Source organism: Pelobates fuscus, chromosome 12, assembly GCF_036172605.1.
Source record: "Pelobates fuscus isolate aPelFus1 chromosome 12, aPelFus1.pri, whole genome shotgun sequence".
NCBI lineage: Eukaryota > Metazoa > Chordata > Amphibia > Anura > Pelobatidae > Pelobates > Pelobates fuscus.
In genome coordinates this window covers 136957343-137025649 of record NC_086328.1, presented here as the reverse complement: position 1 = coordinate 137025649, position 68307 = coordinate 136957343, and the positions used below count along the sequence as shown (strand labels likewise).

The 68307-nt window shown below is 48.5% G+C and overlaps 3 protein-coding genes across 4 annotated transcripts in view; all 3 read right to left on the bottom strand.

Annotated features, from left to right (window-relative positions):
- The window catches only part of TMEM216 (transmembrane protein 216), a 33496-nt gene extending 21858 nt beyond the window's left edge, over positions 1 to 11638 (bottom strand). The window contains exon 1 of the mRNA XM_063437241.1: positions 11473 to 11638. Within this exon, the coding sequence (XP_063293311.1) occupies positions 11473 to 11485 (13 nt within the window). The 5' untranslated portion in view covers positions 11486 to 11638. The remainder of the gene's footprint in view (positions 1 to 11472) is intronic.
- A 10321-nt stretch (positions 11639 to 21959) lies between these two features.
- TMEM138 (transmembrane protein 138) lies at positions 21960 to 33580 on the bottom strand. Of its 2 annotated transcripts, XR_010086189.1 has the most exons (6): positions 33457 to 33580; positions 28603 to 28747; positions 27786 to 27957; positions 26502 to 26577; positions 24605 to 26084; positions 21960 to 23698 (listed from the first exon to the last, which is right to left on the bottom strand). XR_010086189.1 is itself a non-coding variant. In XM_063438557.1 (5 exons), exons 2-5 carry the CDS (start codon positions 28728 to 28730, stop codon positions 25972 to 25974), a joined length of 489 nt encoding a protein of 162 aa, XP_063294627.1. In that variant the 5' UTR covers positions 28731 to 28747; positions 33457 to 33580; the 3' UTR covers positions 24598 to 25971. The 2 variants fall into 2 exon arrangements, 1 of the variants encoding a protein (XP_063294627.1); XM_063438557.1 differs by lacking the exon at positions 21960 to 23698 and having other exon boundaries at positions 24598 to 26084.
- Positions 33581 to 39082: 5502 nt separating this feature from the next.
- Positions 39083 to 67333, bottom strand: TKFC (triokinase and FMN cyclase). Its single transcript, XM_063437900.1, has 18 exons — positions 66835 to 67333; positions 66266 to 66307; positions 65880 to 66069; positions 64102 to 64212; positions 63547 to 63728; positions 46031 to 46109; positions 45839 to 45928; positions 45307 to 45341; positions 44793 to 44877; positions 44506 to 44595; positions 44255 to 44371; positions 43432 to 43548; positions 41959 to 42096; positions 41772 to 41878; positions 40592 to 40695; positions 39666 to 39699; positions 39497 to 39586; positions 39083 to 39411 (listed from the first exon to the last, which is right to left on the bottom strand). Exons 2-18 carry the CDS (start codon positions 66269 to 66271, stop codon positions 39256 to 39258), a joined length of 1731 nt encoding a protein of 576 aa, XP_063293970.1. The 5' UTR covers positions 66272 to 66307; positions 66835 to 67333; the 3' UTR covers positions 39083 to 39255.
- Positions 67334 to 68307: the final 974 nt, after the last annotated feature.

Here is a 68307-nt window from a genome sequence, read left to right as displayed (position 1 = left end):
TGGGGGGGGGCTCTGTATAGAGACGCTCTGGGGGGGCTCTGTATAGAGACGCTCTGGGGGGGGGCTCTGTATAGAGACGCTTGGGGGGGGCTCTGTATAGAGACGCTCTGGGGGGGCTCTGTATAGAGACGCTCTGGGGGGGGCTCTGTATAGAGACGCTCTGGGGGGGCTCTGTATAGAGACGCTTGGGGGGGGCTCTGTATAGAGACGCTCGTGGGGGGGGCTCTGTATAGAGACGCTGTGGGGGGGGCTCTGTATAGAGACGCTCTGGGGGGGGCTCTGTATAGAGACGCTGTGGGGGGGGCTCTGTATAGAGACGCTCTGGGGGGGGCTCTGTATAGAGACGCTGTGGGGGGGGCTCTGTATAGAGACGCTCTGGGGGGGGCTCTGTATAGAGACGCTCTGGGGGGGGCTCTGTATAGAGACGCTCTGGGGGGGGCTCTGTATAGAGACGCTGTGGGGGGGCTCTGTATAGAGACGCTGTGGGGGGGGCTCTGTATAGAGACGCTGTGGGGGGGCTCTGTATAGAGACGCTGTGGGGGGGGCTCTGTATAGAGACGCTGTGGGGGGGGCTCTGTATAGAGACGCTGTGGGGGGGGCTCTGTATAGAGACGCTGTGGGGGGGGCTCTGTATAGAGACGCTGTGGGGGGGGCTCTGTATAGAGACGCTGTGGGGGGGCTCTGTATAGAGACGCTGTGGGGGGGGCTCTGTATAGAGACGCTGTGGGGGGGGCTCTGTATAGAGACGCTGTGGGGGGGCTCTGTATAGAGACGCTGTGGGGGGGGCTCTGTATAGAGACGCTGTGGGGGGGGCTCTGTATAGAGACGCTGTGGGGGGGGCTCTGTATAGAGACGCTGTGGGGGGGCTCTGTATAGAGACGCTGTGGGGGGGGCTCTGTATAGAGACGCTGTGGGGGGGCTCTGTATAGAGACGCTGTGGGGGGGGCTCTGTATAGAGACGCTGTGGGGGGGGCTCTGTATAGAGACGCTGTGGGGGGGGCTCTGTATAGAGACGCTGTGGGGGGGGCTCTGTATAGAGACGCTGTGGGGGGGGCTCTGTATAGAGACGCTGTGGGGGGGGCTCTGTATAGAGACGCTGTGGGGGGGGCTCTGTATAGAGACGCTGTGGGGGGGGCTCTGTATAGAGACGCTGTGGGGGGGGCTCTGTATAGAGACGCTGTGGGGGGGGCTCTGTATAGAGACGCTGTGGGGGGGGCTCTGTATAGAGACGCTGTGGGGGGGGCTCTGTATAGAGACGCTGTGGGGGGGGGCTCTGTATAGAGACGCTGTGGGGGGGGCTCTGTATAGAGACGCTGTGGGGGGGGCTCTGTATAGAGACGCTGTGGGGGGGGCTCTGTATAGAGACGCTGTGGGGGGGGCTCTGTATAGAGACGCTGTGGGGGGGGCTCTGTATAGAGACGCTGTGGGGGGGGCTCTGTATAGAGACGCTGTGGGGGGGGCTCTGTATAGAGACGCTGTGGGGGGGGCTCTGTATAGAGACGCTGTGGGGGGGGCTCTGTATAGAGACGCTGTGGGGGGGGCTCTGTATAGAGACGCTGTGGGGGGGGCTCTGTATAGAGACGCTGTGGGGGGGGCTCTGTATAGAGACGCTGTGGGGGGGGCTCTGTATAGAGACGCTGTGGGGGGGGCTCTGTATAGAGACGCTGTGGGGGGGCTCTGTATAGAGACGCTGTGGGGGGGGCTCTGTATAGAGACGCTGTGGGGGGGGCTCTGTATAGAGACGCTGTGGGGGGGGCTCTGTATAGAGACGCTGTGGGGGGGGCTCTGTATAGAGACGCTGTGGGGGGGGCTCTGTATAGAGACGCTGTGGGGGGGCTCTGTATAGAGACGCTGTGGGGGGGGCTCTGTATAGAGACGCTGTGGGGGGGGGCTCTGTATAGAGACGCTGTGGGGGGGGCTCTGTATAGAGACGCTGTGGGGGGGGCTCTGTATAGAGACGCTGTGGGGGGGGCTCTGTATAGAGACGCTGTGGGGGGGGCTCTGTATAGAGACGCTGTGGGGGGGGCTCTGTATAGAGACGCTGTGGGGGGGGCTCTGTATAGAGACGCTGTGGGGGGGGCTCTGTATAGAGACGCTGTGGGGGGGGGCTCTGTATAGAGACGCTGTGGGGGGGGCTCTGTATAGAGACGCTGTGGGGGGGGCTCTGTATAGAGACGCTGTGGGGGGGGCTCTGTATAGAGACGCTGTGGGGGGGGCTCTGTATAGAGACGCTGTGGGGGGGGGCTCTGTATAGAGACGCTGTGGGGGGGGCTCTGTATAGAGACGCTGTGGGGGGGGCTCTGTATAGAGACGCTGTGGGGGGGGCTCTGTATAGAGACGCTCTGGGGGGGGCCTCTGTATAGAGACGCTCTGGGGGGGGCCTCTGTATAGAGACGCTCTGGGGGGGGCCTCTGTATAGAGACGCTCTGGGGGGGGCCTCTGTATAGAGACGTATAGAGACGCTCTGGGGGGGGCCTCTGTATAGAGACGCTCTGGGGGGGGGCCTCTGTATAGAGACGCTCTGGGGGGGGCCTCTGTATAGAGATGCCTGGGGGGGGCTCTGTATAGAGACGCTGTGGGGGGGGGCTCTGTATAGAGACGCTTGGGGGGGGCTCTGTATAGAGACGCTGTGGGGGGGGCTCTGTATAGAGACGCTCGTGGGGGGGGCTCTGTATAGAGACGCTGTGGGGGGGGGCTCTGTATAGAGACGCTGTGGGGGGGCTCTGTATAGAGACGCTGTGGGGGGGGCTCTGTATAGAGACGCTGTGGGGGGGCTCTGTATAGAGACGCTGTGGGGGGGGCTCTGTATAGAGACGCTGTGGGGGGGGCTCTGTATAGAGACGCTGTGGGGGGGGCTCTGTATAGAGACGCTGTGGGGGGGGCTCTGTATAGAGACGCTGTGGGGGGGGCTCTGTATAGAGACGCTGTGGGGGGGGCTCTGTATAGAGACGCTGTGGGGGGGGCTCTGTATAGAGACGCTGTGGGGGGGGCTCTGTATAGAGACGCTGTGGGGGGGCTCTGTATAGAGACGCTGTGGGGGGGGCTCTGTATAGAGACGCTGTGGGGGGGGCTCTGTATAGAGACGCTGTGGGGGGGGCTCTGTATAGAGACGCTGTGGGGGGGGCTCTGTATAGAGACGCTGTGGGGGGGGCTCTGTATAGAGACGCTGTGGGGGGGGCTCTGTATAGAGACGCTGTGGGGGGGGCTCTGTATAGAGACGCTGTGGGGGGGGCTCTGTATAGAGACGCTGTGGGGGGGGCTCTGTATAGAGACGCTGTGGGGGGGGCTCTGTATAGAGACGCTGTGGGGGGGGCTCTGTATAGAGACGCTGTGGGGGGGGCTCTGTATAGAGACGCTGTGGGGGGGGCTCTGTATAGAGACGCTGTGGGGGGGGCTCTGTATAGAGACGCTGTGGGGGGGGCTCTGTATAGAGACGCTGTAGGGGGGGCTCTGTATAGAGACGCTGTGGGGGGGCTCTGTATAGAGACGCTGTGGGGGGGGCTCTGTATAGAGACGCTGTGGGGGGGGGCTCTGTATAGAGACGCTGTGGGGGGGGGCTCTGTATAGAGACGCTGTGGGGGGGGCTCTGTATAGAGACGCTCTGGGGGGGGGCTCTGTATAGAGACGCTGTGGGGGGGGCTCTGTATAGAGACGCTCTGGGGGGGGGGGCTCTGTATAGAGACGCTCTGGGCGGGGGGGGCTCTGTATAGAGACGCTGTGGGGGGGGGCTCTGTATAGAGACGCTGTGGGGGGGGCTCTGTATAGAGACGCTGTGGGGGGGGGCTCTGTATAGAGACGCTGTGGTGGGGGGCTCTGTATAGAGACGCTGTGGGTGGGGGGCTCTGTATAGAGACGCTGTGGGGGGGGCTCTGTATAGAGACGCTGTGGGCGGGGGGGCTCTGTATAGAGACGCTGTGGGGGGGGGGCTCTGTATAGAGACGCTGTGGGGGGGGGCTCTGTATAGAGACGCTGTGGGGGGGGGCTCTGTATAGAGACGCTGTGGGGGGGCTCTGTATAGAGACGCTGTGGGGGGGCTCTGTATAGAGACGCTGTGGGGGGGGCTCTGTATAGAGACGCTGTGGGGGGGGCTCTGTATAGAGACGCTCTGGGCGGGGGGGGCTCTGTATAGAGACGCTCTGGGCGGGGGGGGCTCTGTATAGAGACGCTCTGGGCGGGGGGGGCTCTGTATAGAGACGCTGTGGGGGGGGCTCTGTATAGAGACGCTGTGGGGGGGGCTCTGTATAGAGACGCTGTGGGGGGGGCTCTGTATAGAGACGCTGTGGGGGGGGCTCTGTATAGAGACGCTGTGGGGGGGGGCTCTGTATAGAGACGCTGTGGGGGGGGCTCTGTATAGAGACGCTGTGGGGGGGGCTCTGTATAGAGACGCTGTGGGGGGGGCTCTGTATAGAGACGCTGTGGGGGGGGCTCTGTATAGAGACGCTGTGGGGGGGGCTCTGTATAGAGACGCTGTGGGGGGGGCTCTGTATAGAGACGCTGTGGGGGGGGCTCTGTATAGAGACGCTGTGGGGGGGGCTCTGTATAGAGACGCTGTGGGGGGGCTCTGTATAGAGACGCTGTGGGGGGGCTCTGTATAGAGACGCTGTGGGGGGGCTCTGTATAGAGACGCTGTGGGGGGGCTCTGTATAGAGACGCTGTGGGGGGGGCTCTGTATAGAGACGCTGTGGGGGGGGCTCTGTATAGAGACGCTGTGGGGGGGGGCTCTGTATAGAGACGCTGTGGGGGGGGCTCTGTATAGAGACGCTGTGGGGGGGGCTCTGTATAGAGACGCTGTGGGGGGGGCTCTGTATAGAGACGCTGTGGGGGGGCTCTGTATAGAGACGCTGTGGGGGGGGCTCTGTATAGAGACGCTGTGGGGGGGGCTCTGTATAGAGACGCTGTGGGGGGGGCTCTGTATAGAGACGCTGTGGGGGGGGCTCTGTATAGAGACGCTGTGGGGGGGGCTCTGTATAGAGACGCTCTGGGGGGGGCCTCTGTATAGAGACGCTCTGGGGGGGGCCTCTGTATAGAGACGCTCTGGGGGGGCCTCTGTATAGAGACGCTCTGGGGGGGGCCTCTGTATAGAGACGCTCTGGGGGGGGCCTCTGTATAGAGACGCTCTGGGGGGGCCTCTGTATAGAGACGCTCTGGGGGGGGGCCTCTGTATAGAGACGCTCTGGGGGGGGCCTCTGTATAGAGACGCTCTGGGGGGGGCCTCTGTATAGAGACGCTCTGGGGGGGGCCTCTGTATAGAGATGCTCTGGGGGGGCTCTGTATAGAGATGCTCTGGGGGGGGCTCTGTATAGAGACGCTGTGGGGGGGGCTCTGTATAGAGACGCAGTGGGGGGGGCTCTGTATAGAGACGCTGTGGGGGGGGCTCTGTATAGAGACGCTGTGGGGGGGGCTCTGTATAGAGACGCTGTGGGGGGGCTCTGTATAGAGACGCTGTGGGGGGGCTCTGTATAGAGACGCTGTGGGGGGGCTCTGTATAGAGACGCTGTGGGGGGGGCTCTGTATAGAGACGCTGTGGGGGGGGCTCTGTATAGAGACGCTGTGGGGGGGGCTCTGTATAGAGACGCTGTGGGGGGGGCTCTGTATAGAGACGCTGTGGGGGGGGCTCTGTATAGAGACGCTGTGGGGGGGGCTCTGTATAGAGACGCTGTGGGGGGGCTCTGTATAGAGACGCTGTGGGGGGGGCTCTGTATAGAGACGCTGTGGGGGGGGCTCTGTATAGAGACGCTGTGGGGGGGGCTCTGTATAGAGACGCTGTGGGGGGGGCTCTGTATAGAGACGCTGTGGGGGGGCTCTGTATAGAGACGCTGTGGGGGGGGCTCTGTATAGAGACGCTGTGGGGGGGGCTCTGTATAGAGACGCTGTGGGGGGGGCTCTGTATAGAGACGCTGTGGGGGGGGCTCTGTATAGAGACGCTGTAGGGGGGGGGCTCTGTATAGAGACGCTGTAGGGGGGGGCTCTGTATAGAGACGCTGTGGGGGGGGCTCTGTATAGAGACGCTGTGGGGGGGGCTCTGTATAGAGACGCTGTGGGGGGGCTCTGTATAGAGACGCTGTGGGGGGGCTCTGTATAGAGACGCTGTGGGGGGGCTCTGTATAGAGACGCTGTGGGGGGGCTCTGTATAGATAAGCTGTGGGGGGGCTCTGTATAGAGACGCTGTGGGGGGGGGCTCTGTATAGAGACGCTGTGGGGGGGGGCTCTGTATAGAGACGCTGTGGGGGGGGGCTCTGTATAGAGACGCTGTGGGGGGGGGCTCTGTATAGAGACGCTGTGGGGGGGGCTCTGTATAGAGACGCTCTGGGGGGGGGCTCTGTATAGAGACGCTGTGGGGGGGGGCTCTGTACAGAGACGCTCTGGGGGGGGGGGCTCTGTATAGAGACGCTCTGGGCGGGGGGGGCTCTGTATAGAGACGCTGTGGGGGGGGGCTCTGTATAGAGACGCTGTGGGGGGGGGCTCTGTATAGAGACGCTGTGGGGGGGGGGCTCTGTATAGAGACGCTGTGGGTGGGGGGGCTCTGTATAGAGACGCTGTGGGTGGGGGGGCTCTGTATAGAGACGCTGTGGGGGGGGCTCTGTATAGAGACGCTGTGGGCGGGGGGGCTCTGTATAGAGACGCTGTGGGGGGGGGGCTCTGTATAGAGACGCTGTGGGGGGGGGCTCTGTATAGAGACGCTGTGGGGGGGGCTCTGTATAGAGACGCTGTGGGGGGGGCTCTGTATAGAGACGCTGTGGGGGGGGCTCTGTATAGAGACGCTGTGGGGGGGGCTCTGTATAGAGACGCTGTGGGGGGGCTCTGTATAGAGACGCTCTGGGCGGGGGGGGCTCTGTATAGAGACGCTCTGGGCGGGGGGGGCTCTGTATAGAGACGCTCTGGGCGGGGGGGGGGCTCTGTATAGAGACGCTGTGGGGGGGGCTCTGTATAGAGACGCTGTGGGGGGGGCTCTGTATAGAGACGCTGTGGGGGGGGCTCTGTATAGAGACGCTGTGGGGGGGGCTCTGTATAGAGACGCTGTGGGGGGGGCTCTGTATAGAGACGCTGTGGGGGGGGCTCTGTATAGAGACGCTGTGGGGGGGGGCTCTGTATAGAGACGCTGTGGGGGGGGCTCTGTATAGAGACGCTGTGGGGGGGGCTCTGTATAGAGACGCTGTGGGGGGGGCTCTGTATAGAGACGCTGTGGGGGGGGGCTCTGTATAGAGACGCTGTGGGGGGGGGCTCTGTATAGAGACGCTGTGGGGGGGGCTCTGTATAGAGACGCTGTGGGGGGGGCTCTGTATAGAGACGCTGTGGGGGGGGGGCTCTGTATAGAGACGCTGTGGGGGGGGGCTCTGTATAGAGACGCTGTGGGGGGGGCTCTGTATAGAGACGCTGTGGGGGGGGCTCTGTATAGAGACGCTGTGGGGGGGGCTCTGTATAGAGACGCTGTGGGGGGGGCTCTGTATAGAGACGCTCTGGGCGGGGGGGGCTCTGTATAGAGACGCTGTGGGGGGGGCTCTGTATAGAGACGCTGTGGGGGGGGGCTCTGTATAGAGACGCTGTGGGGGGGGGCTCTGTATAGAGACGCTGTGGGGGGGGGGCTCTGTATAGAGACGCTGTGGGGGGGGGCTCTGTATAGAGACGCAGTGGGGGGGGGCTCTGTATAGAGACGCTGTGGGGGGGGCTCTGTATAGAGACGCTGTGGGGGGGGCTCTGTATAGAGACGCTGTGGGGGGGGCTCTGTATAGAGACGCTGTGGGGGGGGCTCTGTATAGAGACGCTGTGGGGGGGGCTCTGTATAGAGACGCTGTGGGGGGGGGCTCTGTATAGAGACGCTGTGGTGGGGGGGGCTCTGTATAGAGACGCTGTGGGGGGGGCTCTGTATAGAGACGCTGTGGGGGGGGCTCTGTATAGAGACGCTGTGGGGGGGGCTCTGTATAGAGACGCTGTGGGGGGGGCTCTGTATAGAGACGCTGTGGGGGGGGGCTCTGTATAGAGACGCTGTGGGGGGGGCTCTGTATAGAGACGCTGTGGGGGGGGCTCTGTATAGAGACGCTGTGGGGGGGGCTCTGTATAGAGACGCTGTGGGGGGGGCTCTGTATAGAGACGCTGTGGGGGGGGCTCTGTATAGAGACGCTGTGGGGGGGGGCTCTGTATAGAGACGCTGTGGGGGGGGCTCTGTATAGAGACGCTGTGGGCGGGGGGGGCTCTGTATAGAGACGCTCTGGGCGGGGGGGGCTCTGTATAGAGACGCTGTGGGGGGGGCTCTGTATAGAGACGCTGTGGGGGGGGCTCTGTATAGAGACGCTGTGGGGGGGGCTCTGTATAGAGACGCTGTGGGGGGGGGCTCTGTATAGAGACGCTGTGGGGGGGGGCTCTGTATAGAGACGCTGTGGGGGGGGCTCTGTATAGAGACGCTGTGGGGGGGGCTCTGTATAGAGACGCTGTGGGGGGGGCTCTGTATAGAGACGCTGTGGGGGGGGCTCTGTATAGAGACGCTGTGGGGGGGGGCTCTGTATAGAGACGCTGTGGGGGGGGGCTCTGTATAGAGACGCTGTGGGGGGGGGCTCTGTATAGAGACGCTGTGGGGGGGGCTCTGTATAGAGACGCTGTGGGGGGGGCTCTGTATAGAGACGCTGTGGGGGGGGCTCTGTATAGAGACGCTGTGGGGGGGGGCTCTGTATAGAGACGCTGTGGGGGGGGGCTCTGTATAGAGACGCTGTGGGGGGGGGCTCTGTATAGAGACGCTGTGGGGGGGGGCTCTGTATAGAGACGCTGTGGGGGGGGGCTCTGTATAGAGACGCTGTGGGGGGGGCTCTGTATAGAGACGCTGTGGGGGGGGCTCTGTATAGAGACGCTGTGGGGGGGGCTCTGTATAGAGACGCTCTGGGGGGGGCTCTGTATAGAGACGCTGTGGGGGGGGGCTCTGTATAGAGACGCTCTGGGGGGGGGCTCTGTATAGAGACGCTCTGGGCGGGGGGGGCTCTGTATAGAGACGCTGCGGGGGGGGCTCTGTATAGAGACGCTGTGGGGGGGGGCTCTGTATAGAGACGCTGTGGGGGGGGGGCTCTGTATAGAGACGCTGTGGGCGGGTGGGCTCTGTATAGAGACGCTGTGGGGGGGGGCTCTGTATAGAGACGCTGTGGGGGGGGCTCTGTATAGAGACGCTGTGGGGGGGGGCTCTGTATAGAGACGCTGTGGGGGGGGCTCTGTATAGAGACGCTGTGGGGGGGGGCTCTGTATAGAGACGCTGTGGGGGGGGGCTCTGTATAGAGACGCTGTGGGGGGGGGCTCTGTATAGAGACGCTGTGGGGGGGGCTCTGTATAGAGACGCTGTGGGGGGGGGCTCTGTATAGAGACGCTCTGGGCGGGGGGGGCTCTGTATAGAGACGCTGTGGGGGGGGCTCTGTATAGAGACGCTCTGGGCGGGGGGGGCTCTGTATAGAGACGCTCTGGGCGGGGGGGGCTCTGTATAGAGACGCTCTGGGCGGGGGGGGCTCTGTATAGAGACGCTGTGGGGGGGGGCTCTGTATAGAGACGCTGTGGGGGGGGCTCTGTATAGAGACGCTGTGGGGGGGGCTCTGTATAGAGACGCTGTGGGGGGGGCTCTGTATAGAGACGCTGTGGGGGGGGCTCTGTATAGAGACGCTGTGGGGGGGGGCTCTGTATAGAGACGCTGTGGGGGGGGGCTCTGTATAGAGACGCTGTGGGGGGGGCTCTGTATAGAGACGCTGTGGGGGGGGGCTCTGTATAGAGACGCTGTGGGGGGGGGGCTCTGTATAGAGACGCTGTGGGGGGGGGCTCTGTATAGAGACGCTGTGGGGGGGGGCTCTGTATAGAGACGCTGTGGGGGGGGGCTCTGTATAGAGACGCTCTGGGCGGGGGGGGCTCTGTATAGAGACGCTGTGGGGGGGGCTCTGTATAGAGACGCTCTGGGCGGGGGGGGCTCTGTATAGAGACGCTGTGGGGGGGGCTCTGTATAGAGACGCTGTGGGGGGGGCTCTGTATAGAGACGCTGTGGGGGGGGCTCTGTATAGAGACGCTGTGGGGGGGGCTCTGTATAGAGACGCTGTGGGGGGGGGCTCTGTATAGAGACGCTGTGGGGGGGGCTCTGTATAGAGACGCTGTGGGGGGGGCTCTGTATAGAGACGCTGTGGGGGGGGGCTCTGTATAGAGACGCTGTGAGGGGGGGGCTCTGTATAGAGACGCTGTGGGGGGGGGCTCTGTATAGAGACGCTGTGGGGGGGGGCTCTGTATAGAGACGCTCTGGGCGGGGGGGGGCTCTGTATAGAGACGCTGTGGGGGGCTCTGTATAGAGACGCTGTGGGGGGGGGCTCTGTATAGAGACGCTGTGGGGGGGCTCTGTATAGAGACGCTGTGGGGGGGGGCTCTGTATAGAGACGCTGTGGGGGGGGGCTCTGTATAGAGACGCTGTGGGGGGGGGCTCTGTATAGAGACGCTGTGGGGGGGGGCTCTGTATAGAGACGCTGTGGGGGGGGGCTCTGTATAGAGACGCTGTGGGGGGGGGCTCTGTATAGAGACGCTCTGGGCGGGGGGGCTCTGTATAGAGACGCTGTGGGGGGGGCTCTGTATAGAGACGCTGTGGGGGGGGCTCTGTATAGAGACGCTGTGGGGGGGGGCTCTGTATAGAGACGCTCTGGGGGGCTCTGTATAGAGACGCTGTGGGGGGGGGCTCTGTATAGAGACGCTGTGGGGGGGGCTCTGTATAGAGACGCTGTGGGGGGGGGCTCTGTAGAGAGACGCTGTGGGGGGGGGGCTCTGTATAGAGACGCTGTGGGGGGGGGCTCTGTATAGAGACGCTGTGGGGGGGGGCTCTGTATAGAGACGCTGTGGGGGGGGCTCTGTATAGAGACGCTGTGGGGGGGGGCTCTGTATAGAGACGCTGTGGGGGGGGCTCTGTATAGAGACGCTGTGGGGGGGGGCTCTGTATAGAGACGCTGTGGGGGGGGGCTCTGTATAGAGACGCTGTGGGGGGGGGGCTCTGTATAGAGACGCTGTGGGGGGGGGCTCTGTATAGAGACGCTGTGGGGGGGGCTCTGTATAGAGACGCTGTGGGGGGGGCTCTGTATAGAGACGCTGTGGGGGGGGGCTCTGTATAGAGACGCTGTGGGGGGGGGCTCTGTATAGAGACGCTGTGGGGGGGGGCTCTGTATAGAGACGCTGTGGGGGGGGGGCTCTGTATAGAGACGCTGTGGGGGGGGGGCTCTGTATAGAGACGCTGTGGGGGGGGCTCTGTATAGAGACGCTGTGGGGGGGGGCTCTGTAGAGAGACGCTGTGGGGGGGGGCTCTGTATAGAGACGCTGTGGGGGGGGGCTCTGTATAGAGACGCTGTGGGGGGGGGCTCTGTATAGAGACGCTGTGGGGGGGGGCTCTGTATAGAGACGCTGTGGGGGGGGGCTCTGTATAGAGACGCTGTGGGGGGGGGGCTCTGTATAGCGCTGTCACGGCCGTCGGGTAGCACGTCTTACCTTTAGGCGCCATGTTGTTGCTCCAAGGACGCCTGTGACGTCACTTCCTGGATACCGCTCCGATCACGTGACTAGAATGCCTGAGATACAATGTCACAGTTCCATCATAACCCGGGCAGCAATGAGTTCACATCAATACAGAGCTCCCACAATGCACTGCCAGCTGTCTGTGTCTGTCTGTAGTGAGAGTGTGTCAGTGAATGGGGGGGGGGTCCATATAATGTGTTAATACAGGGGGGTCCATATAATGTGTTAATACAGGGGGGGACAGGGTCCATATAATGTGTTAATACAGGGGGGGACAGGGTCCATATAATGTGTTAATACAGGGGGGGACAGGGTCCATATAATGTGTTAATACAGGGGGGGCAGGGTCCATATAATGTGTTAATACAGGGGGGTCCATATAATGTGTTAATACAGGGGGGGACAGGGTCCATATAATGTGTTAATACAGGGGGGACAGGGTCCATATAATGTGTTAATACAGGGGGGGCAGGGTCCATATAATGTGTTAATACAGGGGGGGACAGGGTCCATATAATTTGATAATACAGGGGGGGACAGGTTCCATATAATGTGTTAATACGGGGGGGACAGGGTCCATATAATGTGTTAATACGGGGGGGACAGGGTCCATATAATGTGTTAATACAGGGGGGGGACAGGGTCCATATAATGTGTTAATACAGGGGGGGACAGGGTCCATATAATGTGATAATACAGGGGGGGACAGGTTCCATATAATGTGTTAATACAGGGGGGGACAGGGTCCATATAATGTGTTAATACAGGGGGGACGACAGGGTCCATATAATGTGTTAATACAGGGGGGGACAGGGTCCATATAATGTGATAATACAGGGGGGGACAGGTTCCATATAATGTGTTAATACAGGGGGGGACAGGGTCCATATAATGTGTTAATACGGGGGGGGCAGGGTCCATATAATGTGTTAATACGGGGGGGACAGGTTCCATATAATGTGTTAATACAGGGGGGGACAGGGTCCATATAATGTGTTAATACGGGGGGGGCAGGGTCCATATAATGTGTTAATACAGGGGGGGACAGGGTCCATATAATGTGTTAATACAGGGGGGGACAGGGTCCATATAATTTGATAATACAGGGGGGGACAGGTTCCATATAATGTGTTAATACGGGGGGGACAGGGTCCATATAATGTGTTAATACAGGGGGGGACAGGGTCCATATAATGTGTTAATACAGGGGGGGGACAGGTTCCATATAATGTGTTAATACAGGGGGGGACAGGGTCCATATAATGTGTTAATACGGGGGGGGCAGGGTCCATATAATGTGTTAATACGGGGGGGGACAGGTTCCATATAATGTGTTAATACAGGGGGGGACAGGGTCCATATAATGTGTTAATACGGGGGGGGCAGGGTCCATATAATGTGTTAATACAGGGGGGGACAGGGTCCATATAATGTGTTAATACAGGGGGGGACAGGGTCCATATAATGTGTTAATACAGGGGGGGACAGGGTCCATATAATGTGTTGTAACGGAATGCAGTATATTAGTCCACGATATCCGTTGGTATCTTCAGGAAATCCACAGTCAGAGTAGAAAGCAAGGCAATATCCCCAATCCTCCCAATAACCGGACGAAACACAGTTTGGGAGTCAACTAACTCGGTTTATTCACAAGCAGCGTATTTATGCAGTTCCCCATGCAAGGGGTTTCCATACAGATATTCCAGGGGATTTCTCCCAACATGCATTGTGACTTTCCCAACAGGCATCGCTGCACGAGAAGGATACTCCCACTAAAATGGACGATTAAGTGGATTATCCCCTCGTGCAGCAAAACCGACAATTGACATTAAAATACATAATTCCCGTAATATTCGGTACTTTAGAATAACCGAACGTTCGGTAGATAGCTGGGGTCGGGGCGCACACTTTGTGAGAATACCGCTCCGATCCCAGCTGAATTGACCGAACGCCGCACATAATACATTTAAACATCAAGGTGAGTTTAAAAATACCGAATAAGTACGGGACACATAATGTACCGAACGCGGTACTCCCGAACGCTCTGGAAGTCCAGCGGTGTTCGGATCACTGAGTAGCCGTTTTCAGTTCCAGGCTCTCGACGACCGAACACCGCTGCAGAGACAAAGGATCCAAGATGGCCGACCGCCGCATGGTCGGTAGTGGATCGACGGCCACCTAGGAGAGCCCTTAATTACCGATTGCAACAATGTTGCAATCGGTTAATTGGTGCCACACGACCTGTGAATGTGTGGTCTACCTGGGGAGTCCACATTCGTACGGCGAATGGCCAGGATAGCCGTGTTTCGTCGTACGAATGCTTTGTATGCTGGCGGCATACGGCTGCCAGCATGCGAACGGTCACAGTACAATACACATACAGTCAACGGGACACGTTATACATTCAGCCTACGGACAACCTACAATGAATATAGTTCAGAAGTGGCTAGGTTTGCCACAATGCTCCCCCAGAACCAAGCCGGCATACACAGTCTGATCCCAACGGATCGGCTTGGGGATGTCCGGGAGAGTACTCACAGATCACTTCTCGAGTTCAGTCTGTCTGGATAACCCGTCAGCGTTACCGTTTTGTTTTCCTGGCCGGTAATGGATAGTAAAGTCAAAGGGCTGCAGCGCCAAGCTCCAGCGCAGCAGCCTGGCATTGTCTCCAGACACACGGTTTAGCCACACTAACGGGTTGTGATCTGTGAGTAAGGAAAAAGGTTGTCCGTACAGATATGGCTGCAACTTTTTAAGGGCCCACACCACGGCCAGGCATTCTTTCTCGATGGCGGCGTAGCTCACTTCCCGGGGTAGTAGCTTGCGGCTTAGATAGGCTACGGGGTGTTCTCCGCCATCGGCTCCCACTTGGCTCAGTACTGCCCCCAATCCAAACATGGAAGCGTCTGTGTGAACAAGAAATCTTTTAGTTGGATCAGGAGCAGTTAACACAGGAGCATTAGTGAGAGCAGTCTTGAGTTGTTGGAATGCCTGCTCACACTCTGGGGCCCAGACAACCAGTCGGGGAAGGTTCTTTTTGGTCAGGTCCGTTAGGGGTTTGGCCAGGGTGCTATAGTCGGGGACAAACTTCCTGTAATAGCCTGCCGTCCCTAAGAACGCCAGCACCTGGGTCTTAGTCCTGGGGGTAGGCCACTTTGCTACGGCCTCAATCTTGGCTGGCTCAGGCCTCTGCTGCCCACATCCTACACGGTGGCCCAGATACTGTACCTCGGCCATACCTATGTGGCACTTGCTAGGTTTTAGGGTTAACCCAGCCTCCCCAATGCGATCTAGGATCGCCCCGATGTGGTGTAGGTGGTCTTCCCAGGTCTGGCTAAAGATGGCTATATCATCTAGATAGGCACAGGCATACTCCTGAAAACCGTCCAGTAGCCGATCTACCATCCGCTGAAAGGTAGCCGGAGCGTTTTTCATCCCGAAAGGCATGACCTTGAATTGGTACAGGCCAAACGGGGTGACAAACGCCGACTTGGGGATGGCGTCATCGGCTAGAGGAATCTGCCAGTACCCCTTACACAAATCAATGGTAGTGAGGTACTGGCCCCGTGCCATCTTATCTAACAGCTCGTCTATCCGGGGCATCGGGTAGGCATCAGACACCGTTTTGTCATTTAGCCTCCGGTAGTCGACACAGAATCGGGTGGTGCCATCCTTTTTAGGTACCAGGACTACCGGCGATGCCCAGGGGCTATCGGAGGGTTCGATAACCACTAGCTGCAGCATTTCGTCTAGTTCGGCTTTCATATGGGTACGGACTGATTCCGGAACCCTATATGGAGCCTGGCGCATAGGTAGCTGTCCCGGGGTCTCTACTCGGTGGGTGGCTAACGGAGTGTACCCAGGTAAATTGGAGAAGGTAGTCCCTTTGGCTACAATCAGCGCCTGTACCTGGGCACGCTCCTGGGGGCTTAGCCGCTCCCCCAGCTGGACTCCCCGGGAAGGCTCTATCTGTTCCTCGGGTTCTAGTAGGTCAGGTAAGGGTAGGTTCTCCTGATCCTCTAAGGAGGAGGCACAGATTGCCGTCACATCCTCGATCCTCTCATGGTAGGGTTTGAGCATGTTCACGTGGAGCATGCGTCTCTTCCCTACCCCTGAGCAGGGGCCGATCACATAGGTAGTGTCGCATCGCTGCTCCACTACCTGGTATGGGCCTTGCCAGATGGCCTGCAGCTTATCGGTGCGGACGGGCTTTAAGATCAAGACCTTCTGTCCCACCTGAAAGCTGCGGTCCCTGGCTCCTCTATCGTACCAGCGTCGCTGGCGTTGCTGGGCCGCCTGGAGGTTGGTGTGTACAGCCTGAGTTAGCGCCTCCAGACGGTCCCTGAACTCCAGGACGTATGATATGATAGGGGTTTCGTTAGTGGGACTCTCCCCCTCCCAGTGTTCCCTAATCAAATTCAAGGGTCCCCGCACCCTCCTCCCAAATAGTAGCTCAAACGGGGAGAATCCTGTTGACTCCTGGGGAACCTCTCTATAAGCAAAGAGTAAGTGAGGCAGAAACCTCTCCCAGTCTTTGTGGGTCTCCCCGAACGTCCGAAGCATCTGCTTCAGCGTCCCGTTGAACCGCTCACATAGCCCATTGGACTGGGGGTGGTAGGCGGAATTAACTATTGGCTTAATGCCACACACCTTCCACAGATGTTGGGTAACTTCGGCCGTAAATTGGGTACCTCGGTCTGAGATGATCTCTTGGGGAAACCCTACTCGGGAAAATACCTTCATTAAGGCTTCCGCTACGGTCTCAGCGTGGATATTAGAGAGAGCTACAGCTTCGGGGTACCTGGTGGCGTAGTCCACTATAGTTAGGATATATCTTTTGCCAGAGGGACTGGGTTTTGGCAAGGGCCCTACGATATCCACCGCTACTCGGCTGAAGGGTTCTGCAATGATGGGTAGGGGACATAGCCTGGCCTTGTGGCGATCCCCTCGTTTACCTACACGCTGGCAGACGTCGCAGGAGGTGCAATACTGGCGCACATCCTGAGAGATCCCGGGCCAGAAGAAGGCATGGGTCAAACGGTATCGGGTACGGGTCATCCCTAGGTGTCCTGACAAGGGAATGTCATGCGCAATTCTCAGCAGCTCCTGTCTATATTTCTGGGGTACCACTAGCTGTTTATTAGTTAAGGTGACAGACCCCCCCACATCTTTTGCCGTGACACGGTATAGCAACTCTTTCTCCCAGATGAACCGCTCCCCCTCTAGCCCTGCTTGGTCTGTTTGTGCCCGGTCCCTATATACTTGGAGGGTGGGATCGGTCTGGACTTCGGTCGCAAAAGTCGTCGGGGTATCCCAGGACATGGGGGTCAGTTGGGGAACAGGGTCTCTTACCTGAGCCTCAGAGTGTATCAGTGTAGCCGTGGTGCGAGCCTGTTGTCGGGTGGTTACGGGGTGTGCCTCCTGGTACGGAGCCTGGGGAATAAAAGCGGAAGTCATTTGGCCCAAGTCATTCCCCAGCACAACATCTGCAGGTAAATTCTGCATCAGCCCCACTTCCACAGTTCCCTCTCCCACACCCCAATCCAAATGAACCTTGGCAGTGGGTAGCCGGTATACTGCTCCCCCTGCCACCCGTACTGCCACTGAGCCGCCAGTGTGGGTTGCGCCTGGTACCAAATGTGGTGCAACCAAAGTTAGAGTGGCTCCTGAATCCCGGAGCCCTTGTACCTCCTTCCCCTCCAGGGTTACTAGCTGACGGTGATGTTGTCGGTTGTCGGTGGCCCGGACCGACATTACCTCATGCAGCACCCCTAGAGGCTCCTCAATTTGAGCACTCAGCAATTCTTGGGTGGCGGGGGCTACCTGGTAATGGTGCGCAGCAGCCCTGGGTGCCAAATTTTGTCGCACTTGATTCCAAGCTTGCCGGCTCCTGTTTTGGGTGCACTCTCGAGAAATGTGCCCCCACTGTTTGCAGGTGTGACACTGAATGTTAGCCCGGCCGTTGTATCGGGAGGGGGGTGGTGGAGTATTCAGTGCTGGCCGGTGCAGGGGTACGGTGGGGCTGGTAGGGGTAAAATTATTGGGTGTCCCTGTAATCCGAGGGAGAGTCTTATTTTGGGCACCGTGATGCCTCCTGGCATCAAAATGCTGATCCGCCAATTTAGCGGCTTCGGGTAGGGTGAGTGGTTTACGGTCCCTCACCCATTCTTGTGCTTCCGGGGACAAACCATTAAAAAACTGTTCCAGCAGCATTAACTGCCTCAACTCCTCCATGTTTGTAGCGTTGCTGGCCTGTATCCAGCCTAGTGAGGCTTGGTCCAGCTTGTGCGCCCATTCTGCATGTGAATCTTTCTCAGGCTTGCGCAAGCCCCGGAATTTCCGCCGGTACGCCTCTGGGGTAATAGCATACCTCTCTAAGATCGCCCTCTTTACCTTAGGGTAATCTTTGCTGTCCTCTCGGGGTACAGCACGGTAGGCTTCAGCTGCCCTACCCGATAATTTGCCTGCCAGCAGCGGCACCCATGTGGCGGGTTCCAAATCGTGCAAATCGCACAGCCGCTCAAAGTCCTGCAAATACCCATCGATTTCGTCCTTTTCTTCACAAAACGCTTTAAATGCGTGATGTGGGACTTTGGGCTTTACCTGTCCGTAGGTGGAGGCAGTAACAGACTCTGCCCTAGGCGGTGTTGCTGGTGTGCTGGTTGCCATCAGATAATCCTGTACATCCGATATCATCACGGTCATTATTTCCAGCGGTAGTGGTTGTGGTAGGAACGCCAACCTGGTCCGTAGCTCTTTTTGGAATGGGGTCTCTTCCATGGCTGGTGGGGGTGTAGCGCTGCGGGCTTGGTCTCCCTCCATCAGTTCTGCGATCAGCACAGCCTTAGATTTGTTGCTGGCTATCTTACCCCTGGCTTCCAATAGTTCTTTTAAAGTCTGTCGTTTCAGTATGGTATAATCAATCTCCATACGAATTGCCCTTGCTTTCCTTGTTCGGTAGTTCCAGTTTACACGAACGCTGCTTTTCGGCTGTAAGGTTCGGATCCCGTCGCTTGCCACCAATTGTAACGGAATGCAGTATATTAGTCCACGATATCCGTTGGTATCTTCAGGAAATCCACAGTCAGAGTAGAAAGCAAGGCAATATCCCCAATCCTCCCAATAACCGGACGAAACACAGTTTGGGAGTCAACTAACTCGGTTTATTCACAAGCAGCGTATTTATGCAGTTCCCCATGCAAGGGGTTTCCATACAGATATTCCAGGGGATTTCTCCCAACATGCATTGTGACTTTCCCAACAGGCATCGCTGCACGAGAAGGATACTCCCACTAAAATGGACGATTAAGTGGATTATCCCCTCGTGCAGCAAAACCGACAATTGACATTAAAATACATAATTCCCGTAATATTCGGTACTTTAGAATAACCGAACGTTCGGTAGATAGCTGGGGTCGGGGCGCACACTTTGTGAGAATACCGCTCCGATCCCAGCTGAATTGACCGAACGCCGCACATAATACATTTAAACATCAAGGTGAGTTTAAAAATACCGAATAAGTACGGGACACATAATGTACCGAACGCGGTACTCCCGAACGCTCTGGAAGTCCAGCGGTGTTCGGATCACTGAGTAGCCGTTTTCAGTTCCAGGCTCTCGACGACCGAACACCGCTGCAGAGACAAAGGATCCAAGATGGCCGACCGCCGCATGGTCGGTAGTGGATCGACGGCCACCTAGGAGAGCCCTTAATTACCGATTGCAACAATGTTGCAATCGGTTAATTGGTGCCACACGACCTGTGAATGTGTGGTCTACCTGGGGAGTCCACATTCGTACGGCGAATGGCCAGGATAGCCGTGTTTCGTCGTACGAATGCTTTGTATGCTGGCGGCATACGGCTGCCAGCATGCGAACGGTCACAGTACAATACACATACAGTCAACGGGACACGTTATACATTCAGCCTACGGACAACCTACAATGAATATAGTTCAGAAGTGGCTAGGTTTGCCACATGTGTTAATACAGGGGGGGACAGGGTCCATATAATGTGTTAATACAGGGGGGGTCCATATAATGTGTTAATACAGGGGGGGTCCATATAATGTGTTAATACAGGGGGGGTCCATATAATGTGTTAATACAGGGGGGGTCCATATAATGTGTTAATACAGGGGGGGTCCATATAATGTGTTAATACAGGGGGGGTCCATATAATGTGTTAATACAGGGGGGGACAGGGTCCATATAATGTGTTAATACAGGGGGGGCAGGGTCCATATAATGTGTTAATACAGGGGGGGCAGGGTCCATATAATGTGTTAATACAGGGGGGGACAGGGTCCATATAATGTGTTAATACAGGGGGGGGGCAGGGTCCATATAATGTGTTAATACAGGGGGGGACAGGGTCCATATAATGTGTTAATACAGGGGGGGACAGGGTCCATATAATGTGTTAATACAGGGGGGGACAGGGTCCATATAATGTGTTAATACAGGGGGGGACAGGGTCCATATAATGTGTTAATACAGGGGGGGTCCATATAATGTGTTAATACAGGGGGGGTCCATATAATGTGTTAATACAGGGGGGGTCCATATAATGTGTTAATACAGGGGGGGTCCATATAATGTGTTAATACAGGGGGGGTCCATATAATGTGTTAATACAGGGGGGTCCATATAATGTGTTAATACAGGGGGGGCAGGGTCCATATAATGTGTTAATACAGGGGGGACAGGGTCCATATAATGTGTTAATACAGGGGGGGACAGGGTCCATATAATGTGTTAATACAGGGGGGGACAGGGTCCATATATGTGTTAATACAGGGGGGACAGGGTCCATATAATGTGTTAATACAGGGGGGGACAGGTGTTGTATAATCCTTCTCTCACCACCAATACTTCCAATTGGTATCCTTTTGAGAGAAATCCACTCTGCGTTGTGTATTAATAGTGAATGTAATATCCCCTTGTCACCTCTTCCAAGAACTAACATATATCTTTATCCCCTTGTCCAGATAAATATATGACTAGCACTACTAAGGTATTCTACCCGATATTACAAATAAACAGCCAACACCATAGTTCTTACCAGAGAGAAATCTTTACTTAGAATCTGCCCAGTTAAATATTACAGAAGAAGAATGGTACAGAGTTATAGTTAAAATACATTCATAACACTCACACTTTCCATCTATCTAATAATATCGGCTACATTGTGTATGTGCTGTGAGATGTTATGTGCAGCATGTGTGTCTTACCAAACCTAATCTAATGTGATGTCAGTATCTTCTATTTTTAAAGGAATTGGTTCCCATGTTGTAAATAGCAAACTCCTCAGCTCAATTGATATGTAAATGTGATTTACTTTCCCAAGGCCCAAAATGTTATCTATCCTGTTATTTTATTTAAGTGTTAACTCTCCCAGCCATCCCTTTGTCTCTAACCTAAGGTGTGATTTCCTAGATAGAGACTCCTTTGAAGATCAGTTGATATGTAAATGTGATCGGTGTCTTTCAGGTGCTGTATCTTTTCAACTATCTAAACAGAAACTCCCTTTGAAGATAATTCCTGACCTCCCATACACACAGACTTAATCAAGCACATATTAAACACACACATATATATATATATATATATATATATATATATATATAAATATTTTCCCCAACAACAGGGTCCATATAATGTGTTAATACAGGGGGGGCAGGGTCCTAATGTGTTAATACAGGGGGGGACAGGGTCCATATAATGTGTTAATACAGGGGGGGACAGGGTCCATATAATGTGTTAATACAGGGGGGGGGGGGACAGGGTCCATATAATGTGTTAATACGGGGGGGGGACAGGGTCCTAATGTGTTAATACAGGGTTAATTCTAGATGGACCAGGCACCCAGATCACTTTATTAAGCTGAAGTGGTCTGGGTGCCTATAGTGGTCCTTTTAAAGGAAGGAAATCTTTTTTTTCTCTGTGCATTAACAACTCTGCAATCATTTAGTGCATCACAAGAGATGATAGCTTTGCAAGGCCTAGTAAAGGCTGTTACCAATAGAGAACACTAGATGTCGTGTTCCTTGGCTAAAAGCATATGTTCGTTTTATTCCCAAGTATCCAAATTCATTTAATTGATCTTCTATGCTCAGTTTTACCATATTCCTATGAAAAGCCCCCAGATTTATTGTATTAAATAAATATTAATGCTGTAAGTAGGTTCAGCATTTTGACCCAAATAACTAGGGCTCTTGTACTGCCATAGATCTGTGTTATGCCCAGTAACCGCTGTGGGCAGCTGTCACTTTAACCTTTTGGTTGCGTCTGTATAAATGTTACAGCTATATATATATATATATATATTTTATTTTTTTTAAATAAATTTTATTGAAATGTTCAGGTATAAAATACAATACTGACAAGGAACACAAGCTGAAAATATATAAACAAGAACACAGGAAAATCAAAACCATTGGACAAATAAAAGAGGGCATTTAAATGAGGACACAGCAAGTATACAAACTAGTCAGAATACCTGTTACATTGGTTCAAAATAAATGTTACTAGAGTTTGTTGATTTGCAAACATATGAGACAAACACCTTTCTGCTACAAATACAAAGCGTGTAACTAAAAGCTAGACAGAATTGCATAGACTTGCAGTCATCCTAGTAATACAGAGGGGTTTTACAAACAAATCAGGTTGAAGGCATTCTTTTCTACATGATCGTTTTCTAATATCTGCAGAAATCATTATGAAAATCTGGTTTAATACATTAAAAATGTGTAGCATATTATACTATGTGCATCACACTGCAAAATGTAATGTTCTTATCGGGTTTTATTAAAATATATAGGGACCGGGGGGCGGAGCCTGTGAGCGAACCGGAGCAGTCGCCATATCTCTCAGCTCTGACGAACCGGGCTGCAAAACACCAAATCCCAGGCGAACAGAGCCAGTACCACCTGCGGACAGACCGAAAAGCAACAGAGGGCATCGTACTGCATCAGCCAATGCCTTTCTTTCAAGCCGCAAACAAAAAAAACTGCAGCCGCGGTCCTAAGGCCTACTGCGTGGGAGGCTGCCAACTCAAGGCTGACTGGGCTTCCCAAGTGTGGATCGACCTGGGCCTGACAGACCCGACCTCGGACTCACCCGCTGAAGAGATGGAGCGCAAATCTTACAAACCGACGGCAAACACTCCCAAGACGCAAAGGGACATAGGCCAGATGCTGCAAACACCACCAGCTGCCACGGCCAGTGCCCGACAAGCAGAGGAGGGAGAAGCTCCCCATGACCACGCCCCCACTGAGGCAGAGTGCTCCAGCCCAAACAGATCAGAGGCAACAGCACCTGCTACCAAAGAGGACATACACAAAATGCTGGCCACTCTTCAACACAATCTCAGGCAGATGTGGGAAGCAGACCTAGACACCCTCAAAACAGAGTTAAAAACTGTGACGGCACGCACCCACACCAACAAAGAGGACATACTTACCTTAAAACAAGGTAACCGAGTAAATGCAACAGCTACAAGCATCACAGAGCACCATCCTCACCCAAGTTAATATCTTTGACGACAGGGGCAGAAGGAAAAATATTAAACTAAGGGGAGTCCCTGAAACCGTCTCCCTAGACGAACTCCCACACTTTATCAGAAGACTGGTGTCCACCCTCATACCGGCACGGCAGGCTAAACACTTCTCTTCTGACGGGGTCTACCGAATAACCAAATCTTTGAAGGCCCCCACAACAGCGCCACGTGACATAATTTTGTGATGCCACACACTAACGGACAAAATGGGCCTACTGACCGCCCTAAAACGAATGACACCGTACCAGTTCGAATCCAGCCATATCTCAATCTTTCAAGATGTGAGCAGAGCCACCCTACTGTGGCGAAAATAAATGCGACACATCACCATACCCCTCCAAACTGCAGGTATGGCCTACAGATGGTTGACCCCCCCGAACGTTGCTGGTCACTAAAGACGGGAAGACCTACAAGGTCTCTGACCCGACAGACGGCCCAGCCTTTTTGACAGCGTTGGGCCTCACATCACAGGGACTATACAACTCACACCCAGGAACCTCCGAGGAGACCCACACCTCTGAGTCAGGGGAGACACAACACCCCGCAACTTGAATTCAAAACAATGCCAACAAGCTATAATAATTGTGATTTATTTAATATGCCAAGTTACTCAACCTCATTTGTCGCTTAATATGTTACTTGCGCTTTCTCCTTAATCCCTATGTATATTTAGACAAATGGAGGTCATTTAGTTGCTCCAATGGCCATTGGAGGAAATGCCCGCCTGCCAACGTCAAGGCAGACCCCCCTAAGCGGGTCCTAACACTGACCCTTCAGCCTGCTTCCTCGAGCTTCTGGCAAAGATATCTCTAATGAGACAGAAAGGGGTATTTTTTATATACACCCCTATACTTATTAACCCTTAATAGGGAACACATGGGATGGGTAGCAGCATTGTAACCAGGCTGTGTGATGCAAAGTAAATACAAATACAAAAAGAGAAGTCCTGCGCTCCTGATATCTTTGCCAGAAGCTCAAGGAAGCAGGCTGAAGGGTCAGTGTTAGGACCCGCTTAGGGGGGTCTGCCTTGACGTTGGCAGGCGGGCATTTCCTCCAATGGCCATTGGAGCAACTAAGTGACCTCCATTTGTCTAAATATACATAGGGATTAAGGAGAAAGCGCAAGTAACATTTTCTTTTCTTTGGTTTTTACTATATATTGGGGCTGATGTGTGTTGTAGTCCTTGCTGCTTAAGCGCAGGACTTCTCTTTTTGTATTTGTATTTACTTTGTATCACACAGCCTGGTTACAATGCTGCTACCCATCCCATGTGTTCCCTATTAAGGGTTAATAAGTATAGGGGTGTATATAAAAAATACCCCTTTCTGTCTCATTAGAGATATCTTTGCCAGAAGCTCAAGGAAGCAGGCTGAAGGGTCAGTGTTAGGACCCGCTTAGGGGGGTCTGCCTTGACGTTGGCAGGCGGGCATTTCCTCCAATGGCCATTGGAGCAACTAAATGACCTCCATTTGTCTAAATATACATAGGGATTAAGGAGAAAGCGCAAGTAACATTTTCTTTTCTTTGGTCGCTTAATATGTACCCGCTCTTGTTATGGCAATCCCACGCTCTGATCACAACCGCCCCCACAATGCGGTCAAAGGGCATAGTAAACTATGGAGCCCCGCTATACCACTAGCTTATGGAAATCACAGACGCACTAAGCAGCCATATCGGGCTAAACCTTGTATATACATAGACGCCCATGCCCCACATCAAACCCCACCTCCAAATAGACTACTTCATAACACCCAGCCCTTACACCACGACACAATCGAATAGACTACTCAAAGGGACAGGTGGCTTACAAGCCCAAACCCTGTACTAGTGACACACTACCACCCAGGTGTTGAACCATTGCACCGCTCTCCTTAGCCTCCACACACACTCATGGTAAAGGCGTTCGACTCGTTATAACGAACTAGCCCATTAACCGAAAGTGTGCATGGTTTGTTTTAGTTTAAATCGCAAAATGTTTGGAGTACGGTTATCTTACTATATTTCATGCATATGCTGTTGTGGCATACCCAGACAAGTATGTATATCTATCTAATCACGCATTGAAGAGAATGGAAAAAAAAAATAAAAAATGTATATGGACCTTTTTAGTAATAGATAAAGGGAAACTGACCAAATTTTCTTAACATAAATCTGCTTAAATATGAAGAGGATATACCCAATGTCAAAATGTAATTTATTGTTATTTATTCCCCAAATAATTAGTTGAGATGTTCTGGGTTTCTAGCATGTACGCACATAATACCATAGAATTCTTGTGATGATCTGTTTGCGCTCGTGGGCGGCCATTTTAAGTGATCCTTGGTTGAAGTAGCAATTACCCGAACAAATGTCCCTTGTACTGCCCAGTTTGTTCTCCTAGTAGTAAGCGGCTGCCATTGATGCATTGTGAACATGCAGGAAGCCAGACAAAGCAAGGTAACCTTGGTAAGGTAAGTGGCTTCTGACTGAGTGAACACGTACAGGTCACTGCTGGACTTGTATGTTAACACATATATATATAAATGCACCTAAAACGTAACAAAATATAATCAGTAAAAATTATTTTACAATAATATAGGTAATATCTCCCTATTCGCCCTGTTTAGGATACCATACGTTTCCCTAACATGTACTCACATGGCTGTTGCATGGACATTTCTGACTACCAGTGTCCTACTCCATGTGGGACGTCTGTTTTGTTGGTTAGAACAGTTCAGTAACACATTGTTATGACATCACATTTGACACAAAACATCCACAAGAGAGAGAGATACATTTCTGTGTTAATACAACAGGTTCATGTGTGGGAACCATGTTCAAGTTGGTGGGGGTTTTTTTTCAGTGCAAATGTTTATCACTACCTCTTCAAGGATAAGCACACACTATGTTCTCCTTCTAAGAGGTATAGTTTTATCCACGCACTTGAGCAAACTCCTTGCGCAGCCAGAGAGAGTCATGGTAGAAGCGTGAGTCTCCAAGACTCAGAGCGGTCCTCTTGTAGAAGTAAAAATACAATACAGCCACTGTCAGAATAAATAGGCTAGAATTAGGGGCTCTGAAATAAAAAAAAAACCACATCCAACTTCTACATCTCAGTATAACATCACTTACAGCCCAGACAACATACCTGGCAGTCTCCGTATAACATCACTTACAACCCAGACAACATACCTGGCAGTCTCCGTATAACATCACTTACAACCCAGACAACATACCTGGCAGTCTCAGTATAGCATCACTTACAACCCAGACAACATACCTGGCAGTCTCAGTATAGCATCACTTACAACCCAGACAACATACCTGGCAGTCTCAGTATAGCATCACTTACAACCCAGACACGCCTCAACTGTCAGTCTCCGTAGTGCACTACTTTACAAGCCCAGTAAGAGAGCAAGAAAAAGAGCATTTCTACGCAGCCTGTAGAAACATACACTTACCAAATCGCTGAAGCACAAATAAAGCCTGTAGTCCATCAGACCAAATAAAATAGTTTACAGTATTCCAGCGCAAATTCTAGGAAGCAAAATTAAAGGAAAGTGTTACATCCATCAAACAGAAATGATTTTCTGGAACGATATAAAAATGATATTTCTATAAAAACAATATATTTGCCCATTGATTCTTTCCTGCCAATAACATGTGCACCTGTCTTGAAAGGTCATACTAAGCAGAATGAATCGTGCTGTAATATCTATACCTAATTCTCTGCCATTACAATGGCTGTCAATCTCCATACTTCCTAAAACCACAGACCCATTTAGACCCAATCTTACTTTTACCTGAACTCTAGCAAAGTGCTTACTTTAAGACTCTCTCTCTCTATTCAGAGCTGTGCAGCAACTAATATGGTCTAGGTCAGCATAGTGTTAACTTGATGACATGCAGAGCGTTGGGGCGATCCTAGCAGCCCCCTGTCTGATGTACGATAGGGATCTCACCCAAACACTGAAGAAAAGCCTGATGACTTGGGACTCTTTATAGCACATTATAATTCTACAATTAATTTAATGATGATATATATCCTATTTATTAATAGGATTTCAGGCAGCTAGAAAGGGAATGTTTAAAAATGAATAGATGCCTATTTCCTTTTGAACTGCATTGTTCAAAAGCATTAGAAAATATCCATTCTCTAACCTAGATATTCCCTTTAACATAACGCTGCAGAGAAAATACATTTCTCTTTAAGCGTTTCAGGTCTCTCTGCATAAAGTAAACTGTTCAGTGACCTTTGAATGTCAAACTTTATGGTTGTATCAGAACAGCTAGTGGAGTGGTCATGAGGAAGGAAGGGCTCTGAGATCACAACAGGTTTTCTCTGCTGACTGCAATACTCTGCGCTGCCAGATGCATAAGCCCATATTTTCTGCTTGTCCTCCTCTGTTTCCCTTTTTGTGCCAACACTAAAGCTGCACTGATTTTCTCTTAATATTCTCAGATCTTAACATTCTACTGTACAAAGTGGATAAACTACCTACAACTCACACAAACCCTTGCTATGCCCCTGAAGCGCAGTTAATGAGCGTAAGCTAATACAAAGCCAAGTAAGCTGCATCACTCGCTGTTTATAAAATATCTGGGGGTTATTTTATAATTAGTAGGAAAGAACAGTGACTACCCAAATAACGTTTAATGGCCACTGACACAAAATTAGCTCCAGTGTCTACGTCAGCCTCCCAACAGTATGCTAGTGATAGAGTGAATTAATTCAAGAGTCTCACCATAATCCAAACATGTAGTGATATGCTGAGAGCTAAGTGAAGAGCACACAGAAAGACTGTGACTTGGAAACGTTGACAGAGGAGGTTGAGAAGTCCGGTTTGGAACACGAACGTGTTAAAGAGCATAAGAAACAGGACAATTGCTGCAAACAGTGTGCCCACATCCTGCAATCTGAAACGAGAAATGAATCATGCTGATATGAGTTAGATGTAGCTGCAACAGAGAGCATGTTTGGATGTTTTGAGAGCATGTCCGAGCATATGAACATTAACTGGGATTCAATATTTTCTCATCTAACGTGGCAAATAGTTTGCGGAAGGCATTGTATGGATATGTTCTACAATACCCCCTTAGCAGCTGATGTACATAACCTGCACCGTTTAATCTCCTGATGGTTTTGGTAGCTAAAAAAAAGGGGTCATGGTGTGCTTTAAAATGTTGTCACATGATGGAGGGATCTACTGCCCACAAAAACAAACTTATCAGAGCTGAGAGGCAAAGAGCACACTTTGCGTTGGGCAAACCTTTTTTCAGTAGCTCAGCATAAACCCGTAGTTAACTGAACCACAGAGACAGAATGCCATGCAGACAAGGTGCCTATAGCTCTCCATCACTTTACCGTGTATCCTGGAAAGGATTATTGCAGCCTGCATCTTTAAGCATTGTCAGTCTGGAGCGAGTTACACAAGAATGCTTGTAGGTTGGGTTTGCAGCATACAACTCGGGTATACTGAGTTTGAAGAGTTTGTTAATAAGCTCACATCAAACATAGCTCTAATATATCATATGAGGACCATGCTGGTAGATCTTACTTACATAAAGAGAACCAGCTGTATGACCGGGGCTGAGCGCAGGAGTTCTGAAAAAGAATTGACAAAGAGATCGAAGAGCAGCAACAGGAACTGCAGTGAGAGCACCAGGCTGTAATTACCAGGCTGTAGCATCCTTTACTAATAGTGATCTGCAAAGGGACACAAAACAGGGGCCACCGTGAATGGGTAGAGAGAATATAGGTGTAGAAATATCTATAGACATACAAACCCACATAGTAAGAGACTTGTTAGCATAATATATAGAGATATACGGCTGCACTCGCCTTAACATGCATACATTATCGGGTGCTGCTGGGGCCAAGTTAAATCAAGCGCACTCACTCTTTCCCTAAACAGCAATTTCCGATCTATAAGAATGTAAAAGTTTTATTTAAAGGGATCTTGTAGTGCCAGGAAAACAAACCTGTTTTTACAGGCACTATAGGCTCTCTGAGTACCCCCTCCTTCGGCGCTTAAGGGGTTAAAACCCCTTCAGCCACTTACTGTAATCCAGCGCTGGGCTCTCTCGGCACTGGTGACCTCTCCTCCCCCACCGACGTCAGTTCCCGAGTGGAGCCGAATGCGAATGCGCAGCAAGAGGTGCGCAAGAGGTTAAAACTAGAGAGACCTGGCACTCAGACCACTTTATTGAGCTGACTTTATTAAACCCCTCCAGTGACTTACCTGTATCCAGCGCTGATGTCCCTCGGCGCTGGTTCAGGGTCCGCCCACGCTCCTCCTCCGCCGACGTCATCTGGCGGGGGAGACCTATTGAGCATACGCGGCGGGCGAGACCTAATGCGCATGCATAGGAAAGCATTGAAAAATGCTTTCAATGCTTTCCTATGGGGATTTTAGCGACGCTGGAGGTCCTCACATAGCGTGAGGACGTCCAGCGACGCAATAGCACAGAAAACCTGTGCTATGAATCAGAAAGTGCCCTCTAGTGGCTGTCTACTAGACTGCCACTAGAGGAGTTAATTCTGCAAGGTAATCATTGCAGTTTATGAAAACTGCAATATTTACAGTTGCAAGGTTAAGGGTAGTGGGAGTTGGCATCCAGACCACTCCAACGGGCAGAAGTGGTCTGGGTGCCTCGAGTGTCCCTTTAATGCCAGATCCTATGAGATCAATCCACTTACTTGGGAAATGCTCCCTCTCCACCTCCTGGAACTCTCTGCAGGTCAGGGTTAGATAGGGCCCTGGAATGAGGCCGATGTGACAGGTGTATATACACCTATTATACGGGTATTTATATAGCGCCAACATATTCCGCAGCGCTGTACAATATTATATAAGAAATGCTCCCTCCCCTCCTGGGACTCTCTGCAGGTCAGGGTTAGATAGGGCCCTGGAATGAGGCCGATGTGACAGGTGTATTTACACCTATTATACGGGTATTTATATAGCGCCAACGTATTCCGCGGCGCTGTACAATATTATATAAGAAATGCTCCCTCCCCTCCTGGGACTCTCTGCAGGTCAGGGTTAGATAGGGCCCTGGAATAGGGCCACTGTGACAGGTGTATATACACCTATTATACGGGTATTTATATAGCGCCAACGTATTCCGCAGCGCTGTACAATATTATATAAGAAATGCTCCCCCTCCACCTCCTGGGACTCTCTGCAGGTCAGGGTTAGATAGGGCCCTGGAATGGGGCCGCTGTGACAGGTGTATATACACCTATTATACGGGTATTTATATAGCGCCAACGTATTCCGCAGCGCTGTACAATATTATATAAGAAATGCTCCCCCCCCCCCTCCTGGGACTCTCTGCAGGTCAGGGTTAGATAGGGCCCTGGAATGAGGCCGATGTGACAGGTGTATATACACCTATTATACGGGTATTTATATAGCGCCAACATATTCCGCAGCGCTGTACAATATTATATAAGAAACGCCCCCCCCCTCCTGGGACTCTCTGCAGGTCAGGGTTAGATAGGGCCCTGGAATGGGGCCGCTGTGACACGTGTGTATATACACCTATTATACGGGTATTTATATAGCGCCAACATATTCCGCAGCGCTGTACAATATTATATAAGAAATGCTCCCCCCCCTCCTGGGACTCTCTGCAGGTCAGGGTTAGATAGGGCCCTGGAATGGGGCCGCTGTGACAGGTGTATATACACCTATTATACGGGTATTTATATAGCGCCAACTTATTCCGCAGCGCTGTACAATATTATATAAGAAATGCTCCCTCCCTCCTGGGACTCTCTGCAGGTCAGGGTTAGATAGGGCCCTGGAATGGGGCCGCTGTGACAGGTGTATATACACCTACTATACGGGTATTTATATAGCGCCAACATATTCCGCAGCGCTGTACAATATTATATAAGAAATGCTCCCCCCCCCTCCTGGGACTCTCTGCAGGTCAGGGTTAGATAGGGCCCTGGAATGGGGCCGCTGTGACAGGTGTATATACACCTATTATACGGGTATTTATATAGCGCCAACTTATTCCGCAGCGCTGTACAATATTATATAAGAAATGCTCCCTCCCTCCTGGGACTCTCTGCAGGTCAGGGTTAGATAGGGCCCTGGAATGGGGCCGCTGTGACAGGTGTATATACACCTATTATACGGGTATTTATATAGCGCCAACGTATTCCGCAGCGCTGTACAATATTATATAAGAAATGCTCCCCCCCCCTCCTGGGACTCTCTGCAGGTCAGGGTTAGATAGGGCCCTGGAATGGGGCCGCTGTGACAGGTGTATATACACCTATTATACGGGTATTTATATAGCGCCAACGTATTCCGCAGCGCTGTACAATATTATATAAGAAATGCTCCCTCCCCCCTCCTGGGACTCTCTGCAGGTCAGGGTTAGATAGGGCCCTGGAATGGGTCCGCTGTGACAGGTGTATATACATCTATTATACGGGTATTTATATAGCGCCAACTTATTCCGCAGCGCTGTACAATATTATATAAGAAATGCTCCCCCCCCCTCCTGGGACTCTCTGCAGGTCAGGGTTAGATAGGGCCCTGAAATGGGGCCGCTGTGACAGGTGTATATACACCTATTATACGGGTATTTATATAGCGCCAACGTATTCCGCAGCGCTGTACAATATTATATAAGAAATGCTCCCTCCCCCCTCCTGGGACTCTCTGCAGGTCAGAGTTAGATAGGGCCCTGGAATGAGGCCGCTGTGACAGGTGTATATACACCTACTATACGGGTATTTATATAGCGCCAACGTATTCCGCAGCGCTGTACAATATTATATAAGAAATGCCCCCTCCCCCCTCCTGGGACTCTCTGCAGGTCAGGGTTAGATAGGGCCCTGGAATGGGGCCGCTGTGACAGGTGTATATACACCTATTATACGGGTATTTATATAGCGCCAACGTATTCCGCAGCGCTGTACAATATTATATAAGAAATGCTCCCTCCCCTCCTGGGACTCTCTGCAGGTCAGGGTTAGATAGGGCCCTGAAATGGGGCCGCTGTGACAGGTGTATATACACCTATTATACGGGTATTTATATAGCGCCAACGTATTCCGCAGCGCTGTACAATATTATATAAGAAATGCTCCCTCCCCCTCCTGGGACTCTCTGCAGGTCAGGGTTAGATAGGGCCCTGGAATGAGGCCGCTGTGACAGGTGTATATACACCTACTATACGGGTATTTATATAGCGCCAACGTATTCCGCAGCGCTGTACAATATTATATAAGAAATGCTCCCTCCCCCTCCTGGGACTCTCTGCAGGTCAGGGTTAGATAGGGCCCTGGAATGAGGCCGCTGTGACAGGTGTATATACACCTACTATACGGGTATTTATATAGCGCCAACGTATTCCGCAGCGCTGTACAATATTATATAAGAAATGCTCCCTCCCCCCTCCTGGGACTCTCTGCAGGTCAGAGTTAGATAGGGCCCTGGAATGAGGCCGCTGTGACAGGTGTATATACACCTATTATACGGGTATTTATATAGCGCCAACGTATTCCGCAGCGCTGTACAATATTATATAAGAAATGCTCCCTCCCCCCTCCTGGGACTCTCTGCAGGTCAGGGTTAGATAGGGCCCTGGAATGGGGCCGCTGTGACAGGTGTATATACACCTATTATACGGGTATTTATATAGCGCCAACGTATTCCGCAGCGCTGTACAATATTATATAAGAAATGCTCCCCCTCCACCTCCTGGGACTCTCTGCAGGTCAGGGTTAGATAGGGCCCTGGAATGAGGCCGCTGTGACAGGTGTATATACACCTATTATACGGGTATTTATATAGCGCCAACGTATTCCGCAGCGCTGTACAATATTATATAAGAAATGCTCCCTCCCCCCTCCTGGGACTCTCTGCAGGTCAGGGTTAGATAGGGCCCTGGAATGGGGCCGCTGTGACAGGTGTATATACACCTATTATACGGGTATTTATATAGCGCCAACGTATTCCGCAGCGCTGTACAATATTATATAAGAAATGCTCCCTCCCCCCTCCTGGGACTCTCTGCAGGTCAGAGTTAGATAGGGCCCTGGAATGAGGCCGCTGTGACAGGTGTATATACACCTATTATACGGGTATTTATATAGCGCCAACGTATTCCGCAGCGCTGTACAATATTATATAAGAAATGCTCCCTCCCCCCTCCTGGGACTCTCTGCAGGTCAGAGTTAGATAGGGCCCTGGAATGAGGCCGCTGTGACAGGTGTATATACACCTATTATACGGGTATTTATATAGCGCCAACGTATTCCGCAGCGCTGTACAATATTATATAAGAAACGCCCCCTCCCCCCTCCTGGGACTCTCTGCAGGTCAGGGTTAGATAGGGCCCTGGAATGAGGCCGCTGTGACAGGTGGCGGTCAGAACCCTCAGCCATACCCTCAAACCGAACGGATTCCCACTCCCATCCAGTAATCTCGGTGCTTCCGGTATCACCATAGAGTTTTCGTGGTTTCAGGCGCCATGGCAACAACGCACCGACCGGTCACGTGATCATGGAATGCTTTACGGCGCCATGCTGGCCAATGAAAAGCGAAGCCGTGCAACGTCACTGCGCTATCTGGCGGCCATATTTGTTGTGGGCAGATGCCCAATGTGGCTAATACAAAACACACTCAGGTTCTGTGTTCATGGCCATGGACTGTAGATTAATGGTCTCTGAATATCAGGTGTTTATGGCCAGGGACTGTAGATTAATGGTCTCTGAAGATCAGGGGTTTATGGCCAGGGGCTGTAGATTAATGGTCTCTGAATATCAGGGGTTTATGGCCAGGGGCTGTAGATTAATGGACTGTGAAGTTCAGGGGTTTATGGCCAGGGACTGTAGATTAATGGTCTCTGAATATCAGGAGTTCATGGCCAGGGACTGTAGATTAATGGACTGTGAAGTTCAGGGGTTTATGGCCAGGGACTGTAGATTAATGGTCTCTGAATATATGGGATTATGGCCAGGGACTGTAGATTAATGGTCTCTGAATATCAGGAGTTTATGGCCAGGGACTGTAGATTAATGGTCTCTGAATATCAGGGGTTTATGGCCAGGGACTGTAGATTAATGGTCTCTGAATATCAGGAGTTTATGGCCAGGGACTTTATTTTAATGGTCTCTGAATATCAGAGGTTTATGGCCAGGGGCTGTAGATTAATGATCTTTGAATATCAGGGTTTGTGACCAGGGGCTGTAGATTAATGGTCTCTGAATATCAGGAGTTTATGGCCAGGGACTGTAGATTAATGGTCTCTGAATATCAGGGTTTATGGCCAGGGACTGTAGATTAATGGTTTCTGAATATCAGGCGTTTATGGCCAGGGACTGTAGATTAATGGCCTCTGAATATCAGGGGTTTATGGCCAGGGACTGTAGATTAATGGTCTCTGAATATCAGGGTTTATGGCCAGGGGCTGTAGATTAATGGTCTGTGAATATCAGGGGTTTATGGCCAGGGACTGTAGATGAATGGTCTCTGAATATCAGGAGTTTATGGCCAGGGACTGTAGATGAATGGTCTCTGAATATCAGGGGCTTATGGCCAGGGGCTGTAGATTAATGGTCTCTGAATATCAGGAGTTTATGGCCAGGGACTGTAGGTTAATGGTCTCTGAATATCAGGGGTTTATGGCCAGGGGCTGTAGATTAATGGTCTCTGAATATCAGGGTTTATAGCCAGGGACTGTAGATTAATTGTCTCTGAATATCAGGTGTTTATGGCCAGGGACTGTAGATTAATGGTCTCTGAAGATCAGGGGTTTATGGCCAGGGGCTGTAGATTAATGGTCTCTGAATATCAGGGACTGTAGATTAATGGTCTCTGAATATCAGGAGTTCATGGCCAGGGACTGTAGATTAATGGTCTGTGAAGTTCAGGGGTTTATGGCCAGGGACTGTAGATTAATGGTCTCTGAATATATGGGATTATGGCCAGGGACTGTAGATTAATGGTCTCTGAATATCAGGAGTTTATGGCCAGGGACTGTAGATTAATGGTCTCTGAATATCAGGGGTTTATGGCCAGGGACTGTAGATTAATGGTCTCTGAATATCAGGAGTTTATGGCCAGGGACTTTAGATTAATGGTCTCTGAATATCAGGGGTTTATGGCCAGGGGCTGTAGATTAATGATCTTTGAATATCAGGGTTTGTGACCAGGGGCTGTAGATTAATGGTCTCTGAATATCAGGAGTTTATGGCCAGGGACTGTAGATTAATGGTCTCTGAATATCAGGGTTTATGGCCAGGGACTGTAGATTAATGGTTTCTGAATATCAGGCGTTTATGGCCAGGGACTGTAGATTAATGGCCTCTGAATATCAGGTGTTTATGGCCAGAGGCTGTAGATTAATGGTCTCTGAATATCATGGGATTATGGCCAGGGACTGTAGATTAATGGTCTCTGAATATCAGGGGTTTATGGCCAGAGGCTGTAGATTAATGGTCTCTGAATATCAGGGGTTTATGGCCAGGGACTGTAGATTAGTGGTCTCTGAATATCAGGGTTTATAGCCAGGGACTGTAGATTAATTGTCTCTGAATATCATGGGATTATGGCCAGGGACTGTAGATTAATGGTCTCTGAATATCAGGTGTTTATGGCCAGAGGCTGTAGATTAATGGTCTCTGAATATCAGGGGTTTATGGCTAGGGACTGTAGATTAATGGTCTCTGAATATCATGGGATTATGGCCAGGGACTGTAGATTAATGGTCTCTGAATATCAGGGGTTTATGGCCAGGGACTGTAGATTAATGGTCTCTGAATATCAGGGGTTTATGGCCAGGGACTGTAGATTAATGGTCTCTGAATATCATGGGATTATGGCCAGGGACTGTAGATTAATGGTCTCTGAATATGAGGGGTTTGTGGCCAGGGACTGTAGATTAATGTTCTCTGAATATCAGGGGTTTGTGGCCAGGGACTGTAGATTAATGGTCTCTGAATATCAGGGGTTTGTGGCCAGGGACTGTAGATTAATGGTCTGTGAATATCAGGGTTTATGGCCAGGGACTGTAGATTAATGGTCTGTGAATATCAGGAGTTTATGGCCAGGGACTGCAGATTAATGTTCTCTGAATATCAGGGGTTTGTGGCCAGGGACTGTAGATTAATGGTCTGTGAATATCAGGGGTTTGTGGCCAGGGACTGTAGATTAATGGGCTGTGAATATCAGGGTTTATGGCCAGGGACTGTAGATTAATGGTCTGTGAATATCAGGAGTTTATGGCCAGGGACTGTAGATTAATGTTCTCTGAATATCAGGGGTTTGTGGCCAGGGACTGTAGATAAATGGTCTGTGAATATCAGGGGTTTGTGGCCAGGGACTGTAGATTAATGGTCTCTGAATATCAGGGGTTTGTGGCCAGGGACTGTAGATTAATGGTCTGTGAATATCAGGGGTTTGTGGCCAGGGACTGTAGATTAATGGGCTGTGAATATCAGGGGTTTGTGGCCAGGGACTGTAGATTAATGGGCTGTGAATATCAGGGGTTTGTGGCCAGGGACTGTAGATTAATGGTCTCTGAAGATCGGGGGTTTAGTCGCCACCTGGAGTCCATCTAACAATGTCGGACAATAACTGATACAGATTGCATTGGCTTAGGGTTGTTCCCAAAAAGGGAAAAAAATTCAAAGTGAGTTTCATATTCCAGGCATAATAGCAGCACTGAACCCATTCCACTTCCACTATTTTCATCTCAAATTTGTAATTCTAGAAAATATCCACTCTAGTGAATAACCCTTTAATGTTTTTATAATGCTTATGGGTTGATTTACTAAACTGGGAATTGTGGAGAACTAGAAGCCTATTTACTAATAATAATAAATATATATAATTTATTTTGCACTATAGTGGTGTATAATGGCGCACTTCATTTCATAATAGAGTACGGCTGTGTTGCTGGTGCAAACTCTAGGGGACACTGGAAATGCTGTAGACTGAAGCTCCCATTACTCTAAAGGCTGAGAAGGATGAGTAAAAAAGTCCTTGACATCAGGTGTATTACATGTACTTGTAATACTTTACATTTTGAACGGGTACCAATCGTGCCAGTTACGGCCTTAAAGTGGCTCTGTCACCTTAAACTTAACTTTCTCCTATTGTCTGCTTTTCACTTCCTCTTTCCCAATCCATTCTTCTTTTCTGATAGATTGTTCCTACGCTTGACAATTGTGACAAAGGTTGAAACTTAACTCCATTTTCTTTGTCAAGCTTGCAAAGTGTAGGGAAAATATGCAAGACCAAGTAGTCCCCAGTTTGTCCAATGTTTTAAAGAGAAATAGATCAAACCTGGAGAAAAGAAGAGCAGATTGTGAAAGATGAAGAGAAGAGGAAACAATAGGAGAAATGTAAGTTTGAGATAGCAGAGACACTTTAAAGAATTATTTCTTTCATTAGAAACACAAATAACTACTTAGTCTCACTATTACTAATTTGGGCAGGTCCCGTGAGGTCACGCGTCCACTCTCAGCATCAGTTATAGTATTTCTGATGTCATTACTGTCCCTTACTGAATGACAGTACAAAGCAAGTTGAACAAATGTAACTGGGTATAAATGGGACGCTGTTTGGGTTCAGGACTTGCCTTGGCATTATTTGCAGTAACATTCTGTCCATGACTGTCCCCACCCAAAGTAAGTACTGTGTTTGAGAACACAAAGCCACCAAATGCAATTTGGGACAAACTGGACATTGTCAGGATCAGGGTTTGTTTGTGACCTGTCTCTGCTGAAGCTTCAAACCAAGATTTGTTATACATGACAGATTCCGAATAATGTAAGAGCACCTATAATGGTTTTATGGTACATTAACTCGGCACACTGATATCATAAAATCATTCCATATGTATTGTATTTTTAAATGTAGCTAATTTGGGGATACTTGTGTGGTGGAACGTACTGTTATTGGGATGGTTTGAAGTTTACTTCGTTCAGGAGTTATGTTACCCGAACTCACATGGTTCGGCTCCCGAAAGGGGACCCTCTGCAACTGGTTAGAACACTCAAACACCGACCACGTGTTAACCGCAAACAAAACAATTTATTAGTGCTTCCCCTGGGTGTCTCCCAAACACAGGTAGCGGGACGGGGTTGTTGAACGACTGGAACCCTTTTCAGATAGATGACTTCGCAAACATCTGGGAAATTCTACCGCTACCTCTCCAACCAGCTAGAAGAGCGCTTTTCGGGAGAAAGAGACCATACACCAGGGGGACCATTCGCTCCTTGGAAGCAAGAGGATACCTATGACATTATTCGTACAGGAACTCCCGAACTGAGACCGGCCATTGCCCCACTTTTTATGGAACTGTTTTGGGCTTCGACCTTGTGGTGGGCCGGTCAGAACTTTACCCAGGTGGCGATTCTCTTCTACCGAACGGATCTGAGTGCTATTTGGTCAACTTGGGCGCTCGGATACGGGCTATCTGGGGATATAATGAATATGGGGTTCCTGTGAATATTGGAAGTACTTTTAGGGGATTGAGAATATATTTTGTATGTTTCCCTGTAAGTGAGAGATAATGGAGTTAGTTTCCTGACTCAATTATCTTCGACACAGGGATGCCAGGGAGTGGCATTCTATATTCTTGTATAGGGACCCCATGCTGGTGGTCTGTGTATAAACTGAGCATGATGTGCCTGAATAAACCAGATGACTCGTCTAGTTACTGGGGGAATAAGAGTTATAATCACACAAGGTTATTGTCTGGCTGAGAGGGAAACTAGCAGAGGTAACTAGTTGGGTTACTTGGAGTCCGTTACAATTTAAGCTGTAGACTGATTACATTGATGATAAATCCATTGAAATACAGTATTCGTATGTGATGAGCTGGTGGTTTACATTAAAACATCCCCAGGATGTCATTGATATTGCAGGACGATTAGCTTTATAGTATTATGGTGCTTAATGTCCATCATATGATTGTGTTATAATAATTCTACCACACAAAGAGGTTTCATGTTTAGGGTTTATTCTAAACAAGTTGGGAATGTATCATAACTGGTGAGAAGACAGTTTGATCCTTCCAGTACTAGATCCATTGCTGGCAAGACAACACATACACAATTGTCAGCCTATGGTCACGTGATGAGGTCCTGAAAACCTGCTCTTTGGGTATAATCACCATCCACTTTATTAACTTCTGATTTACATAATGTCGCAGGATTATTGACGGTATTGGGATAGTTTATTTTCCTCCTAATCCCTCCCATACGGCTTTTAGAATAGCAGCGACTGCCACTGCCCCGGGATCAGGAAGACTGAGAGATGAGGAGCCAATGTAGCTAGCTCTCCCAGCAGCTGCCGTCATGTTCTTGGTGTTCTCTGCAGCTTCAGCAGCACTCTGCAGGAGGACAACACAGTCAGGACGCATTCCCATTGATTGATACAATCCTTGTAATTCATCTTGGCTGGAAAATAAACATTACCTGTGCAGCCAAAGAGAGGGTATGCATCACATCACAGTTTGGGGAACGCAGTGACTGGAGGACATAGGCAGCAGCACACAAAGAGTCCAGCTAGGGAAAGTGCACATCATGTGAGTGAGATATCACTTCTCATCGCATACAGCGCCGCAGTGATCTGATCTCTACATACCATGGTTCTATCTCCGGGCTCCGCGCCGCCATATCTAAACAGAGCGACATACAGAAAAGAGCAGTTTTTAAAGCTCATTTTAAAGTGCTACAGAGACAGTTAGTCATTTACCTGGATTCAGTTTCATTATAACGCCATCTGTAACAGTACATAGCATTATACCATATACCGTTATAGGAGTACAGCACGGTGCATGCTGTGCTGTACTCATAAAGCTCGTGTACTCATAAAGCTCGCTCGTGGACACTAGACGTACCCCTTAGTGTTACAGTGGCATTTACGGTGATTTCACACTGCTTTACTATGAACACAGGACCGTTATAGCTGTTCATGGCACTCAACTCCTGAACACTAATATTTATAATGGAAACATCTATATCTTGTATAAACTAAAACTATTCCCAGATTCCAAGCCCTGAGTTACTGTTACAGAATATTTCCTTCTGGGCAATTCACATTCACCTACTTGAAACAAACCAATGTTTCTATTTGTACTATTGTTTTCCTTTTCACTGGGGTCTACAATTTCACATCAAACTGTTAATGAACTACCTGCAAATATCTAACTTTTCTGCATCAAAGGGTAAACTACGACTTCTCTTCAGCCACAGTCAAAATAAAGTTTCCTAGTGTGTAGCTGAGGAACATGTGTTCCAGGCTGCTGATAGCAGAGGTTTACAGTGTAAGAGTGAAAATGAACAGAATCTAAATCATCTACCATTTACACCTTACTAAATGACTGTAGTATACTCTGCTTAGATGGCCGCCACAGAGGTAAATGTGTAAATTGACCTATATGATTGTTTGAACAGGGCTGTCTTCCCCTCTTGGCTATGTCTGTTTTGTTTGTCCTGCTATACTAAGCCTCCTTTTATATATTGTAACGGAATAGGTTGATGCACAAGGCCAGATGTTAGTTGATCTACCTCTTCATGGCTTCTATCCCAGCATCCATTGCAGCCGCCCAAGCCTCTGGACCACACTCATTCTGCAAGGGATTTGCAGCAGCCGTCAGAAACAGACTGTATAGCTGTGGAAATATATATATTATTGCCCAGATTCTTAGAGGTCATATTATTGCTAAATACAAATGGAGCTGTATCTTCCAAACAGCTCACCAGCTGGACTATAGCTCAGTAAAATATGAAACCAGAGACGTCCAAGGAACTGACAGGGCATCAGGAATATCTTAAAATGATTCCTTCCAAAGGTATCTAGACTAATAATCTAGACTAATACACAGTAATGCTCAATGTAAAGAATGTTTTACCCATCTCAAAATGAGATTAAATTCATCAAATCAGTATTCCAGCATTGCAGCAAGAGATTCCAATCACTCTCTCAGAGACAACCAGTCTGCCAACTAAACTAAAATAATAAATCCGTAATGACGATATACGAGGTAAATAAATGCAGTCCTTTTAAAAAGTATCAAATCTAGAAGAGAAATAAATTGATATAAGGCACCAGATAGGATGAACACTTCAGAGTAACTTCTTAAATTAACTTAAATTACATTTGTTAACAAAAGAAAAAAAAAGGATTTATTTGAATTGTCCATAACCAGGAAAGAAAGCAAAACAAAAAAACAAAACAAACCCCCACTCCCCCACCCCCAAAAAAAACAGAGTGAGAAGCACCATAGATAGAAAAATACACAATAACATTTCCATGACTGGGGGGGATTAACACGGGTATACAAGCCCCTCTCTCGGTCTGTTTATTACACTATGGGGGGATGACTAAATACTTTAACCCATTAAAGACACAACTTCTGAAATAAAAGGGAATCATGACGGAATATTTCCGTCATGTGTCCTTAAGGAGTTAATAGCCATCCTATGATTGTAAAGAGAGAGAGAATCTCTGTCAAACAAGAATTCACCACTGCTATAGAGATAATTCATTACATCATTCATTCCAAATCTGACGAGATATATCCCGATACACGTTAAAATAAATACCTACATACATCTCACAGCCTGCTGAAGGTGACAAGGAGGCTGGGATTCAAATCACTTCCACATATAATGGCACCTGGCTCTAGAGGACAGAATCCTGACAATACATTACAGATTATGTTTCCCAGGTAATATGTGTTCTCACCGCACCAGAAGATCCACCCATCTTCTCGAGCAGGACGTGTGATAATGTTGTGAGGAATCTTGCAGAGTGTGAGGGTATCTCTCCACTACTAATCCAGTCCCTGATGGCTGCAAAGACACACACATTACAATGTTATCAGCTAAAAGCAGCATTTCGTAGACTATCGCACCCTCTATGATACACATACCTTGGGCTGCTCGGGTATGGGTGCTACCGCAATCCCCATCTCCTGCTGCACGATCCAGTTCATTTAGCTCTTCTTCCAGGGACAGGAGAGTTTTACAAATGTTTTCCAGTACGTGACGGTAGACCTGCACACGCTTAACTAAGACACAAGAATATCATGCGCTTTATTATATCATAAAAAAATAATTCGGATAATCAAAATGTTATATCACGTCATGTTCTATCCAATCCTTATTATACCAATGGCAGAAAACTGCCAGGAATCATATGGAGGGAAAAACAAAACACATTTCAAGGTACAGCCAATACAGCCAGACTGATAACATACTGACTAAAATAGACTTTTTAGTTTATCTATTCTGACCTTAAATTTGACATTCAGTTTGAATTCTCACCTTAGAGGATAACCGTGACAAAGAAGAGGAGAAATGAGAAGTCTTTCTATTTCTCCACGTTACTTCTATTGTTAGCCCTGACTGTTCCTGGACTTTTTTCTTTAGATCCATTGTGCTGGCTGTTGTCTTTTGCCAAATCTTTAAATGGACACTATAGGCACCCAGAGTACAGTACTTCATCTCATTTAAATGGTCTGGGTGCAGTGTCCCTGTCCCTTGACTCAGCAATGTTTACATGGCAGTATTAAAAGTGCCTTGAGTGGCTGTAGCTTCATATAGTTTTTGTTTTTTTTTTGCTCTGTGAAACAAAGTTTAATGAAATACCCCATAGGAAAGCATAATTATTTTTTTTTTGCCTACAGTTTGCCTACTAGAATCCTCAGTTTGCCAGGCTACAATGATCCTCGGTAAAGCCGTTCTGTCATGAGACAGCATGAGATATCAGTTTGTTTTCGGTTTCCTGTACCCGGCCGGACTGACAAGAATTGCTCTCTCAGTGAGCACTTACAGTCAGTCCAGACAGGTACTGAAGCTCCTGTACTGCGTCCCGCTCTGATCCACTCAACCACGCAACACTGAGTGACTGGTCGGTCTATCCCTAGCTGAAAGTCTGTAAATTTTGACAATAAAACTCATTTTCAGCGGGGGCTGAATAATTCTGATTATAACTAACTGTAATGCCCAAGAAATATGCAAAAGAGAGGCAGCGTATTTCCCTGTTTTGCCACAAATCTGTTTCTCCGGTAGGGCAAGAAAGCAACTACAATTTTTCAACCAATCCTGTTCCTCCCGCTGTTCTCAGATACAAAATTCTCGTTAGTAGTTTCATTTATGTAAAATCTGAAAACAATAACTACAGCAAACTAGAACTGCAGTGTGGTTTCTCCCAGCTGGCTAAACCGCTTCAGTGATAATCTTTTCCAAGAATGTTTACCCATTGCACCCTAAATAGTGTGTGGCACGCGCGGTAATCCCAAGGTACAGCCTGTTCTAGGGAGCTCTGACTTGTCAGATCATGAAATAACATTATATCACTGAATAGGTATTTCATACAGCCAGCATAATGACAAGTGACTTACCATCTGGCACCAACTCCTTAGGCTGTGTACTTTCTGGGACACATGGAAAGGTACGTGTCTGACCAGTGACAGGAATACGAGGGACCCGGGGCCAAGCGGGTGCCGCTGTCTCATAATCTGAGAAAAAGAATATTAAGCGATCAAAAGCAGACATCCCATGTAATCAGACCAAACTGGACTGTGACTATAACCAAATCAGCCCAGAGATCCCATGTAATCAGACCGAACTGGACTGTTACTATAACCAAATCAGCCCAGTGATTACATGTAATCAGACCAAACTGGACTGTGACTATAACCAAATCAGCCCAGTGATCCCATGTAATCAGACCGAACTGGACTGTGACTATAACCAAATCAGCCCAGACATCCCATGTAATCAGACCGAACTAGACTGTGACTATAACCAGACCGGCCCAGAGATCCCATGTAATCAGACCGAACTAGACTGTGACTATAACCAAATCAGCCCAGTGATCCCATGTAATCAGACCGAACTAGACTGTGACTATAACCAGATCAGCCCAGAGATCCCTTGTAATTAACCAGACTGGTTGCAAGGGAGATCTAGTCTAGATAAGCCCAGACCTATCCTGTAACTAGACTAAACTATACTAGACCTATCCTGTCTTGTAACTAGACTAGACTTACCGCGGGAACAGATCAGCCCAGAACTACCCTGTAGCTAGTGATTGCTATAAGAATAGTGTAATATAAGCGCTACAGGTAGCTTTATATTGATGCCTGGCCCCAGCACGGACAAATCATAAACATTTAGCATCGTACAGAACTTGATCAACATTATACCAAGTGCTCTCCATACCATAGAGCTTCAGTAGTTCCTCTGAAGACTTCATGATTGTTAGAGAGACTCCACTCATCTCCAGAGCGGTCATGAATGATCCCAACATTGCACGTTCAATCTGTAGCCCTTTTCCCTCTGCAAAACAGTATCACAATTATTTAGAAAACAGTACAGGAATATTCCTAGTGAATACAATGCTCGTGTGGCGAGAGAGCAGGTGTTTGGGAATGGGCAGAGCCATAAGATACGGCAGTAGTAGCCATACTCACCCAGGCAACGCACTGCTGAATCGGCAACAATCTGCAGCTCCAGACATGATAACCCTCCCAGATTATTCACAGCCAGAATTACAGAATCTCCTGTAGACACATCAGACAGAGGAACACAAAGACAAGTGACCATTAAACCATTGGAAGGAAGTGTGTCAGAGTGATTTAACATAAACAAAGAGAATATGTGCTGAGGCAATGCAGTCTAAAGCCATTTCTATAATATTTTACAATAAATAATAAAGAGTTCGAGCTATGCAAGTTGGACAGTGAATGATTATACAAACCAGATTTCACATTTACTCTTGACTGGCTGACTGGGTCTGTCATGTGATCTATCATAATCTTCACAACTTGGTCAGAGGACATCATCTGCCATTTCAATGAGAAACAAAGTCATGTGAACTGCCAGACCGCACACACAGCTAGAAAACAAAATGTTTATCAAGACCAAACCGCAGCAAATTGGTATATTTAGAGTATTAAGACCTTCATATTGTTAGTTTGTCATATTGTTAGCTTGTTGCTCCTCGATTGTGGTTTCCATTGATAAGCATGGCCCATATTTTCAAATATATTACATTCTAATCTCAGCAGATATTATCTTTTTGAAATCCTTAAGAATATCAAATTAACAAAATAGTTCCCACTAGCTTCCTCCCCCTCCCGCCCAATTTGTGGCAAAGCTGGAAATCACTTTAAACTGGATTTCTTTTACCTTCTTTAAAAATCAACAGCAAAAACGGAATTGAGTGAAAATCTAAACTAGATTGGATAATGTAATAAACCTCAAACACAGACCTTGTCTCTGCGCACCCCGGCCTCTCCATGTATACCTACAGCAAAGCAAAACAAGAAGATGTACAACACAGCGATGCAAATAATGTCAATAAATAAAAAAACAACTTGGAGAATTGCACCGTGGATCAGATTACACTGGATTACTTGATTATTTATCACGGGCAAATTAAGATCATTCTGATTACTGAAATAAAATTACAAAGAAATAAACATTTTTATAACAGACTATGGAAAGACCAACAGGGCTATTTACTAATGTCAGAATTCAAAGTGAATGTTAAACCTAAGGCCAGCGAGGCCAAACTGAAGCATATTTGACCTAAATTTAAAATCCCATTTGAATGCTCACTTTAGTGAATAATCCTATAATTAACTGAAGGAAATACAAAACACAAGCTGTGTTTAGGTACATATTGGGCTAAAGAGGTAATACTGCAATGAACTGGCAACAGACCTCAAAATCAAAACAAGAGGCCCAGTGCCTCGTTTTGGGTTTCTTTGGTTGGCATTTAAATGCAAAGAAGGATCTTACCAAGTCCTATTTCCAGCTCATCCACAGCGAGTTGAAAAGTTGGTCTGGAACCTGGCACGCTGCATGGAGAGAGGCTGACACCTAGCGTTCCTGCAAAGGTAAAAATATATGGTAGGAAACTCATGTATTGGCTGCTAGAGGCACGCGGAACAGCAGTGTCCAGGGGTAAAATAGTTCTGGGGTTTTTCTTACCTATTCTGGCTGCAGCTTCTGTCACAATCTGAAATATTTCCTGTAAATGTTTTCCTTGCTCGGCCAACGCACCTGCAATCTACATTCACAGTATGGGGCGACAAGGAGACAAGTAACAGGGGAATGGGAGAGCATTCGATGTGATAAAATCGCTCACTTATGTATAATATAGGACACTACCAGCACGGTGTCCAACTCATTTCATCCTAAATTGTGCTCAACTCAATAAATACAAACTGCTCCTGTAATTGCTTTCCAATTTATCTAAAATGTTTTAAGGTAAGATGAATTTACGAGAGTTAAATCCCTCATCATGGCAAACCTTTAAAACTGGCGATCAAAAATATTTAAGATCAAAACGTCAGACGTGTGATCACTGGCATAACTTTAAAAATGCGACAGGTCGGGCGTGGCCTGACTGCCGACAGAGATGGACGCTTAGAGTCAGAGCTCCGCACCCGAGGCTCCAAATAAGCACTGCCAACGGCACCAACCCACTTCAAAAGCACCAGAACCGAACACTAACGACCTCCTAAACACTTACCTACGGATGTCAACCCGCAAACATAAAAAAAAAGGCCCCAAAGAAGCCATTTCAGTGGCCGACATGCTCACAACCCCGCGAGCGTCTTCACGTGGCATCATGGAGGACACGAGCACCGGCAATAGAACCGGAGATACCAGCCCTCGTGTCGCCTCCACAGCGGCGGGCAAAACCCCAGAGGCATCATCCAGTGCCATCCTTAAATCACTCGCAGAAGTGAAGGGATACCTGGCGGCAGAAATTGCACGAACTGCAGAGGAAGTCAAGGCCGAAATTGCCGCAACTGGCGCCCGCACGACAGAAACAGAACACAGAGTGGCACGACTAGTCACAGCACAGAATACTACCACTTCACTCACTAATGTACTCCAACAAAAAATCATCGACCTGGAGGTCGAAATGGAAGACATTTCCAACAGATCACGACGCAATAACCTACGCGTCCGAGGTCTGCCTGAAAAGGTGAAAGAAGACGATATAGAAAATGTGCTGGTCCAACTCTTCCAGCTCCACTTACCAAATATGCCTGACCACATGTGGCAAATCGACAGAGCACACAGGGCTCTCAGAGCGAGAGGCCCAGACACAAGCCCGCCAAGGGATGTCATTATAAAATGGCACTACTTCAAGACAAAGGACGCCATCTTGAAAAGCAGCAGAGCACAGCTGTTCAAATTCGAGGGAAGAGAAATCCAACTATACCAGGACATTGCCCCGGCCACCCTCCTACGTAGACGAGCATGGAAGCCGGTCACGGAATTACTGAGACAGAAAGGGATCAGATTCGCATGGGGATACCCCTTCAAGATACTGATTTTTCAAGGCCCCACGCCGGCGATCTTACTACCCACAACGGATGTCCGAGCTTTCCTAACGGACTTAGGCATATCGGTGCCGGATGACCTCCAACTTCCAGCGAACGGCATCCCAGAACTGACACCCCTGCCGGACAGCTGGGAGGAACAACACCATCGACCACGCTGAAACCAAGGACATACCGTAATGTATACCATAAAGTATACATATAATGTTGGTTTGAGGCCGGCTTAGGCGCTAGATAGTTTTTTAAAGGCGCATCTAAACGCAAATAGGCCTAAATGGGAACCCCATAACATTGTGTTATTAAATGTTTATACTGGTGTAATATTGTTAAATAATCCTGGGGATGGGGGGAGAGGGATCTGTATAAATCTTTTGACCATTGTACTGCTTAATTGATTGTAATATGTCCTGTGTTTAACTATGGTTTTAGTTGTGTGGGAAGGGGGCAGGAGACGGAAAATTCTCAACCAAATTGATCCATGAAGTTCATAACGTGTCACGAAAACAGCGGAACTTTCGGGTCACGGGACCTGGGGTCAGAACTTAACCCCAGAGGGAGCAGTAACACCCCCGACCTGTGTAAAAATGTGATAGGAGGCCGTTAACCCGATATGCCTTCAACCCGATAGGGACAAACCACGAAGGACATGGATATTAGCCCCAAAACACCCACTAAACAATTAAGCCGCCCCTTGCCCACGAAGCAATATAAAAGACACACGGAAAACCAACGCTTAATAGATTAAATTGATAAAAAAAAAAAAAAAAAAAAAAGAGGTCAAAACAAACGAGCAACCAAAAGACCATGATACACCATGGGTCGCCCTCCCCTGCACTCCCAGGAGACACAGGTTGATTTTATTCTGTATAAGAGCCTCGCCAGGGTGCATATCGGCTGAGCTTCCCCCCCGTTAGAGGAGATACCCTCAACGCGGTGGACACCCACCCCCTATAGCTCCTGGCAACTGATAAGACCCGGATATTTTAATTGTATTGTTTATTGTCTATAATCTGTTTGTAAAAGTTTGCGCACTTAGTGAACTTAGCGCACTCACGCTATTGTATAGCTTGCGTATTTAACGTGCACTTCTACCTTTCTTTAGGTGATACACCTAGTGATATCCCTTACCCCCTCCCCCCCCCTCCCTCCACCCTCCCCTACCCCCCACCCACCCATAAACGCATCCGATTGAGAACGAGAGCGGACCTGCAGGGGCGTGCGGATCGGGGCGGGCTGCACGGGCCCGGACATCGGACCCGGAACAGACTGACTACCCCTCACAGACTGGGTAAGCGGACACGCACTAACACAAGACTAAACATGGACCTGAAAATCACCTCCCTAAATGCGAATGGCCTGAATGTGCCCACAAAACGACGGCTACTCCTGAGAGAGGTACGTCGACAGAAGGCCGACATCACCTTTGTACAAGAGACGCACATACCACGCTCCTCGCAACTAACACTAACGAACCACATATACACAAGAGCATACGCATCACGCGCCCAATGTAAAAAAAACGGAGTAGAAATACTCATACATAAGAAATGTCCCCTACAGGTAACAGGCGTACAAACAGACGCTGAGGGCCGGTACGTGGCCCTGTCGGGCACGCTGCAATCCAACACATATCATCTGATCAATGTCTATGCGCCAAACACCCCCATACCTGAGTTCTGGGCTAACCTTGAGTCACTGATCACTACCCTACCGAGGGGTATAATAATATTAGGGGGAGACCTTAATGCCACGCCCTGCCCGGCGACAGACCGGGGAGGAGGCCAACGGCTCCCGCGCTCACAACATAGAGGGGCCCAGGACAAGCTCCTAAATAAATTCATCCTTAATACAGGGCTACTGGACCCATGGCGCATCCAACACCCAGGGGAGCATGATTATACCTTCTACTCCGCCCCACACGCCACTTACTCCCGCATAGATCTTTTCCTCACGAACTGCCTAGGTATGCAGTGGATTAAAACTTCTGCAATAAACCTAATCTCCTGGTCGGATCACGCCGACATAGAAATAACCTTAAGAACGCAGGGGACACATGCACCCTGGAAATGGCGTATGAACGCCTCTCTCCTTAAAAACCCACAAATTCTGGAAAGCACTAGACAGGAGATAACAAACTACTTCCTCACTAATGATACCCTAGACATATCACCTACGACACTGTGGGCGGCCCACAAGCCCGTAATCAGGGGCCACCTCATAAAGCTAGCCACACACTATAAAAGGAAAAAATATGAGAGACTAACAGACCTCCTAAAACAACTTCGAAAAGCCGAAATGCGAAACAAACAGACGGCCACTCCATCCACGACGAAAGACTTACAAGACATAAGACGCATGATTAGGGAGTTAATGGTGGACGAAGTCAGCAATGACATACGCCACACAAAAAGGCTCTTTTATGAGAAGTCCAATAAAATGGACACCCTCTTAGCAAGAGCCTTAAGACCCAAAACTCTCAAGACTACAACTATGGCAGTCAGAAACAAGCAGGGAACAATTCTCACCAACCCGGAGGACATCAACATAGAATTCACACACTTCTACACTGATCTATACAACCACGCACCTACACTAACCGAGACCAATGAAGACTACATGGGAGAGGTTAGGACGTTTCTAACTAAAGCCCAACTCAAGAGGCTCCCCGCCAACCTAACGGGACCGCTGGGAGCCCCCATAGAGATGGAGGAAGTCGTCATGGCCGTCACTGGACTTAAGGGCGCTAAGGCCCCGGGGCCGGACGGCTTTGACGGCACATACTACAAAACCTTTAAAGAACAACTCACCCCATACCTAACTAAAATGTACAAAAAGTGGACGGAAGGAGAAACACCACACCATGACCTCATGACAGCAGACATTACCCTTATTCCTAAACCAGATAGAGACCACACCTACATCTCCAACTATCGGCCCATATCACTTATCAACTTCGACGTCAAAACCTACGCTAAACTGCTGGCCAATCGACTTAACCCACTGCTCACCAGATACATACATGCGGACCAAGTGGGCTTCGTACCCACTAGGCAGCTGTATGAAAATACACGAAGGGCAGTGGACCTCATATGGAGGGCAAGAAGTAAGCAAACGCCTTCTCTGCTCCTCTCTCTGGATGCAGAGAAGGCGTTTGACAGGATCCTATGGCCGTATCTATTCACGCTACTCCGACACATGCAACTACCAGACACATTCCTTACAGCAGTGCACGCCTTATATGTAAACCCCAGAGCACAGACACTAGTGCAGGGAACGGCACCACGCCCCTTTACACTTAAAAACGGCACACGTCAGGGATGCCCGTTATCCCCCCTGCTATTTATCCTGGCCTTAGAGCCCTTATTGACACTTATCAGGGAACACCCAAGAATACAAGGCATCCGAGTGGCGACGGAAGAGTTTAAAGTGTCAGCGTATGCCGACGACATATTACTGACCCTTACTGAACCTAAAGAATCTGTACCACACCTACTAACGCTGCTAGATGAATACAAACGCTTCTCGGGATACAAAATAAATGTAGATAAGTCAGTAGGCATGCCCATTGGAATCCCCGATTCGGACGCCACGGAGTTGGCCCAAACCCATGGACTAAATATCACACAACGACCTATCAAATACCTAGGGGTCGCACTCCCGCCCAACACCGACGACATATATGCAACCAATCACCGACGCCTAATGGCCACGCTAATCAAAGACCTAGCCCAGTGGAACAACAAACCCATCTCGTGGATAGGAAGGCTACACAGCGTAAAAATGAACTTACTACCCCGCCTCCTGTTCCTCTTCCAGGCACTTCCGACGAAGGTCACTAAAAGCGATCTCAAGCCACTACAAACGGCAATAGACGACTTCGTCTGGGCCGGGAAGAGGCACAGGATAGCGAGACAAACACTGTACACACCCAAAAGCAGAGGGGGCCTGGGCCTCCCCAACCTTCATGCCTACTACCTGTCAGCACAACTGGCGCAAATAATAGAATGGCACTCACCACCCGACATTCACAGATGGGTTGACTTAGAAACACTACTCATGGGTTCCGACCTCCCGCAGTACTGGATATGGGTTCCAAGACAAGATAGACCGCCAATATCCACAACATGCCCAGCAATCCTAAACTCCATCAGGATCTGGGATTATGCTGCCCACAAATATGCCCTCACTCACCCCACCTCGCCGCTCACACCGTACCTACGCAACAAAGCGTTCCCACCGGGCTTAACAGCCAGAGATTTCAAAGACATAGAAAACACGGGCATCCAGAGATACTACCAATTGTATCAAAATGGTTCAATCAGATCTTTTGAGGATCTCAAGACACTGGCCCCGCTGACTACCAAAGATTATTTTCGCTACATGCAGCTTCGGGACTTTGCAGGAAGCGCGCAAGTTAGGACAGCAGCACACACTAAGCCCACCTTTTATGAAGCCCTTTGCGCAGCAGAAGGACCACGTACCGGCCTCATCACCCGCCTCTACACCCAGCTTAGCGCCCCATCAGACAAAACATACACTCCCACATATGTCACGCAATGGGAAAACGATCTACAGCAAACACTGGAGGGTGGTGAATGGCAGGATATATGGGAGGCATCGACAACATGGTGTAATTCACCAAGAACAGTGCTACAAAACACTCATGAGGTGGTATACCACACCAGTTAAACTATTCCGCATGGGTAAAACAACCACCGACACATGCTGGAGGGGCTGCGGGGAGAAAGGAACATACATACACATGTGGTGGACCTGCCCCAAAGTAACGACCTACTGGGAAGACATAGCCCAACTGCTGACGACGGTAATAAACAAACCAATCAGACCAGATCCTTGGGCTTTCTTAATAGCCCGACCCATTGACAATTTACCCAGTAAAGAACAGAAATTGCTCAATAAACTTACGCTGGCCGCCAGAAGAGCCATGGCTCAACACTGGCTACAAATGGACTTGCCTCAACTGACCGATGTTATCCGAAATGTCAAGGAGGCCCACCTCATGGATAGACTGACTGCCCAAGTTAGGGATACCTACCCACTTTTCATCAAAATCTGGGAACCATGGGAAGATTACACCAACCGTTGACACTACAGTGACTGACCAGACCTATATACTCTACGACTCGACAGACGAGGCCCGCCCGGGCGGCTCGCCCTGGGCCGGATGTACCCTATACCCACCCCCAATCCCACTCCTCCCCCTCTTACTCCCCCCCACTTTACTGGCCTTCTCACAGGCCACTCTTTAGAATTGCCTATGCTAATAGAGCATGTGTGATGAGTGCTTTAAATGATCTGCATACCCTCTGTCAAGCAAAATGTGCGAAGCTACTGAGATAGTAACCCTATTATATTTAAACTTAAGTGCGGATGTATGTGTATACCTGCGCATATCAACACACCAAGATAACCCCCGTGACCACCTTTGACATATCAGATATGCATACAGCACATGATGAATCATCCTGCTCTCGCCCTACCTAGAATCCGTACAGTAAAACATAGACAAGAGAGACCATTAGGTAGACTTATGCACCAAGATAGGTGTAAGCTAGAACCAATGCGATCAACGGAGGTAATCAACTTTCCATGACCTTATGTGATAAGGAGCCTGAATGAACTTGTCGAAAACATAGCACCTCCACGTACTCTATTTAAACAAAAAACATAAAAATGTACTGTGTATGTCTTGTTATATACCCTATTGTATTGAATGTTATTGTATTGCAAGAGGATTGCCTTTGGGGTACCTCATATGCACGTGTTACCTGTTTAAGTACTCCAAAAATAAAGAAATAAAAAAAAAAAAAAAAAAATGCGACAGGAAAGGAAAAACAAACAATCTTATCAAATAACATTTAAGAATAATGGTTCTGTCATGGGTGGCGGTCCGAAGACCAAGACCCCTCTGTGCCTGATGATGATTGTGGCGAAACCAACCTCGAGACTGTGAACTGGAGAAGCCTGGTTGCTCGCCTGCTCCCTTTGGACTATGGCTCTGCAGGTTAAACCGTTTATTTTCCCTGCAGAAAGGCTTATTCGTGCCTTTCTGCCGGGGTGTTCGGTAGATTCCAACTACCGAACGGGGGACCTGGAGTGTGCCGCCAATTGACCGCCCAGAAGCTGCGGTTAACCGCAGCTTAATTGATGAACGCTGGGTGGCCTTTGTTCATTTGCCGAACACGTGGCAGCGGCCATTTTAAGTCCCGAAAGGCCAGCGGTGTTCAGCACTAACACTGTGGAACTAAAAATGTGTAATTGTTGTAAATCCCTCCCTTGCATGGGAGAATCCTTTATAAGACAGTGGTGTGAATAAATCAGAGAGTTCCTGCTTAACCCTCAAAGTGAAGTGTTGTCTCATTCTTGGGGGGAATTTGACTGTATGCCAATTGCCAGGAGTGTAAGCTGTTCGTATTGCTTTTCCTGTTCGGCTGCTTCCAGGGTTCGTGTGTCTCTTGTTCTAGAGTTGGTGAATACGTGCAGTTTGGAGTTCGGGAGGTTGGTGATTGCAGTAGCTGCTGGTCTGTCTGGAAAGGGGATTATCGCCTAAACGGTTGTTATCCCCTTGTGAGCGAAACGGTCCGCAACAATGATGATAGGCGTCACAGCGTGGAAATGGACAAACAGTGTCTGGTGCAGGGTAACCACACACCCCCTGGTGATGAGCACCAGCGTTTGTGTGGCCACATACCAGAACCCTGATGCAGCTTAAGCGGATGCCAGGAACCAGGATATTAAGCAGATAAGTATTCAGTACTAGAAACAAGGTAAGATTAGAATAGGCACCAAACAAGAAAACAAGACAAGACTAGAACCAGAACCGGAGAAGGATAGATAGCAGAACATGTACACAATACATGAGGGTAACATGAACAGGGAAGGACAGGACTGTACATGAACTGGGAAAACAAAATAAAACAAGACGAGATATGAGGCAAAACAAGAGAAGATATAACTAAGTACTGTATATGTGTCAGGGTACCTGAGGTCTCTACCTCCGAGAGAGGTAGTGTCAGGCTTACCTTGCTGGGAGTCCAACATGCAGAGATAAAAGCTCACCCTTGCATTTAGACACAGGCCAAGGTGGTCAAGGTAGAACTCACCTGGCCTGTGAATCTGTGCACGGGGGCTGTGCAGGTAAATGCTTGTAGTCGCAGTACAGACAAGGATATCCAGGAGAGTAGTCGTAGGTAAGCCAATGGTCAGAGGGTGCCGGAAATCAGGGGATACGAGTAACAAGCCAAGGTCAAAGGATGCCAGAATTCAGGAGATACGAGTAACAAGCCAAGGTCAAAGGATGCCAGAATTCAGGAGATACGAGTCACAATCCAAGGTCAGGCGTATACTTAGTACGTGGAGTAGCAACTCTCTAACCAGAGTCATTGAACTGACACTGCCCTTAGGGAGGAGCAGTGTCTTATACCCTGATGATTAGTATATCAGGTTCAGCTGGAGAGTGATCGACAGGTCTGAGCCAGGTGAAGTCCAGCCCCTTAGTGCTGCAGGCAATACAAGATAAAACAGGAGTTATCCCAAGTCCTGAAATGGCTCAGAGGTTAAAGAGCAGGTTCAGAACTGCCAAGTATACAGGTTCAAATCCCTCTTCGGGCAATAAAAGGGCGACCCCGTCTGGCAGTCTGGAGGTCCAGGCGTGAATCCTGACAGTACCCTCCCCTTAAGAACGCACTCTGGGCGTGAACAGGTTCCTTTTGGGAACTGTATTCCTCGTCTTCGGACTCCGTATCACTGAGGAAGTCCTTGTAATCGAAGTATCCAGAGTGGAGTCCCTCAGTCGGGGACCTTGGGGTATCAGTGTCGGGTACTGGTGGAGAAAGGTCTGGGCCATTCAGAGACCTGGTGCAGGCGGAAATAAACTTAGTCCCAAAAACCATTTTATCTGAACTATTTCCCATAGGTGAGTTTTCTGGAAGTAGTGATTTCTTGTGGTCTTGAGATCCACTGGCATCAGCAGCCATCGTAGTCTGGGTACTCTTCTGCATCACGGAACTTGGAAATATCCGACAGCACCTTTGACATTTTTTAGGTCGTGTTGCCGGAATAACAGGGTGCAGCTGAATTGTACCCACTTGAAGAGGTTCAGGCCGAGTTGGGCGAATAGGGCAGTGAGAGATAAAGTGCCCTTTTCCACCACAATAAAAACAGAGACAACGCGCCCTCCTTCGATCTCTTTCTCTAGATGGCAGTCTTGTTTTAGAGCGGACGAAGCATATCTCCATGGGTTCCTCCCTGTCCACTGGAGATTCACAGCTAGCTAGAGGAAACCCAGGGTCACAAGGCGGTTCCTCCATGTCCATTGGAGTTTCATAGCTAGCTTGAGGGAAAACAGGGGTACAAGGAGGTTTACTGGAGGAGGGTTTGCGTTGTGACCTTATGGGGACTTGGTAGGAGTCCTTTTCTTTAGGCAACAGCGATCTGCGGTTAGATGGAGCAGGCTTGGGAGTAGCTTTCCTGGAGGTAGAGCTCTGAGAGTCCATTGCGGACATAAATGACTCCCAACTGTCCAAGACAGTGCTTTTCTCCTGTAGCTTCCGGTATGCCCACTCCTTGATCCGTCCGACAAGTAAGTTGATGGCCGAACGGACCTTGACAAAGTCACTGTTGTAAGTATTAGGCTTGAGAGCAAAAAGAAGTTCACAATCCAGTCTGAATGCTGTGAAGGAGGTACGGGAACCATCAAAGCGGTCAGGCATCACAACAAACGGTTCTGGAACTGGGCGTACTGTGCCTTTAAGAGATAAAAGTTCTTGCTGCAGTTCCGAAACAGTCTGGTTCAGGCTGGACACTTGCTGAGCAAGGGAGGTGAGCATTATCTCTGTGGACTCCATAAGGGTCAGTTCAATATGTCAGGCTTACCTTGCTGGGAGTCCAACATGCAGAGATAAAAGCTCACCCTTGCATTTAGACACAGGCCAAGGTGGTCAAGGTAGAACTCACCTGGCCTGTGAATCTGTGCACGGGGGCTGTGCAGGTAAATGCTTGTAGTCGCAGTACAGACAAGGATATCCAGGAGAGTAGTCGTAGGTAAGCCAATGGTCAGAGGGTGCCGGAAATCAGGGGATACGAGTAACAAGCCAAGGTCAAAGGATGCCAGAATTCAGGAGATACGAGTAACAAGCCAAGGTCAAAGGATGCCAGAATTCAGGAGATACGAGTCACAATCCAAGGTCAGGCGTATACTTAGTACGTGGAGTAGCAACTCTCTAACCAGAGTCATTGAACTGACACTGCCCTTAGGGAGGAGCAGTGTCTTATACCCTGATGATTAGTATATCAGGTTCAGCTGGAGAGTGATCGACAGGTCTGAGCCAGGTGAAGTCCAGCCCCTTAGTGCTGCAGGCAATACAAGATAAAACAGGAGTTATCCCAAGTCCTGAAATGGCTCAGAGGTTAAAGAGCAGGTTCAGAACTGCCAAGTATACAGGTTCAAATCCCTCTTCGGGCAATAAAAGGGTGACCCCGTCTGGCAGTCTGGAGGTCCAGGCGTGAATCCTGACAGGTAGAGACTTAGACATTTATCCGTCCGGACGCCATGTTTCTTCTGTTCCTCGCGGTCGACCCGGTCACATAAACGCCGGCCGCGAGGGAGTCACTTCCTTATGTAGCATGGAATCTCACGGGGGAAGGTTCAATATCTGGTCGATTGGAAGGGATATGGTCCTGAGGAGAGGAGTTGGGTACCTCAAGAGGAGGTTCATGCCCCTCGTCTCCGCAGGGCGTATCACTCCCGCTTCCCATCTCGTCCCGGTTCCTTCCGCCCGGTGGGCGTATCTGAGAGGGGGGTACTGTCAGGGTACCTGAGGTCTCTACCTCCGAGAGAGGTAGAGACTTAGACGTTTATCCGTCCGGACGCCATGTTTCTTCTGTTCCTCGCGGTCGACCCGGTCACATAAACGCCGGCCGCGAGGGAGTCACTTCCTTATGTAGCATGGTGTCCGGAGACCGACGTCATGACGCCAATCCGGAACGACCTGTCACTCCATCCGTTGGAGACCAATCAGGACTCGTCGGAGGCGTGTCTATCCTCTCTAGCCAGGGTATTTAAACATACTTCGCCCTGTTGCTCATTGCCCTGTCGTGGTTCTAGCCTGTCTAGTCACACAGTGCTCTGGTGTTTTTCAGTTATCCTTTTGGTTCCGACCCGGCTTGTTTGACTTACTCTGTTTACCTCTGTTATCCTTGACCCGGCTTGTTACTCGCTTACCTGTCCTCTTGTTCCCTCGACCTCGGCTTGTCTCTGACCATTCTCTATACTCTCTGTACGTTAGTCCGGCCATTCTAAGGTCCGGTATACGTACCCTGTACCTGTTTGTACTTTGCGTGTTGGATCCCTGTCCCGATCCTGACATTACGACAGGGCCAATGGATCCTGCAGGTACAAACAGTCAGGTTTGTCCCTCTGATTCCAGGTTTGACGCCATGGAACACAGAATGGACCAAATGGCCTTAGCACTACAGGCGTTATTATCTCGCGCTAATAACCCACCAGAGGAGACGCGTACTACTCCAATTTCCTCTGTAAGTTCAGGCCTGGAGGTAGCCACTGTAGGTGCCTCTTCCCGTATTACCCCACCAGTACGTTATGGTGGTTCACCTGAGAAGTGTCGTGGTTTTTTAAACCAGATCAGTATTCACTTTGAATTGCAACCTCGCTCCTATCCTACCGATAGGGCAAAGGTTGGATTTATTATCACCTTACTCATTGAGAAAGCTCTGAGATGGTCCAACCCATTATGGGAGAATGAGAACCCGTTGGTATATAATTATAATGCCTTTGTAGCTGCCTTTAGAAGAACTTTTGACCCGCCTGGTAGGAAGGTCAATGCAGCCAGATTACTGTTGCGCCTGAGACAGGAGAACCGAACACTTGTGGATTATGCACTAGAGTTCAGGTCTCTGGCGGCAGAAGTCAAGTGGAATGAGCAGGCTTATATAGATGTATTTTTGAACGGGTTATCAGATGTTATCCTTGACGAAGTTGCTACTAGGGAGCTCCCTGAGAATTTACAGGACTTAATTTCGTTCATTTCTCGCATCGATGAGCGTTTAAGAGAGAGACAGAACACTCGAGAGAGGAACCTTAGACCTACCTTTAAGTTAGCACCCGCATTTCAAAGTCCTGATTCCAATACCTCACTGTTTCCTGAACCTATGCAGATAGGCAATACTCGCCTTTCAGAGGAGGAGAGACAGTACAGGAGAAGGGAGGGATTATGTATGTATTGTGGAGTCAGAGGTCACTTGCGCCTGAATTGTCCTATTCGCTCGGGAAACGCCCGCACCTAAGTTTCTCTAGAGGACAGGCCTTGGGTGTTTCTATTTTGTCCTCTACTCATAATTATAAAAATCACAGGTTGCTGTTACCAGTTTCTTTAACGTGGGAGAAGGGAGTGCTAAAGACCATGGCCTTGATAGATTCCGGTGCTGCTGAGAATTTTATCGACCAAGCCTTTGCTACTAAACACACTATCCCATCCCAGTTAAGAAAGATACCTTTGGCCGTTGAGGCCATAGATAGTAGACCGCTACTCGAGCTTGTTATCTCGCGTGAGACTATACCTATTAACCTAACTGTTGGTATCTTACACGAGGAGAACTTGTCACTTATGCTCATTTCGTCTCCTTCGGTTCCCATAGTTCTGGGGTACCCATGGTTAAGGAGACATAATCCTATTATCGATTGGGAGTTAGAGGAGATACTCTCATGGGGTCAGGGTTGTCAGGAGAGGTGTTTACGCAGGGTATCCCCATTGGCTGTAATTAACACACCAGACAGTTCTACCCAGTCTAAGGGGATACAGATACCTTCTCTATACCTGGACTTAAAAGCAGTGTTCGACAAAAAGAAAGCTGATACGCTACCCCCACACAGGACATTTGATTGTAAAATTAATCTATTGCCTGGTACCATGCCGCCCAGGGGTCATGTATACCCTCTATCCACTAAAGAGAATGCTGTTTTAGAGGAGTATATTCAGGAGAATTTAGACAAGGGATTCATTAGGAGATCTTCCTCTCCTGCCGGGGCTGGATTTTTTTTTGTTAAAAAGAAGGATGGTTCACTCAGACCTTGCATCGATTACCGAGGTTTGAATAAAATAACCATCAGAAATGCCTATCCTATTCCCCTGATTACCGAGCTCTTTGACCGGCTAAAGGATTCTAAAATTTTCACCAAGTTGGATCTCAGAGGGGCATATAACTTGGTGAGAATTCAGCAAGGTCACGAGTGGAAGACAGCGTTTAATACCCGCTATGGTCATTATGAGTACACGGTCATGCCCTTTGGTCTTTGTAACGCACCTGCAGTTTTTCAAGATTTGATTAACGAAGTTCTTAGGGAATTCCAACATGATTGTGTTATTGTCTACCTGGATGACATACTCATACACTCTAGAGAGATTGAGACTCACCATAGACAAGTCAGAAAGGTGTTACACAAACTTCTGCAACACGGTTTATACTGTAAGTTGGAGAAATGCAGTTTTGACCAGACCCAGATAGACTTTCTGGGATACGTGATTTCTGGGGAGGGCTTTAAGATGGATCCTGACAAACTCCAGTCTATTCTAGATTGGCCATTGCCTAAGGGACTCAAGGCTATTCAGAGGTTTATTGGTTTCTCCAATTATTATAGGCGCTTCATTAAGGGCTACTCGTCTATTATTGCGCCCATTACCAATATGACCAAACAGGGGGCGGATACTAAGACGTGGTCTACTGAAGCTCTCGTTGCTTTCAAGAATCTCAAAGAACTTTTTGCTTCTGCTCCAATTTTAGTCCATCCTGATACGACTTTGCCGTTTCTACTCGAGGTCGATGCCTCTGAGACAGGAGTAGGTGCGGTTCTGTCACAAAGGTTAGGGGTGGATAAACCACTACACCCGTGTGGTTTTTTTTCCAAGAAACTTTCTGGTCCTGACAGCAGATATGACATTGGAGACAGGGAACTGTTAGCGGTCATTAAAGCCTTAAAAGGAGTGGAGACATTTATTGGAGGGGACCTTACACCCTATTACTATTTTGACGGACCACAAAAACTTGTCCTATATTGGGGAGGCCAAGCGTCTGTCTTCTAGGCAAGCGCGTTGGTCCTTATTCCTGACTCACTTCAATTATGTGCTGACTTACAGACCTGGTTCTAAGAACTCTAAAGCCGATGCTTTATCTTGCCAATATGAACCCTCTACTATACCGGAACCGGTTCTTTCTTCTATAGTTCCGAAATGCAATATTGTTGCTAATACGAATCTCAGGATTCACTCCCCGTTACTGGCCGAGATCATTAAGCTGCAACATCTAGCACCTAAACAGACTCCTGCGGGTCGACATTTCGTTCCTCCTGCTCTTCAACTGGAACTGTTGCAGTGTCTCCATAACAGCAAGATGGCGGGACATCCTGGTATTCGCAAAACATTTGCTTTGATCTCCAAAGACTTCTGGTGGCCTGCTTTACGTAGAGATACTAAAGATTTCATCGCTGCATGTGATTTTTGTACTAAAACCAAACAACCCCATACACTCCCATGTGGATTCCTGCATCCCTTAGAGGTTCCAGAGAAACCATGGTCCTGCTTGGCCATGGACTTTATTGTCGATCTACCTATCTCTAAAAAACAGACTGTTATTCTCACCGTGGTTGACAGATTCACTAAGATGGCTCACTTCATTCCGCTGCCTAAACTACCCTCTTCTCCCGAATTGGCAGAGATATTCGCTAGGGAAATTTTTCGCCTACATGGGATACCCTCCCAAATTGTATCTGACAGAGGCTCCCAATTTATTTCCCGATTTTGGAGGGCCTTCTGTTCACAACTAGGTATCAAGTTGAACTTTTCTTCTGCCTATCATCCTCAGTCTAACGGAGCTGCTGAACGTACCAACCAGAAAATTGAACAATATTTACGATGTTTTGTTTCCGAACACCAGGACGATTGGGTCGGTTTGATTCCTTGGGCGGAGTTTGCACACAACAATCTCGTTTGCGATTCTACTCATTCTAGCCCCTTCTTCATGAATTATGGCTTTCATCCGTCTATTCTTCCTTCGGCTTCTCCTTCCCAGGGGGTGCCGTCGGTTGATGTTCATGTGGCCAATTTGAGGAAGTTGTGGGACCAAACTCGACAAATCCTTATGCACAACTCTATGCTGGTTAAGAAACACGCTGATAAACGTAGAAGGGCGGCTCCGGTCTTTGTTCCAGGTGATAGGGTATGGTTGAGCACAAGGAACATCCGTTTAAAAGTGCCCTCTATGAAGTTCGCTCCCCGTTATATTGGTCCTTACAGGGTGCTGACTCGAATCAATCCAGTTGCGTACCGTCTAGCTCTTCCTACTACCTTACGCATCCCTAACTCGTTTCATGTTTCATTGCTGAAACCACTTATATGCAACAGATTTTCCTCCACAACAGCCCCTCCTCGCTCTGTTCAGGTGGAGGGTCAGGAGGAGTATGAGGTTAACTCTATTATTGATTCTCGAATCTCACGGGGGAAGGTTCAATATCTGGTCGATTGGAAGGGATATGGTCCTGAGGAGAGGAGTTGGGTACCTCAAGAGGAGGTTCATGCCCCTCGTCTCCGCAGGGCGTATCACTCCCGCTTCCCATCTCGTCCCGGTTCCTTCCGCCCGGTGGGCGTATCTGAGAGGGGGGTACTGTCAGGGTACCTGAGGTCTCTACCTCCGAGAGAGGTAGAGACTTAGACGTTTATCCGTCCGGACGCCATGTTTCTTCTGTTCCTCGCGGTCGACCCGGTCACATAAACGCCGGCCGCGAGGGAGTCACTTCCTTATGTAGCATGGTGTCCGGAGACCGACGTCATGACGCCAATCCGGAACGACCTGTCACTCCATCCGTTGGAGACCAATCAGGACTCGTCGGAGGCGTGTCTATCCTCTCTAGCCAGGGTATTTAAACATACTTCGCCCTGTTGCTCATTGCCCTGTCGTGGTTCTAGCCTGTCTAGTCACACAGTGCTCTGGTGTTTTTCAGTTATCCTTTTGGTTCCGACCCGGCTTGTTTGACTTACTCTGTTTACCTCTGTTATCCTTGACCCGGCTTGTTACTCGCTTACCTGTCCTCTTGTTCCCTCGACCTCGGCTTGTCTCTGACCATTCTCTATACTCTCTGTACGTTAGTCCGGCCATTCTAAGGTCCGGTATACGTACCCTGTACCTGTTTGTACTTTGCGTGTTGGATCCCTGTCCCGATCCTGACAATATGTAATAAACATTGAAGATTTAGACATAAATAAATGGCCAAGATGTATACAGCCCACCACTGCGCCAAAGTACTCCAATTATGGTGGGTCTTAACTGCCTAGATATGCATGACTAAAAGTACAACAATAAAGCACACACAGTACTTACCTGCAAAGAAAGGAGCAGAGGAAATGAAACCACTGCTTGCAGGAACAGACTGAAACAAAAAGGATTTAAGGCAAAGGAACAGGTGTGGCAACAAAAACAAACATTTAAAGGAATCCAGGAGACTGGGAATTCCAGGAACGGAATAAAGGAATGAACCCAGAAAACCCAGCATAAAGAAAACCAGACATAGAATAGAAAACCAGAAAAAAAACAAGAAAAACTAAACAAGAATTGTAAAAAAATAAATAAAAGTACTGGATACCGGAAGCCAAGGCCAGACTTCTGCACAGAACGGAACAGGTTGTGACCGGTGGCTTTTAAAGCACTGCAGTTTAGTTAATCATTAAATTATAGAAGGAGTGAGAACGCCCCTTTTCTCAGATCAATATATTTAATGTCTTCCTTGGCTGGGATCCCCCATTCGATATATTTGCTCAATCTTACCATACTTGTTGTTTGTGGTTACTCCAAGCACCACAAGCACTTCAGTGATTTGAAATGACGATGGTGCCTGGAGTCCTAATGCACAGCAATTTGCTACGAAACGTAGCACATATGGACTTAAACCTCTATGGCAGCATCAGTGGGGCATCATTAGGCAGCCCAGAACAAGTGTTACAGACTGGCTAATGTCAATTATGCGCACATTTTCATGCACAGGATTGCATTCATTTACTGAGAGTGATCAGCTGACACATTGAGCTGACTTTACAAATATGCAAATATCTGTTTATCGATTACCTTATGAATTAACACAGTCCCGCAGATTCCACGTCGACCTGCTTTCCTGGGCGAGGTGAATGCACAGTCATCTCCAATCACGGCCATTTCCACCTCCACCCCTTCTCTTCGTGCCCTCTCCAAAGCCAGCCCAAAGTTTAAACGGTCACCTGTGTAATTCTTTACTATCAACAGAACACCCGCTGTCCAGAGAGGCAGAATGAGTCCGTGATAAAGAGAACGAGAGAAATACAATGGTAAACTACTTATATAAAGAGCAGAACAAGCAAGAGAAAAGATGAAAGACATACTGAATGAGGCAGTCTAGTTTTATGCGAACGTTCTGCTTACACAGAAACATGCAACTTCAATAAAGCAAAACCCATTAGGATGTCGAGACGAGTCGGTAATAATTGGAAAATATGATGCTTTCATGACATTAGCTAATTTGGATATAGGTGAAATACAGATTGATAACAGGTTCTATTCAATGTGAATCCTTTATTTTCATTCAGTGCAATTCATTATCTTTTATAGATTAGAATAGAATGGGTTGTGGGTTACTGGTGTGTATACCTGCCCCTGCGTATGCCACAGCTCGAATTGCTGCCACAATGCTGCCAACTGGGGGAGAAGTAAAGACAGGACCAGCGATAGCTCCCGTGAGCATGCCAGGACCGACATACCCTGCAAAGCAAAATAAGAGACAGGAGAAAGTGATGCTGTATTATGGTATAGACTTTACAAATATCTGTCCACATATTTAACTCCTTAAACAATATATAAACTACTCTAGTAGTTAATGACTTTAAAAAAATTTTTTTAACACCCATAGATTTTCTTTGTGTGAGAAAAATAAAACTAATATGCGATAAGAGGGGGGACTTGCACCTTAAGAAGTTCTCGGGTGTTGGTAAACATGTAAGGAGACTATTTAAACAATGTATGTCCAGGTACCTATAACACTTTGATAAAGAATTGTCACAGGTAAAATGAGTCAGTGTTATTACTCAACTGGTTCTATTCACTCTAAATCTTATTTTTTTTTTGGTGCCCCAAAAGCAGTCCTCAGGCTTTACTTCGCTTTACATGCGGGACAGGTGAATGGCATGCACAATTTTATATTATAAGCAGGCTTAAAGGTAGTCAGGTGTACTGACATACTGATGAGACAGTGACATGGAAAACGTTATATATTAGTGGTTCAGGAACAGGCTTAAACTTCCATTATGTCACATAGAGAAGAAATTAAATTACAGGATTAGGAAACATGCGTGTGTGTAGGTTTAACCAAATCTTATTTTTATGTAAGAATCTCTTCAATAAATGATTGAATTTGACAACATTCCTGGACCGTCCTGACTTGCATTTGGAATCTGTACATCTATTTCCTTGATATATTATTTTGCTCTGCACCAGTGCAGACTATTTACTATTCTTTGAATACTACAGTGAGCACTGTATTTGTATTTCTGTTTTTATTCACATATACCATCATGAAAATCTCAGCCAGTTTACAAGATCCTTGAGTGAGGCTTGCACCACTTTACGCTGTTTACTGGGAGCCGTTAGAAGGCTCCATACATTGTGAGCGTTCTTCTATATAATTATTTGTTAAACCTCATACACTAAATATAATACACTAGATTTGAGCTTGCTTTCTGCTTATTTTGCATTCCCCCTGGAGATTCCTTCATCACTGGACCAAGGGATACACCATATATCCTCAGGTTGGAATTGTACTACCCAGACGCACCAAAGTAGCTCTACACATTCTAAGTGTATCTCCTCTTCTTTTTCTTCCATCCATTTACATCATACATACTGCACTATATACTTGCTGTATGTTTTTTTTTTTGTCTCATTCCATATTTACCAACACTGGAAAACTTCTTAAGGCTCTGCTCCCTCTTCTTATCGCACATACCTTTTTGTTGGAGAGACTCTGGTTTGGGATGTTTGAGCTGCCTTCTACATTTAACTAATAGCACTAGAAACCTCTCACCTCTATATTTTAAAATAAAACCAATAACTGACCTTCTACTGTCTGATATGTTTCCTACACTTAGTTTCTTGCTTGTTGGAATTTATTTAGCTTCACCATCAATCACAAATTATAATCTAGAAAAAAAGTGATATCAGAAGTTCCTCCTTAACAAGATCCACAAAAGACTGGGCATGCTGTGTTTCTTGTCTAGAGAGAACCAGTTCGGCATTTCAGTTGTGGGCTACCCGTGTGTGGGATCAGGTAATGGTAAAGGTTCCCTCTCTGCACTATTTGGCGTGAAAACTACTGTAAGGAATTTTGTCCATTCTCAGTATGTGTTTCTTAAACACTTTTGCAAGATTGTTACCTGCATGTGCTGGCTCATGTCCTGAGCCACCGCCAGACAGCAGGGCTACCTTTCCCTTTATTCCTTCTAGATCAGCCCGGAGAACCACACGGTGGCCCTGAAGAACACGTAGCCCCGGAGAACAAGATATCAGGCCACGGAGAGCATCATCCACACAACCAGGAACTGAATTCAGAAGTTTCTTGCTAACCTAGAAATAGTAAATCTCTTATTTGTTACTGCTACTAAACCATGTATGAAATGATCCTTATTATGGGACAAAACCCAGGAGCTAACTGCAGCAAGTGATATAAAGAGACGTCAATCACCAAAGCAGAAATTAGACAGAGGACACGCACTGTTATAGGACAATGACTGAGAGACAAACATCTCTATGAGCTACAAACCTCCATGTTGGAATTGTATCAAGAAGACAATGTAGTCGCAGCCTGTAAAGAAGAATGACAATTAGCTGAGCAGAGACATAGCTGAAATGGACTTGTGAACACTGACACAAACATGACCGAGAACTTAAGCCATTTGGGTGCCACAGCCAAGAGCAGTGCATTGTTCCAGACCAGCACCCTCCGAGTTAAAACCCACATAACATGGAGAAAGAGCTAGAGTACATGACAGCCAGTGAGATAATGGCTCAGAGGATGCAGTGATACTAGATTAACAGTGCAACATAGAGCAAATAGCAGTGAAAAGAGAATGAAGGTATCAGATGTACGGGATACTAGACATTCAGTGATGCAAGGGTGTCTCTTTAAATGCACCTATGCAGATTATATATTTTTATTTAAAGACACAAGAAGTAATGAATAAAGGGCTTACAACACAACGTGCTGAGTGATAGGATAACCACAACGCAGCATTGCATGGGTAAACAACCAGACCCGTAACTAGGAGCACAGGGAGAATTCTTCTAGACGGGCATCTGCTGTGGGAAAGACCATGTAGACACAGGACTTACACAGAAATAGGAGGCTCACAAATCCACGGCTGGCTGTTAATGCAGGGGACTGCTGCTGCCCAACAGACGTGGCTTTGGGGACTTTACACTCTGTGTGAAAGGCTGATCATGTGATGAGGATCCCAGAGGTGGCATGAATTAAATAGAATTGTGGGTAGTTTATAAACTGCAAGATAAACTAAATCTGATCAGTATGCTGCAGCAACGCCAGAGTACAAGACACACACCAAGTCGGAAATATTACTACGGAACAACCTTTTATTCAATCCAAAACAAACACAGAAACAACTGATTAAAATGAACCCACCAAGATGCGGAATAAAAGTTATATTGCCATTTATTGCATAATGCAGAGTTTATTTACCGAATAGTGAACTGTAGCAAACTGAGAAATCAAAAACAAAAATCAGACTTAAATAGATGAAACCAGTTATAGGCACAGCTTGGTTAATTTAAACTGAATTTTGCAATTTGATTTCCAATTCACCGCACTGTGCAGCAAATAAACTCCTTGTAAACTGGTGTACGAGTAATGAGCCACGATTAGCGCAGTTCATATAACCACAGAAGAAGGATGGGCCAATGTCATTAAAAGGACACTGCAGACACCAAAACGACTTTGTCTAAATTTAGTTGTTATGGTGCCAGGAGGCAAGGTGTTAAATTTGGCTCAGTCATTAAGGGGTTAAAGATCACTGTAACAAGGTGTTACATTCGGCTCAGTCATTAAGGGGTTAACGATCACTGTAACAAGGTGTTACATTTGGCTCAGTCATTAAGGGGTTAACGATCACTGTAACAAGGTGTACATTTGGCTCAGTCATTAAGGGGTTAACGATCACTGTAACAAGGTGTACCATTTGGCTCAGTCATTAAGGGGTTAACGATCACTGTAACAAGGTGTACATTTGGCTCAGTCATTAAGAGGTTAACGATCACTGTAACAAGGTGTTACATTTGGCTCAGTCATTAAGGGGTTAACGATCACTGTAACAAGGTGTACATTTGGCTCAGTCATTAAGGGGTTAACGATCACTGTAATAAGGTGTACATTTGGCTCAGTCATTAAGGGGTTAACGATCACTGTAACAAGGTGTACCATTTGGCTCAGTCATTAAGGGGTTAACGATCACTGTAACAAGGTGTTACATTTGGCTCAGTCATTAAGGGGTTAACGATCACTGTAAGAAGGTGTTACATTTGGCTCAGTCATTAAGGGGTTAACGATCACTGTAACAAGGTGTTACATTTGGCTCAGTCATTAAGGGGTTAACGATCACTGTAACAAGGGGTTACATTTGGCTCAGTCATTAAGGGGTTAACGATCACTGTAACAAGGTGTACATTTGGCTCAGTCATTAAGCGGTTAACGATCACTGTAACAAGGTGTTACAATTGGCTCAGTCATTAAGGGGTTAACGATCACTGTAACAAGGTGTTACATTTGGCTCAGTCATTAAGGGGTTAACGATC

Excerpts from the sequence above, each read along its gene's own strand:
- TMEM138 (XM_063438557.1), bottom strand. The coding sequence starts at position 28,730 with ATGCTACAGCCTGGTAATTACAGCCTGGTGCTCTCACTGCAGTTCCTG. Across the intron at positions 27,958-28,602 it reads ATACAGCTGGTTCTCTTTAT|ATTGCAGGATGTGGGCACAC; the intron begins GTAAGTAAGATC and ends TTCTCGTTTCAG. Across the intron at positions 26,085-26,501 it reads ATTTGTGCTTCAGCGATTTG|TGGCTGTATTGTATTTTTAC; the intron begins GTAAGTGTATGT and ends TTATTCTGACAG.
- TKFC (XM_063437900.1), bottom strand. Across the intron at positions 44,596-44,792 it reads AAGAGTAAATGTGAAATCTG|GAGATTCTGTAATTCTGGCT; the intron begins GTTTGTATAATC and ends ATGTGTCTACAG. Across the intron at positions 39,412-39,496 it reads CCCTCTCTTTGGCTGCACAG|AGTGCTGCTGAAGCTGCAGA; the intron begins GTAATGTTTATT and ends GTCCTCCTGCAG.